Source organism: Myotis myotis, unplaced genomic scaffold, assembly GCF_014108235.1.
Source record: "Myotis myotis isolate mMyoMyo1 unplaced genomic scaffold, mMyoMyo1.p scaffold_m19_p_4, whole genome shotgun sequence".
Taxonomy (NCBI): domain Eukaryota; kingdom Metazoa; phylum Chordata; class Mammalia; order Chiroptera; family Vespertilionidae; genus Myotis; species Myotis myotis.
Genome location: NW_023416346.1, coordinates 53,614,559 through 53,673,688, shown reverse-complemented (window position 1 = coordinate 53,673,688; position 59,130 = coordinate 53,614,559). Strand labels below are relative to the sequence as shown.

Sequence of the window (59,130 nt, the reverse complement as noted above, 5' to 3'; positions counted from 1 at the left end):
GCCCATGCCCATGCACCCAAATACCCAGTCCTTGGGTGCTGGCCATACTCCCAGCATCATGCGGATGTGTCCCAGTGCCCACACTGACATTTTCAGCTGAAGGCTCTGGACATACCACTTAGGAATGAACTCAGTTTTAGCTTCTCTGCCCTCCTATCTATGATATCTATTTCCCTCTGGATGTTGATTCCTCATTGCTATGTTCACAGCTTTAGCTAAAAGGAATATGCATTCATTCTATGTTAGGAACATTCTGCAACACAGAAAACTTGATCCCTGCCCTGAAATATACAAAACCAACTGTGCATGAGCACTTGCCATATGTCAGGCACTGTGTTAAGATCTTTACATGCATGATCTCATTTAATCTTCCTAACAGTCCTTTGAGAGAGATACTATGATCATATCTACTTCTCAGAGGAGAAAACTGAAGCCTAGAGAGATTAAGTCACTAGCTGAAGGTCTCACAGCTGGTAAGTGGTAAGCCAGTCAGTTTTCAAACCCAGCCCAGACTTTCAACTGCTACCCTACAGTACTCAGCCCAACCCCACCTTCAAAGCATTTCCTCCTGGAAACAGGCATGGATGCAGACACACTCATGAAAAGATGGCCTATAATTTTGCTTGGGGTCCAGGCAGCATGGGGGTAGTAACAGGTCGTTAGTAATGTTGGGGTACTGCAAGCCCACCTGAACCCACCCACATACCTCTCTTCGCTGGACTGCCCTAGTACCACACATATCTCATACCTAAGGGTGGAGTAGTATATGTACATTGAAATTTGTGGATAGAGCAGTTGCATCCTAAAAGCCACTATCAAGATTATGCGCTGCCACCCATCCTCCTCAAACTGGGATCTACGTCTCCCAGGGGATGTGGTAGTGTACCAGCAGACACAAAAAGCCATGGTTATGATGTGGCCTGTATTCCTGAAGCATTTGCATTTTCTCCAAGATTTGTGAGGAAAATATTATGCAGATGCTACATTAAATATTTGTATGTAAAAATATAAAGAGAAATACAGAAATCGCCTTCCTTGTAAAGAATACATATCACTTTAAAGACACTTGAGACTGCTATCTGATACATCTGCACTCTGATACCCATCTACCTGGAATCCAGGTTCGCTGTCCTCTTCCACCAGACATGCTTTGGTGGAAATGTGAAGCACACTGAGGGTCTGTCGGATGAGCTAACTGGTGGCGTGGACCCCAAGGGGAGGGCATCTAGGACTGGCCTATTTCCATGGCTCTGAGCACAGGTGGGAGTCAGGAACTTCTTCAGGAATAAGAGACCTGACGGATCTGATATCAGGAGGAAATGGGACAGTTACGCTCCTCCCCAACCTCATCCCAGGTGACCCTTTGGCACAGGGTCAGTCCTGGGCACAGACTGAGAGAGCCAGATTCCCTGCAAGCTGGAGATTTCTGCATCTGCAATGAGCAAGCAAAGCAGGGAGGCCATGTGGGCTAAGATGAGCAATTCCCCCCAGAATCAGGGCTTGGTTCTATTTTCAGGCCAGTGGCTGATTTGCCTTATGATGGGGTACAAGTCATTTCACCTCTTTGGGCCTCTTCTCTAAAATGAAGATGACTGAGTCTCCAGCCTCCCTCTGTGGCTCTGAGGATTAATGAGGTGGTGCTGGAAAAGCAGCTATAAAAATTCTGAGTCCTAGCTGTAAAAGCATTAACAAGTACAAATCGAACTGCCTCAGCTGCAGCTGATCCACAGAAACTAATTAAGCTTTTACTAGGAGCCTGGACCTAGAAACTTGGGGGCTTGTTTTCTTTAAATGTGTTCTCGGTCAAAACCATCTTCTGGCCAGTTCCCCTCAAAAGGGATCTGCAAGATCCCTCTCCCTTGAGCCTATCTTTTGAAATTGGGCAGCCTGCCCACTACCTCAGTGAAGAACCCCCACCAACAGTCAGATGGGCCCAAGGCTTTTGGCCGTAAGCCAATACCTTGACTTGTTTCTCCGACATCCTCCTCTCCTCATTTCATTCTCATCCTTCTTGCTAGAAGCAGCTATAATTGAAGGAAGCTTGAACTTCTATTTCTTCAAAATTTAGACTTAGCTCTTAGGAAAGGGCTTTCAACTCCTTACCAGCGACCCTGTGACAGCTGGTGACAGAGTTCTATCTACTGTGCCCAGCAATAGTTCCCTTGCATCCCACTCCCATCCTAACAGTTTGCCAAATTATGGCAGTACGCCCAGAGTAGCAGGAGAAATGATTTTTTTTTTTGAGAAATGATTTTAAAAGACCCTCAGGGGAAAGGACAATTCAGCTCCCAGGATCATGGCAGAATGGTCTAAAAAGCAAAGTTGGCTTTGGTTCCCAACCCCTGGTTACCTTTCCTAACCCTTTCTCACAAGGACATCCTGGGTCCTCATATATTCCTCTGGCTTCTCAATGGCGTACATGGTGATAACCCTCTAGGCCTGCCCTCCCTTCAAAATGACCTCTTCCTCCTCCTTGTTTTACACAAAAACTGACTGATAGCCCTAGCTAGGTAGCTCAGTTGGTTAGAGCGTTGCCCTAATACACTAAGGTTTTGGGTTTGCTCTCCAGTCAGGGCATATATAAGAAGAAACCAATGAATGCATAAATAAGTGGAACAAAAAAATCGATGTCTCTCTCTCTCTCCCTCTCTGTCTAAAATTAATAAATAAGCCCTGGCCAGTGTGGCTCAGTTGGTTGGAGCATCGTAGTCCCGTACACCAAAAGGGTTAGGGTTCGATTTCTGATCAGGGTACATACCTAGGTTTCGGATTCGATCCTGGATGGGAGGCAACTAGTTGATGTTTCTCACATCAATGTTTCTCTCTCTCTCTCTCTCTCTCTCTCTCTCTCTCTCTCTCTCTCTCCCCCCCATCTCCTCTCTCTTAAAAATATTAAATTACTAAATAAAAAAAAATTTAAAAAGCTGACATAATATGGGCATATGTGAGGTTTTGAGTCATCTGATTAACAAATAAAGCAATGTGTGCTGTGCCTACTGGTTCCCTGCCGTTAGATATAGTCATATCCAATCCAGAATGCAATGAATCTGGTATTTTAATTGATATGCATGCTGTATGACCTTGGTAATGTGGCATTTGGAAATCCATTCTCTCAATGATGGGATTATGACAGTAGGGAGTGTCCAAGCCACTGAGGTAATCTGTTCTCTCTGCCTTCTCTAGAACCCTAATTACTCAATCCCTCGGCCTGCCCTTCCTACCTCATATAAATATGAGGATAAATTTACAACATGGACAAGCTATTTGCAGTTTCATGGAAGTAACTACAATTCCTGCTTCTTAGTATGATTTATAGGGAAAAAAGATATATGAGAATGGCAGGACTCTTGGCCACCAAGGACTGAGGAATTTATAGGAAAGTGAGAACAAGGACAAGCATTCCTGCTTTTTCTAATCGGGTACAATGCCTCTAGGGACCTGAAAAAAATTCAAAGAATCAAGTAGAAAACAGGCAGATTTTCCTCCTGCTGAACAGTGGAAGAGATTTTTGTTTCACTTGCAGTTTCTGTAGCCCTGAGCCCATGCTAGTTTGGCTCTGTAACAAAGCTGCAAGCAGGTGCCCTACACTAGGAGCCAGAAGACTTTGGTTCTACTTGCAGCTCTTCCAATAACTAGCTGCATGACCTTGGCCATTCACTTCCCCTCTTTGAGTATCAATTTCTTGCTATTTAAAATGAGTGGGTTGAACTAGAGGGCCTAGTAGCTTTATTTTTTATTTCATTTTATTTTTTATTGTTCTTGGAGGGATGGTGGAAGGGAGGAAGAGAGAGTGGGGGAGGGAAAAGAAGGGAAGGGAAGGGAAGGGGGGAGGGGAGAGGAGGGGAGGGGAGGGGAAGGGGAGGGGAGGGGAGGGGAGGGGAGGGGAGGGGAGGGGAGGGGAGGGGAGGGGAGGGGAGGGGAGGGGAGGGAGGGGAGGGGAAGGGAAGGGAAGAAACATTGATGTGAAAGAGAAACATGGATTTGTTGCCTCCTGCACTCTCACCTTGACCAGAGACGGAACCGGCAACATGTGTATGTGCCCTGACTGGGAATCCAACCCTCCACCTTTTGGTGTATGGGATAATGCTCCAACCAAAGGAGCCACACTGGCCAGGGCTGGCCCTATTAGATTTAAGAAAAATGCAGATTTTCTCTACATTCTCTAAATTTAAAAAATTTAAGGATTTTTAAAACAAAGACAAGGACTTCTAGCATCACCCAAACATTCCTCAGTTTGTAATTAAACTGGGAGAACTTGCCAGCTCATAAAAGTAAACGCCAGAACAAACCACAAAGTCCACTTAATCCTGCCATTTTCATCTAATCTTCTTCTGTCTGGGGTGGGGGCTGGGGGTTGAAATCTACCACCTCTTAAATTCCTGGATGATTCTAGACCCCTGGGATGCTGACCTTGTACAATAAAGCCTACCTTCACAGGAAACCAACTCATGGGAACCCTAAGAGTGTGAAATGTATCCAAAGGGTCTAGCCAAATCCTACCAAAGGTAAAACAAGTAAACTTTGTTTTCTGAAATAAATCTTCTGGAACAAAACTCATTATAAGATACAGTTATGTTAATAAACCATGACTTACATATGTGTCCTTTGCTCTTTCATAGGAATCCTACATTTAATTCTTTCCAAAGCCATTAAGAGTCACCTCCTAATTTATATTCAGTGTTAATCCAGATTCCACTTCAAATCCTTAAGCATTTATAATGAATCCACTCCAGAGGGGCAGGGACATAAAATGCATCCACTCCAAGGCTGGGTCTATCCTAGGGGCTATGGGAGATGCATGGTCTCTATCCTCAATGAGTCTGCATGATGGCTAAAGATAGAGAACATAAGTTTTGGAGTCAAGAGCCCAATAGAAGGAATGACTTCCAAGAGCTGGTGAGCTGGGTACATCGGCGGTCTTTACAAATGTGATGAGCTTTGTGGTGGCCTTTGAAAACCCTCTGGTATGCTTATAAAAGTGAGACAACTACCTGCCATCACTTTGGCAATGAACTCCTGTTGGCTGAAAAAGTGAAGGCAAGGATATGAACAATGAGAACAGGTCAAAAAAGTGATGACCAGAATGGTGAGCCCAGGTGTTTTTCGTGTCCTGTGATGCTAAAGAATGAGTTCCATGGACCAGAAGATTTAAGCAAAAGTGTGGAAAATTTATTACAAGCAGATTCAGACTCCCCGAACAGGGAGGGGTGCCCAATAATGGGCTTCCCCTTAAAGCCTTGTAGTCCAGGGGTATATATTTGCTACAAGCCTGCTTCTTATGTCTACCTGTGTTGTCACCTGATTGACTCCCTCAATTGTTTTTGCCCAGCCATAGACCTAAACTTTCCCTGTTTCTACGTGTTCTTTCTCTGTTCCTAGGCTGAACTTTTTATTTCTGTGTTCGTACATCTTGTTTACTGCAGGTCCTCCCTTGCTTTCCCATGCCTCTCACTTGGAGTCCAGAAACATTTTATTATTTCTGCTTGGCTGTTTCCTGCAGTTAGGTTGGCTCAAACTTCCATGTCTGTCCCTGCCTATGTTTCACCTGCATTTGTTTTCCACTGGACCCCTGCCCTATCTGCCTGCATTTCAAGTTAACCCTCTCAAAAGCACAGAGAGGGAAAACTCAGACCTGAGCAGGAGACTGAAAAGAGAAAATGTCTTGAAAGAAATGTTAGCCCTACCAGCGTGGCTCGGTGGTTGAGCATCGACCTATGAACCAGGAGGTCACTGGTACGATTACTGGTCAGGGCACATGCCCAGGGTTGTAGGCTTGATCCCCAGTAGGGGGTGTACAGGAGGCAGCCAATCAATGATTCTCTCTCATCATTGATGTTTCTCTCCTCCCTTCCTCTCTGAAATCAATAAAAACATATTTTTTAATACCCAAACGGGGCAGGAAAAGTTTCTTGAAGATGACAAGGAGGCCCAGCTAGTCAAAGGTAATGCTAGAAGCCCAACTGCACTGGGATTGAAGTGGCAGCCCAGCAAAAGGAGACATTACTGCAACTACTTTCTAGAACTGCAGGCAGTAGGAGGAGAGAAGGACTTCTTTCTCTCTGCTGTTACAGTAGTCATTTACAAGTTTATAAAGCTTTTTGAGGAAAAGGGCCAAGTTATTTTGTTTTGTTCTCAATATTTCTAATGTACATTTTTATTAATTTCAAAGAGGAAGGAAGAGGGAGAGATAGAAAGACGCATCAATGATGAGAGAGAATCATTGGTTGGCTGCCTCCTGCACCCCCCACACTGGGGATTGAGCCCAAAACCCAGGCATGTGCCCTGACTGGGAATCACAGGTCAACACTCAACTACTGAGCCACACAGACTGGGCAGGCCATGTTTCATTCACTTCTGTAATTTTAAGGCTGAGCACTGTACTTTGCCCATAGTTGCTGCCCAAGAAATGCCTATGGGAGAAATTACTGATTGAACAAATGGATGAATTTAGACTGTCCTATAATGCCTGGGATTTCAGAGGGAGGCAAAACTAGACATGCACTATGGGGCAGGGGGATGAAGGGAGCCCTTCCAATGGGGAGGGTGCTTACAAAATTCTCCCAGTGGTCCTGAGCTTTGGAAGTCATTGGAAATATGAAATATGTGCAAGAGGGCATTCTTCAGCCTTTTTTCTTTCTTTCTTTCTTTCTTTCTTTCTTTCTTTCTTTCTTTCTTTCTTTCTTTCTTTCTCTCTCTTTCTTTCTTCTTCTTAGTGAATCCTCACCTGAGAATATTTTTTCATTGGTTTTTAGGGAGAGTGGAAGGAAGAGAGAAAGACAGAGAGAAACATCGATGTGAGAGAAACACATCAATTGGTTGCCCCCTGCACAACCCCTGATCAGGACCCTTGACTGGAATTGAACCCAGGACCCTTTGATCCCAGGCTGAAACTCTATCTGCTGAGCCAAACCGGCTAGGGCAAGTATGTCACACTCAAAGGCTAACACGGACCAAATAAACAAGGTTTAAGTTTATGTGGGCTGCAAAAAAACAAAAGCTTCAATTTTCATAGAAACGTAGGTTTATTTTGATAAAGACATTCTGAATACAAAGAGCTAAAATAAATGAGTAATATTAACATAAAATAATAGAACATTTTAATAAAAGTTAATATTTTTTTTGAACATTAACTTACCAGACACTGAATAACTGCACAAATTAATAAGCATAACACAAATAAACCGATTTTTCTTGTTCTCCGAAAGCAAAATATTTTCTGTTGCACACACCAAACCAGTCAGTCCAAGACTAATGACATGTCAATTGGCTGCTAAAATATTAGCTGCTAGTATTAGTGGAGAGAAACGGTGCGCCTGCGCATAAGGCGCTTAGGGAAATGAATGCAACATGATTATAGTAATCAGTCAGCGAACGTTGTAGTTCATTATTAATAATTATGTATAACAGGATATTGTAAAAATTAAGTTACAAAATTTTTATTGAAACGTTTCTTACATACCGTTATATTGGCTGGGCTGCAAAAATATTCATTGTAGGCTGCATGTGGCCCATGGACCGTGAGTTTGAAATGCTTGGGCTAGGGCTTTAGGCATCACATTTCCCTTCATCAGGACTCTAGCCCTTACCCACAACACCCTGAGACGAGCATTCAAAGCTCTCCACAATCTGCTTTTATATGGATCAGGGTCAGTCAACCAGAGAAACAGACACAGTAGATGTACATTGAGGGATTTATTGTAAAGAATCGACTTATACCATTGTGGGGGCTGGATAGGCAAATCTGAAATCCATGGGACAGGCCATCAGGAGAGGCAGGCTAAAATTATCTAGCAACAGCTGAAATTGCAGTCCATAAGTGGAATTCCTTTTTTCCTCAGGGAAACTTCAGCTCCTAAAACCTTCCAACTAATTGAATCAGACCTACCCAAATTGTCTAGGAAAGTCTCCTCTACATAAAAACAACTATTAAGAATGTCAATCACATCCATAAAATACTTTCACAGCAATGCCTAGATTAGTGTTTGATTTAATAACCGGGACCACAGCCTAGCCAAGTTGACAGATAAAATTGACCTTCATAGGCTTCTAGTTGCCTGCCTTTTCTAAGCTTTCAACCTACCTTCCCTCCCCTCCCCTTCCCCCATATTTGCCAGCCCTGGGGCCTTTGCTAAAGCTCTTATCTCAGCTTTCTATCCCCAGGTTGCAATCCTTAGTCTTACAAGGCCCATTTTCTAAAGGGCTATTTCAAATCCTCTCTATTTGATTACATTTCTCATACCTCCATACTTAACCTTATTTTTTTTTTTTAAATATATGCTTATTGATTTTAGAGAGGAAGGGAGAGGGAGAGAGAGATAGAAACATTAATGATGAGAGAGAATCATTGATTGGCTTCCTCCTGCGCACCCCACAGTGGGAATTGAACAGTGACCTCCTGTTTCATAGGTCAACTCTCAACCACTGAGACACACAGGCCAGGCTTAACCTTATTTCAGTAAGTATCTCTCTTGCCTGCTTGGGGGAAAGGATTGTGTACTATTCATCTCTTGTGTACCCACTCTCCAGAGGCCCTAGCATTTAGAAGGATCTCAATACATTTGGTTTGAATTTATATCAAACTTACAGAAACCACCACTATGTACATATAACTCAGCTACATGCCTTTCAAACCCTCATCCCTTAGGATCCTTATGCCCACCCCATACACATTGCCCCTTTACTGGTGGTCTAATTTTTTTTCTAAATTATTTTAACTCAAGTCTTTAAACTTTCGACTCAGTATTACCTTGCTGTAGATATTGCCTAAGGCCCACCTACTCCTAAAGAGATATTCTAAGGCCCCTCCCCCATGCCATGACATTGGTTACGTTACCTTTCAGAGAGAAAAAAAGAAACAAAGAAAACAGGATTTGTATACACTTTTTGGAGTTTATGGATCAGATTACCTAGTGTTTGCCCGAAGGGGATGTTTAATCTAATGAGTTTATTATTAGATAATCTAATAGCTCATTCCTTTATCTTCTTCTGGTCTCTGTGAGTTTTTGTGTATGTGTGTGTGTTTATAGCAAAGGTGGAAATTTACTGAAAAACAAGTACAGACCCCCAGGTGGGGAAGGAGAAAGAATCTTACAGCACAGACTCCCACGTGGGGAGGGAGAAAGAGTCCCCTTCAGGTGTTTGTTTTAATGTTATCTTCCCAGATAGGCCTTCTCTGACTACCCTACTTTCAATGTTTCTGTCTCTCAAATCAATAAATTAAAAGAAAAATTTTTAAAAAATAATATAAAATAAAATTTCACTCTCCCTTCCCCCTACCACTATCCTGGCACATTATCCCACTTCCTTGCCTGATTTTCCTCCATAGCAGTTATCACCATTTGACATATATTTTACTTATGTGTTTGATGTTTGAGAATGTAAACTCCATGAGAATAGGTTTTTTTGTTTTTTTTTTTTATTGTCTACTGCTGTATTCTCTGAGCACAGAACAGAGCCTGGCACATAAAAAGTACACGATAAATATAGGGTGCCCCCCCAAAATGTATACACACACTTTGAATAACTATAAAGGCAGTGTTTCTTAACGCACATTTCATTTTCAAAAATGAGCCAGCAGCTGTTAAAGTGTATATACATTTTTGGGGACACTCTGTATTTACTGAATAAGCTAATTCCTTGGGGGAAAATAATTTATAGTCCCCTGGATGTCTAGCACACTGTCTGGTATGCAATAAAACACTCAGTAAATATTTGATGAATGAACTGTGATGGAAGACTATTAATATTCTACCTTGCAGTTTATTTCCTTCTCCGAGTACTTCTATATACCTCGGCCTACATTGAATTCTAAACTTGTAAAAGTATGACAAAAGGTCAAAAAAGAGAATTTCTCCATGGACACCACTGCCAATGGCAGTACAGGTAAGATAGGAGGCTGCTTTAAGTGTTTTCTGCCTTTGCCACTTGGACAAATCACTTCTCATCTCTGGGCCTCAGTTTCACCATAAGGAAAATGAGGCTAGTAGATTTCTGAAATCCTTTCTATATTGTTTTTTTGGGGGGAGTTGTACATCCATATGTGTAAAATATATAATCTAAAGTGAGGGAAATAATAATCAGGTTGGTGTCACCTCCCCTCTTCCTCTTTGGTACAGCCTTCCCAGTGGCCTCCTTCCCTGCTGCTCCTTCAGAATTCTGTAGTGTGCCGGAGAGGGGTCACTTCTTGGCAGCTTCTGCCTAAGCTGCCAAAACTGTCTCCTTCTGAGCAGCGAAGAATGTGCTGCTCATAACTACAATTGTACAATTCTAAAATTGTATGAATTTTTATTTTAAAATTGTACTTGTCTCTTACTTCTAAAGCATGGTTGGAATATACCTAATGAAAATGTATAAGAATACAAGCTCTCTGTGGTCCAATTAGTATGTATCATCACAAAGCATGGTGTAAAAGGCCACATTAGCAATTTGCAGATGATGATGTTGAGGCTCACATGGGGCAGATATGACCAAAAACCAGGTTTTCTGATTCATTCAGGGCTCTTTATCCAAAGTCCCATAAATACACTGTATTTTCTCTCTTTTCCAAGCTTCGGTAAATCAGACCTTTATTGCCCAGATATTTTGGAAAATTCTTACTCCTTCACTCGTTTGAACATAGTGGGTCCCAGCGTTAGAAACAAAAAACAGCTTTCTCTTGCAGTGTCTGGATTATTAGGTGGTGTGCCTTGTCACTTTCCCCAAGGTGAAACTGCCATAATTGCAAAGGGCAAACAAACTCTGTATGCGCCAGTGCTAAGGGTATCTCTCTGTGATGGAAATGTGTTTTAATTTGGCCCCGTCCTTATACAGTGATAAAAACCACTCATGTTCAGAAACATGCAAACTCATGTTCAGAAATCTCCCCTTCATTCTGATAAACTGTGGCTGCCATCCTGATAAACAGATCTTCTGAAAAGAAACTGTAAACCAGAGCCAGACTTGCTTTCTGGTGCTGAAGGGGAAAAGCAGCGTAGCTGATTTCCCGCCAGCGGAAAGATCTGGTCCTACACGTCACCAGCATCCCTCCACCCTCCTCAAGAGCGGAAGGTTTCAGCGCTCTTCGACCAGCTTCCCCCCCCCCCCCCCGCCCCCCAACTGCCTTGCTACCAGGGAGAGGGCTGCTTTTAGCCTCTCCCCTTTCATGGCCTCCATCTAATAATACCTGAGTTTGCTGGTTGTGGGCAGAGCTGCAGCGAGGATCCGCCCCCTCGTTGCTTCTCAACTAATCGGAGCGAGTGGGGGTGGAGGCTTCCCTGCCGGCCCCGCCCCCTGGGCACTGGGCAATTTAGAGCCGCGCGCCCGCGGGAACGTAAGATGGCGGAGTAGCAATGCGAAGCTTTTAGTACTGAGTCTCTGGGCTGACTTTGGTTCAGGGCTTGCAGCAGCAGTGATCGCTGAGCAAAGAGTGCCTAGGGTCATTGGCCAAGATGCCGAATATCAAAATCTTCAGCGGCAGCTCCCATCAGGACTTGTCCCAGAAAATTGCTGACCGCCTGGGCCTGGAGCTAGGCAAGGTGGTGACTAAGAAATTCAGCAACCAGGAGACCTGGTAAGGGTGAAGTTGGGATCCCCACCGCCACACCTGCCCGAGCTGCAGGGCGACATGTGGGCGGCAGAGAGAAGGGGCAATGGGGCTGCCGCGTGAGTTCTAAGGGACAGGGTTTTGGGGGGAAGGGTCAGCTCTGAGGCTAGCGTGCTCTATGGACTGTTTCCGTTATTTTACCTCTCGCGGCGGGTGAGGGGGTGTCACATTGGTTCTCACCATGGTGGTGGGGTGGAGCCAAGATTGAGCTTGAGGAGAAGCTTCTGGGTTTGAAGGCTAGGGTTGGAGGACACAGCCGGAGGATAGTAAAGCCACGAGAGGGGAAAAACGCTTAGCCTGGGCTGTGGGGACACGTGGCTTTGTCGCTTTGCTGTTGAGCCACCCAGGCTGGACAAGTTCCCCTTGGACCAGCTTGCATGAGAGAGCGTACTGAATACTGAGCCCTCCTGGTGTTTCTAGATTAGAATCTAAGAAGCAGTTTATCAATTAGAAACTATATTGTGTTTGGTATTGAGGGAAATTAACATGTGTTGTAACATGTGCTGAGGGCGCCAAAATGATTACTGAGGACTTCCGTAGGTTGGCAAGCGTTGGCTTTCACAACTTTAGAGTTGCATGTTTAGAATATTAGAGCCATACTTATGTTAAATCTAGTTGATAAGGTAATGATGCGTTAACTGCATCCTCATTGCCAGCATCTTAGCTTGAGTCATCCAGAAAATCTTACGGAAACTTAATCCTGGAATTCTTGACCTTCCCCAAATGCAGTTACTGGTACAGATTATACAAAAACATATATTTTAGTAGTGAAGTCTATCCCGAATGGGTCCACTTCTCTTTGTGCTGTGTGGGAAATTAAGTCCACAGTTTTGAATGTTAAGATAATTGAGGAAAGATATTAATGGAGTCAAAGACCTGGATGACTTAGTGTCTTGCAACTCGATTTTTTTTCATTACTTTGCTAATTAAAATCCCCCCCCCCCACTTCCACCCTCCTGCACCTTGAGGGCCTCTTAGAGATAACTTGGTGTGTCTGGGCTTTTCCATATACCTTCCACCTAAATGTAGAATCCTCTGGTTCTGATAGGCCTACTTTATGTTTTGTTGTTACCCTGTTGATCAAATCAAAGCAGTGCTCACAATCTTAGGCATCTGTTAAGGGGAAAGTTTATACCAAACCTAATGATTAGTTAAATAAGTTAAGATTGCTTTCAGCATGTTTTCCTAAATGCTTTTATTTCCATTTTTCTTTCTTTAAACTTATTACCAAAGTGTAACTTTTGTTATACTTTGTAGACCCTGCTGATAAAAGCATTCATCTATAGTGGACAGCTTCCTTCTGAATGTTGGATTATGCCACTGGTTGTGATGCAAATAATAGTGCAAACATTGATGCCATCCGTAACCAGGCAATACCTTAGTCAAAAGAGGCTAGTCAAGCTGCTGTCTTTAGCTTTGGCCACACCATTATGACTCATGGGCTGTATTAAAAAAAGAAGACAAAACATGACCAGACTTTGCAAACGGCAGTATAGCTAGGGGACAAGAATAATTTTCATTTAGAGGTTTTTGGGAGGATTTTTTTGGTCCCCTTATAAAACTGTGCTTATTAAATCCTTTTCTTATGCTTCTAGGAAAAATACAAAAACTTTATTCACCCTCTGTGTAGTGCAACACACCAGAACTTGAGACTATATTGGGAGAGAGGAGAGGGTGAACAACTTATTTTTCAACTGATTGATTTATCTGAATTTATCAGCAATCTCAATCTACTTTTCTGAGGTGTAAGGCTGATTTCATTTTTAAACAACTGGACAGTAAACATGCCTGGAAACACTGGATAAGATTAAGCCCAATGTGGAAAGTTGCTGACTGGTTAGGTTTCTTTGTTTCTGGCTTAATCATTAGCTTTTTGGTTCTTTAGATGTTCTGAAATCCTCATTGAACATAACCAAGTATGTTGCATATGGAGCTTCCCCTCCCGACCAAACTTTGGCTTTTCTGCAATGCAGAAATGGTAACTGCAGCCCCGTATGACTCTTAGAATCTAAAGATCATGGATAGGGCAGTTCAGTGGGTGCTGTGGGTCATCAGATGGGGAACTGCAGAGCCCATCCTCAAGTGAGACAGAGTTTTGCTATTTTCTGCAGTTTGGCAGAATCTCAGAGGTTGATGCTCTCTTGAACAGAATGGCTTTTCTTCTGAAGTCAGAAGCATCCATTACTGTCTAGTTATTAAAGAAATATGCATATGGTATAGCACATGCAAATAGTTAAGAGAGTTTAAAACTTAGGCCCTTGACTCAGAGAGCCTGGATTTGAATCCTTAGCCTTTCTTTGTCTCAATAATTTGAACAGTAAAGTGGTATCTACCCATAGAGTCATTGTGAGGTTTGAAATAGGACTGAGGTTTTTAGATCTTTGTCCATTCAACACAATAAATGTTGGTAAGAAGGAGTGATGATGTTATTGCAGAAAATGTGAAATATGATATAGAAAAGAATGAGGGGTAAAAAGAAATCCCTCAAAATTCCACCATCCAAGACAAACTTCATTTTGATGTATGACCTTCCAGATGTTTGTGTGTGTGTTTATATACTTTTTTCCCAAAAATATAAGACACGTTATTTATAGCTTTCTTCACTTTGCAATATATTTTGAATAGTTTCTCCCCTTAATAATTATTCTACATGGTTTTAAACAACATTTATTTATTTATTTATTTATTTATCCATTGGTTTTTAGAGAGAATGGAAGGGACAGAGGGGGTGGGGGGGGGAGAGAAAGTAAGAGAAACATCAATGTGAGAGAGATGCAGATTGGTTGCTTTCCACAACTCCCAGGGCACTTCACCAGGAATCAACGCCCCCCATCCCAGACCCTTCAATGTGCGGGCTGACACTCTACCACTGACCTACACTAGCCAGGACTCAAACAGCTTTTAAACAGTATAGTTTGTTTTAGGGTTTTACCATAATTTTAGATAACCAAGTCCCTATTAGGTATTTCCAATTTTTTTTTTTTTTTTATGGAATAGTTTCAGGAATACTTTATTTTTTACCTATTTGATTTTAGAGAGAGGAAGGGAGAAAAACAGCGATTTATGGTTCCACTTGGTCATACATTCATTGGTTGATTCTTTGTTTTTTTAAATATATTTTATTGATTTTTTACAGAGAGAAAGGGAGAGAGATAGAGTTAGAAACATCGATGAGAGAGAAACATCGATCAGCTGCCTCCTGCACATCTCCCACTGGGGATATGCCCACAACCCAGGTACATGCCCTTGACCGGAATCGAACCTGGGACCTTTCAGTCTGTAGGCCGACGCTCTATCCACTGAGCCAAACCGGTTTCGGCCATTGGTTGATTCTTATATGTGCCCTGACCGGGGATGAAATCTGCAACGTTGGCATATTGGAACAACGTTCTAACCAGCTGAGATACCTGGCTCAGGAATACTTAGAAAAGTAATAAAAATTGGGAAGAAGTATGCATCCAAACTGATCCAAATTTATTGATAACCTTCCCTTCCCTTCCCTTCCCTTCCCTTCCCTTCCCTTCCCTTCCCTTCCCTTCCCTTCCCTTCCCTTCCCTTCCCTTCCCTTCCATTGAGGATGCTGGCATTCCCCGCCCCCCCCCCCCCCCCCCCGGTATTTCCAATTTTGATCTAATGCTTTTAATATGAAAACCCTTGAATGTAAATCTTTGACCATTTCTTTTGCTCTCTCTTATTTAAAAGATATGTTTTTGTGTGTTTTTTAACCCTCACTGGGGATATTTTTCCATTGATTTTTAGAGAAAGTGGAAGAGAGAGGGAAAGACACAGAGAAATATCACTGTGAGAGAAACACATCGATTGGTTGCCTCCTGCACAAGCTTTGACCAGGGCCTGGGCAGGGAAGCAGCCTGCAACCAAAATGTGTGCTCTTGAACCCTTGACTGGAATCGATCCCAGGACCCTTGGGTCCGAAGGCTGATGCTCTATCCACTGAACCAAACCAGCTAGGACAGTGGTCAGCAAACTGCGGCTCGCGAGCCACATGTGGCTCTTTGGCCCCTTGAGTGTGGCCACGAAGTTTCAATCACACTGTACGTGCGCGCCCACACATGGTATTTTGTGGAAGAGCCACACTCAAGGGGCCGCAGTTTGCCGACCACTGGGCTAGGACTAAAAAATATGTCTTTATTAATTTTAGAGAAAGAGAAACAGAAAGGGGTAGAGAGAGACAGAAACATCAATCAGCTGCCTCCTGCATGCCCCCTACTGGGGATGGAGCCTACAACCTGGTCATGTGCCCTGACTGGGAATCAACCTGGTGACCTCTTTTTATATATATACTAGAGGCCCGGTGCACAAAAATTTGTGCACTCGGGGCAGGGGGGGTGTCCCTCAGCCCGGCCTGTGCCCTCTTGCAGTCTGGGACCCCTTGGGGGATGTCCACCTGCTGGCTTAGGCTCTCTCCCTGGGGGGATTGGGCCTAAGCTGCATTCAGACATCCCTCTGGCAGCCCGGGAGCCCTCGAGGGATGTCCACTTGCCAGCGGGGAGCAGGCCTAAGCTGCAGTCGGACAGCCTTAGCACTGCTGAGGAGGTAGGAGAGGCTCCCACCACCACCGTTGTACTGGCAGCCATCAGCCTGGCTTGTGGCTGAGCAGAGCTCCCCGTGTGGGAGCGCACTGACCACCAGGGGGCAGCTCCTGCATTGAGCATCTGCCCCCTGGTGGTCAGTGTGTGTCATAGTGACCAGTCATTCCCAGTTGTTCTGCTGTTAGGGTCAATTTTCATATTACTCTTTTATTATATAGGAGTGCCTGGTCAGCCTGGGTTAGGGGTTGATGGCTGTTTGCAGGCTGGCCACAGCCCCTTCAGGGTGGGGGTCCCCGCTGGGGTGCCTGGCCAGTCTGGGTGAGGGGCTGATGGCTGTTTTCAGGATGGCCAAGCCCCCCAGCAGGGACCCTCACCCCATGAGGGTGTGGCCAGCCTGGGTGAGGGGCTGAGGGCCGTTTGTAAGCTGGCCACAGCCCCTTCAGGGTGGGGGGGTCCTGCTGGGGTGCCTGGCCAGTCTCGGTGAGGGGCTGAGGGCCGTTTTCAGGCTGGCTAAGCCCCCCAGCAGGGACCCTCACCCCATGAGGGTGTGGCCAGCCTGGGTGAGGGGCTGAGGGCCGTTTGTAAGCTGGCCACAGCCCCTTCAGGGTGGGGGGGTCCTGCTGGGGTGCCTGGCCAGTCTCGGTGAGGGGCTGATGGCTGTTTGCAGGCTGGCCACAACCCCCAGCCACCCAAGCTCCCAGTGGAGGCTGGCTGGAAGCAGGTATCTGGGATTTATTTGTCTTCTATAATTGAAACTTTGTTGTTATGAGCAGAGGCCACAGCCAGCTCAGGGCAGGCGGGAAGCTTGGCTTCCTTCATCACCTGGGCAACCAAGCCTCCTGCTTGCTCCAGCTCCGTGGTTGGGTTAATTTGCATATAATTGCTCAGATTGGCTGGTGGGCGTGGCTTAGGGTGTAGTGAAGGTATGGTCAGTTAGCATCTTTATCTTTTATTAGTGTAGATAATTTTTTGATTGATTTCAGAGAGGAAGGGAGTTGGAGAGAGATAGGAACATAAATGATGAGATAGAATCATTGATTGGCTGCCTCCTGCACACCCCCTACTGGGAATTGAACCACAACCTGGGAATCGAACCATGGCCTCCTGGTTCATAGGTGGACTCTCAACCACTGAACCAGGCCAGCTGGGCTCTTTGACCATATCTGATTATTTTCTTAGGATAAATTTCTGGAAGGGGAATTACTAGGTTAAAGGCATATACCATTTTTAGGCTTTTGAATGTCTATTGCCAAATTGCCCTCCAGAAAAGGTGAACCAATTTCCACTCTGACCAGCAGTAATAACAATATTAGTAACAGTTACTGTATAGTGAGTACTTAAGATATGCTAGTCCCAGTGCTAAGCATTTTGTACACTTTGCATTTAATCCGTTCAACATTGCTATGAATAGTTACTCTCACTATCCCCGTTTTATGAATGAGGGAACTGAGATTTAGAGATGAAGTAACTTGCCCAATTCTAGGTGTTGTCCTTTAAATTTTTTGCTGATACAATATCTCATCTGACTTTTAAAACTTTTATATATACTAAAATTTTTGACTCAATTCTCATCAAACTTTGGTTTATTTGGTTATTCTGGGTAGGCAAAGAGGTGAAAATTCTTAATTTTAGTTGCCTAAGATTTTCCTAAGAATTATATCCTTAGGTTAGTTAACTCCATGTATTTGGCATATGCCAAAATCTCTGTCTAAATTCTTGAGTTTTTTTTAATACCACCACATTTTAGATTACTTTATTTCCTCTTTGTGTTTCTTAACATCCCATGCTCATTGGATGCACTTATACCTGATGCTAAAGGAAAGAAAGGGTGAAGGAGAAGCTAGTTTTCTCATTGGATGGACATAGCCAATCATCTGGCCCAGCCGTGGGCAAACTACGGCCCGCGGGCTGGATCCGGCCCGTTTGAAATGAATAAAACTAAAAAAAAGAAAAAGATGGTAGCTTTTTATGTAATGATGTTTACTTTGAATTTATATTAGTTCACACAAACACTCCATCCATGCTTTTGTTCCGGCCCTCCGGTCCAGTTTAAGAACTCATTGTGGCCCTCGAGTCAAAAAGTTTGTCCACCCCTGAATTCTGGCCTCTTCAGAACAGCTGGGAGAATGATTGATCCAAAGCCATTTGGAAAACACATCATTAGCTAGGAGGAAAACAAGGCATATTAATTATCCTTTAAACTGTTAAACCAGGTCCTGACTGATGTGGCTTAGTTGGTTGGAGTGTCGTCCTGTATTCCAGAAAGTGGTGGGTTTGATTCCTGTCGGGGCACATACCCAAGTTGCAGGTTCAATCCCTGGTTGGGGCATGTGCGGGAGGCAAATGATTGATGTTTCTCTTTCACATTGATATTTTGTTCTCTCTCACTTCCTCTCTAAAATAAAATAAATTGCTAATCCAGGTCTTTCCACTTGGACCATAGGTTTGTGCACCCTAAATTATGTTAAGAGCAAATAAGTTTTAGGCACAATTGGGTTTTTTGTTTGTTTGTTTTGTTGTTGTTTTTTAAACATTTTTTTTTTTATTCATTTCATAGAGGAAGGGAGAGGAGAAGAAAGATAGAAACATCAATGATGAGAATCATTGATTGGCTCCCTCCTGCGTGCCTCCCACTGGGGATCGAGCCAGCAACCCTGGCATGTGCCCTTGACCGGAATCGAACCCAGGACCCTTCAGTCCTCTGGCTGATGCTCTATCCACTGGGCCAAACCGGCTAGGGCTAGGTACAACTGTTGTACTGTCAATCACTACCTAACTTATTAGAGGAAATCATAAAAATAATATTAAGATTTTTTGAGGATTCAATGAACTATTTGTTGACCAAGCTGTATAATGAGTGTAATTCATGGCTTTTTAAGGCTTTTTAAAAAATTTTGTTTTATTGCTTAAAGCGTTACAAAGAATATTATATATGTCTCCCTTTTTTCCCCACTTGAAAGTCTGTACTCTATAATACTTACTGAGAGAGAGATTAGTCTTGACTAATGAAATTAGAATTATGCATAGTAAAACAAGGCAGTGTCCTGGTTTCCTTGTATCACTTTATTTTGAATATAGTTAAATAACTTTTTCAAGTTATTAGATGCATTTCTGGTCATAACATCCTTCTTTCTGTACTTAAGGGGAAGTTTTAGTCCTTAATTTGGCTTTGGGAAATGGCTTAACTGTTGGTTGATTATCATCAGATGCTATAAAGACACAAAAATGGTACTAGAACCCTGGCAGGGTAACTCAGTTAGTTAGAGCATTGTCCAGATTCACCAAGGTTGCGCGTTTGATCCCCAGTCAGAGCACATACAAGAATCAACCAATGAATGCATGAATGGGTGGAACAACAGAATGATGTTTCTCTCCCCACCCCCCCTCAAATCAATCAATAAAAACAGGTACTAGTGATTGGGTTGGGTGGTGAGCTGGTGATATTTTAAGAATTAATTTTCAAACCTTATCTAATGTTAGAATATAATATTTAAAGGAATCATTTCCATTAAATCTATGTATTTAGCAAATGCTCTCTGATGTTTAAATTGGCAGTGATAATTTTAATACCTTACCAGCTTTCAAGAAAGGATTTGAAGTGTGTTTCATGATCGTCAGCATACAAAAGGTTCATTAAATAGATACATCAGAAGCCTTATAGAACTAAGGATGATAGTAATTGTGCCAAGAAAGTGGCATAATGGGATTATAGAAGTTTAGTATTACTTTAACTGTATCCCTTAGCTTTCTGGCAGCCAAAGGGATAAAGGCATATGCAATTGATTATGTAGTCTTTTAAAAAATATTTTTATTGATATCAGAGAGGAAGGGAGAGGGAGAGAGAGATAGAAACATCAATGATGAAAATTATTGATCAGCCGCCTCCTGCACACCCCCTACTGGGGATCAAGCCTGCAACCCAGGCATGTGCCCTGATCAAGCATCGAACTATGACCTCCTGGTTCATAGGTCGAAGTTCAATCACCGAGTCACACCAGCTGGGCGATTATGTAGTTTTTATTTTCATAAAACTCTTTAGATACTTCCAGGCAAAAATGTCCAAAAATTTTATGGGTGGGTTACTTAAATAATGATACTGAGTAACATAATGGGAAATGTAATCAATGTGGTAGGTATTTTTATATTGACACTCATAGTTGAGGCATGTTGTTTCCTGTTCTTGGTAAAAAGAAAGCTTTAGAATAGATTGTTATACAATCCTTGATCTGTATTATCTTGGATCAATTGTCAAACTGCTGCTCTAGCTCTTGCAAGTGACTGGAGCATAGATGTCTGTTTACTTGACTGAAACAAGAGCCATAGGCTTCCAATCCCAGATGTCAAGGACACAGTTGACTTCTTTTTTTTTTAATATACTTTATTGATTTTTTACAGAAGGAAAGTTAGAAACATCGATGAGAGGGAAACATTGATCAGCTGCCTCCTGCACACCCCCTACTGGGGATGTGCCCGCAACCAAAGTACATGCTTTGCACCAGAATTGAATCTGGGACCCTGCAGTCCGCAGACTGACGCTCTATTCACTGAGCCAAACCAGTTAGGGCCACAGTTGACTTCTTCTTCTTTTTTTTTTTTTTAAATATATTTTATTGATTTTTTACAGAGAGAAAGGGAGAGAGATAGAGAGTTAGAAACATCGATGAGAAAGAAACATCGATCAGCTGCCTCCTGCACATCTCCTACTGGGGATGCGCCCGCAACCCAGGTACATGCCCTTGACCGGAATCGAACCTGGGACCTTTCAGTCCGCAGGCCGATGCTCTATCCACTGAGCCAAACCGTTTTCGGCCACAGTTGACTTCTTATGTGAAATCAATGTGCCTGACTTTTGTTCTTCCCCACGGAAATGGAGATTTTGGTAAAGGAAGTTGTATGGGGATGACTGGGTGGGATTAAAACTTTCTTGAGTTTTGAAGTTGCACAAGTACTTGAAGTACTTGGTCAGGACCCTAGAGTTGTGCACCATAAAACACAGAAGGGACTTTTTTAGCCTAGGACTTCTCAAAGGGCATGGAGTGTTATGTTAGTAAAGGAGACTGGAGAAGTCCTTCTACACTACTGCACCTTATAGAACATGCTCACCTCCAGGAGATGTTATTTAGTCTTATTTTAGTTCTTAAAATTTTTAATATCTTTATCCCAATATGTCCAAAATATTAAAAATTTTAACATGTAGCCAATATAAAGTTTGATGTATTTTTTGTATATACGTAGTATCTTCACAGTAAGGTGAGTATTTTATACTTATAGCACATCTCAATTCAGTTCCTCAGTCACACTAATCACATTTCATGTGTTCAATTACCACGTGAGGTCAGTGACAGCCATTTTGGACAGTGCCGTTCTAGGACCTACACTTTGGGAAACATGAAAGTTGCTCTTCCAGAAAGCCTTCCCTGCCTCCTTCCTGCCTATCAATTTGAATTTTGAAGAATGTCTTCAGAAATCAGTTTTGGCATTTGGCATAATTGAGACTGCTGACAGTTGTAATTCTTTAGGCTGATATTGGTGGTTAGTAGATGTCAACTCAGCTGGGTCCACAAAATTGCTATATTCATTATGTTGCTCAGTATCACTATTTCAGTATCCCACCATAAAATTCTTTGTAGCTATCACATCATGTTGGACCCATTAGATTATAGTTCTAAGAAAATTAAATATTAGATGAATATCTGAAGTGGTATGAGCAGATTTGTCAAATGAAGAAACATTGGGTGCACTTGCATGAAGTGTGAAATATGAAAGATGATAAAAGTCTTCTGAATTTTCATGATAAGCAAGCCTGCAGAAGGTTCATATTCTGTCTAAAGTGAATGGATCCAAGAGTCAGTCTAATCCTGAGGGGACATGCATTCATCCATTCATTTATTTTTTGTCACTAGCTGGCTGGATATACAGATCAACATTACAGATCTGGTTCCTGCCTTCATAGAGCTTGAAATTAGGTGGAGGAGACAGAAAATAAACAATTGCATAAAAAACAGGGTGATAAGAAATTGTGATAAGTGTTCTGAAGGGAATAACCAGGGTGATGAAAATATAACTGTGTCACTTTATTTATTGAACTTGATTATGGAACATTCCAAACATACAGAAGTAGAGAGAATAGTATAATGATCCTACCCACCCTACCTATCCTCCATGTACCCATCACCCAGTTCAGTAGTTGGCAATTTGTGGCTAATGCTGTTTCATCTATTATTTCCCTTCCATATACACCCCCACAATTGAATTATTTTGAAGCAAACCTAGATATTGTATCACCCATATATATTTCAGTAACCATATCTTACTGCCTAAAAATAATAGTTATCTCTTAATATCAAATAACTAACCAGTGTTCAAATTATTGTCTCTTAAACATGGGGTTTGTTTTTAGTTTGCTCAATTAGTATGCAAATAAAGTCTGTACAATACAATTGGTTGGTATTTTTTTCTTAAATGTTAATTTATTGATTTTAGGGAGAGACATCGATTTGTTATTTCACTTATTTATGCTTCTTGTATGTGCCCTGACCAGGGATCAAACTCGCAACCTTGGCGTGGACAATGCTCTAACCAACTGAGCTACCCAGCTAGGGAAGAGCGAAGATATAACTATGTATATATGTTTTGTTAATCCTCATCCAAGGATATTTTTTTCATTGATTTTTAGAGAGAGAGGAAGGGAGGAAGGGAGAGAGCGTGAAAGCGAGAGAGGGAGAGAGAGGGAAAAAGGGAGAGAGAGAGAGAGAGAAAGAAACATATATGTGAGCGAATCACATCAATTGGTTGCCTCCCAAATGTGTCCTGAAGAGGGCCAGGGGATCGAACCTGCAACCAATTTGTGCCCTTGACCTGGAATTGAACCTAAGACCCTTTGGTGCACAGGCTAACACTCTAAACTCTAACCACTGATTTATACCAGCCAGGGCTAAGGGAAGATATTTTGATTGGAGATCTGAGAAATGAATGAGCTAGTTGTAGAAGAGCATTCCAGATAGTAGGAAGAGTGTGAATTATAAATTCACATGCAGTCATAAAAAGTAATACAGAGAGACCTGGAGTACCATTACCCAGTTTTCCCTAAGTTCTGAAGCATAGTTTTTCCAACCTACAGTTTTCTTGCATAACTGTAGTATGATGCAACAATCAGGATATTGACATTGATACAGCCAAGATACAAAACCATCTATATCAAGGATTCTTCCTGTTGACATGTTGTAGTCATACCCACCTTTCTTCTCCTCCTCTGTAGTTTTTCTTTTTATATTGCCACTAGTGACCTGGTACACAGATTTGTGCACATTGAAAGGAAATTAGAAGGTGGCCAGCGGGGCAGGACTGGGTGAGATGGGCCAGACACACCCTGGAGCCAACCTCCCGAGGTCCCTCCCCAGTGTCTGTGGAGTGGGGTCCCTCAGCCTGGCCTGCGGGGATTGGGCCAAAACCGACTCTTTGACATCCCCAGAGGGGTCCCGGAGTGCGAGAGGGCACTCTGCAAAGTTGCTGTTGTACAGGGTGTGGAACACAAAGTGAGCAGTAAACCAGATTTGGGGCCAACAGTACCCCAGCAACAAAATAATCCATGGCTGAAGATGGAATCACACGGCTCCTCGAGGAATCCGGCTCCCTCTTCTCTGATTTCAGGGTGTGTCACCGAGAACCACTGCTACCAAGTCACTGCAGCTCAGCAGCTCCTGTGTTGAGCATCTGCCTCCTGGTGGTCAGTGTCATAGCGACTGGTTGGACAGTCGGACACTTAGCATATTAGCCTTTTATATATATAGATTCTCTGGTTTGGTATCTGGGTAATACTGGCCACATAAAATGAGTTGGAAAATAATTCCCTCATCTGTTTCTCAAAAAGATTTTGCTAATTCTTTAACTGTTTGGTAAAATTCTTCAATGAAGTTGTTTTAGGTTAGTCTTCTTAGAGGCTTATCAATTTTATTGATTTTCCTTCCCCCAAAAAACAACTTTTTGTTTCATTGTTTTATCTCTGTTTTGTTTTATTGTTTTAAATTTCATTGATTTCCGTTCTTATGGTGATTTTTTTCTTCCTTCTGCTTACTTTGGGTTTATATTGCTCATTTTCTAGTTTCTTTAAAAATTGATTTTAGAGAGGAGGGAGGGAGGGAGAGAGAGAGAGTAGAGAGAAATATCAATTGGTAACTGGCAATTTGCACATCTTAATCTCTTCCCTCTTTTCACCCATCCCTCCAACCACACTCCCATTTGGTAGCTATGAAAATGTTCTCTGTATCTATGTTTTTGTTTAATCATTTATATTGTTCTTTAGTTTCTACATATAAGTAAAATCATATGGTATTTGCCATTCTCTGACTTATTTCCCTTAGGATAATGCCCTCTAGGTCCATCCATATTGCCACAGATGGCAAGATTTTTTCTTTTTTATAGCTGAATAATATTCTATTGTACATATGTACCACTTCTTTTTTTTTACTTTAAGATTTACATCTTTACATTTTATTTTTCAGTTACAGCTTACATTCAGTATTATTTTGTATTAGTTTCAGGTTGTATGACTTCTTTTTTAAAAAAAAGACGCCCTATCCACTGAGCCAAACTGGTTAGGGCTAAAAAATATATTTGTTGATTTCGGAGAGGAAGGGAGAAGGAGAGAGAGATAGAAACATCAATGGTGAGAGAGAATCACCGATCGGCTGCCTCCTGCATGTCCCCAACTAGGGACGGAGCCCATAACCCAGGCATGTGCCCTTGGCCGGAATTGAACCTGGAACCCTTCAGTCCGCAGGCTGATGCTCTAGCCACTGAGCCAAGCCGGCCAGGGCTTGTATGACTTCTTTATCCATTTGTCTATCAATGGACACTTAGTTGCTTCCATATCTTGACTATCTAATCTAATAAAAAAGAAACATGCAAATTGACTGTACCTTTGCTATGCCCAAGCCACGCCCACCAGCCAATCAGAGCGACTATATGCAAATTAATCCATCCAAGATGGCGGCCAGCAGCTACTGAGCTGGAGCAAGCAGGAGGCTTGGTTGCCCCGGCGATGGAGGAAGCCAAGCTTCCTGCCTGCCCTGGATGGTTCTGGCCTCCGCTGAAGACAACAAAGTTTCAATTATAGAAGCTAAATAAACCCCAGATACCTGCTTCCAGCCAGTCTCCACTGGGAGCTTGGGTGGCTGGGGGCCATGGCCAGCCTGCAAACAGCCATCAGCCCCTCACCCAGACTGGCCAGGCACCCCAGCAGGACCCCCAACCCTGAAGGGGCTGTGGCCAGCCTGAACGGCCCTCAGCCCCTCACCCAGGCTGACCAGGCACCCCAGGGGGGACCCTCACCCTGAAGGGGCTGTAGCCAGCCTGCAAACAGCCATCAACCCCTCACCCAGGCTGGCCAGGCACCCCAGCGGGGACCCCCACCCTGAAAGGGCTGTGGCCAGCCTGCAAACAGCCCTCAGCCCCTCACCCAGGCTGGCCACACCCTCATGGGGTGAGGGTCCCGCTGGGGCCCATGACCAGCCTGAAAACGGCCATCAACCCCTCACCCAGGCTGGCCACACCATCATGGGGTGAGGGTCTCCACTGGGGGGCTTGGCCAGCCTGCAAACAGCCATCAGCCCCTCACCCAGGCTGGTCAGGCACCCTAGGGGGGACCCCACCCTGAAGGGGCTGTGGCCAACCTGCAAACAGCCATTAGCCACTCATGCAGGCTAGCCAGGCACCCCAGTAGGACCCTCCTCCCTGAAGGGGGTGTCCAGCCTGAAAACGGCCCTCAGCCCCTCACCCAGGCTGGCCAGGCACCCCAGCAGGAACCCCACCCTGATGCGGGACACCCTTCAGGGCAAACCAGCCGGCCCCCACCCATGCACCAGGCCTCTATCCTATATAATAAAAGGGTAATATGCAAATTGACCCTAACAGCAGAAGGACCACCCTCTCTTCTCTTATGATGTGAATATTGGTATGCTTGATGACCTGACCCCCTTAAACTGTCCTCATTTGGGGGGATTCTTTTTTTTTCTGTTCTGATTGGGTGTTTTCTGCTACCTGGTCTTCCAAATTGCTGATATGATCCTTTGCTTCATCTAATCTACTGTTTATTCCCACTAATAATATATTCTTAATTTCAGTTATTATATTCTTCATTCCTAAATTTTTAAATGTTTTCTCTGTCCATTTTTTAAAAATATTATTTATTTATTTTGAGAGAGAGAGAAACATGGATTTGTTGTTGCATTTATTTATGCATTCATTAATTGATTCTTGTATGTGCTCTCCAGTCTATCTCCATTTTTATAAGTACCGCGCGCTAACCAATTGAGCCACTGGAGCTCCGCAGTCTATCTCCATTTTTATGTTTCCTATCTGTTTGTTGATGTTCTCACTGAGATCATCTAGTCTTCCCTAAGTTCATTGCACATCCTTATAACCATTGTTTTGGACTCTCCATCTGGTAGATTGCTTGTTTCCATTTTGTTTAGTTCTTTTTCTGAAGTTTTGTTTTGTTCTTTCATTTGGGGACATGTTTCTTTGTCTCCTCATTTTGGCTGCCTCCCTGTATTTGTTTCTGTGTATTAGGTAGAGGTGCCATGTCTTCTGGCATTGGTAGATTGGCCTAATATAGTAGACTAGAGGCCCAGTGCACAAAATTCATGCAGAGGTAGGGTCCCTAGGCCTGGCCAGCAATCAGGGCTCATCTGTGGGGTGACCGGTGGAGCGATCCGAGGGGCCCCCACTGGCACCCACCTTGTCTTGCCTGAGGTCTTCGGGCTGGGGGCAGCTCCTGTGTTGAGCGTCTGCTCCCTGGTGGTTAGTGCATGTCATAGCTACCGGTCATTCCGCCATTCAGTCGATTTGCATATTAGGCTTGTATTATATAGGACTAGAGGCTGGGTGCACAAAATTTGTGCACTGGTGGAGAGGTGTTCCTTAGCCCAGCCTGCACCGTCTCCAATCTGGGACCCCTTGGGGGATGTCTGACTGCCGGTGTAAGCCTGGTCACCAGCAGTCGGACATCCCTCTCACAATCTGGGACTGCTGGCTCCCAATCACTCGCCTGCCTGCCTGCCTGATTGCCCCTAACCACTCCCCTGCTGGCCCAATTACCCGCAACTGCCCTCCCCTGCCGGCCCAGTCGCCCCTAACTACCCTCCCCTGCCAGCCCGGTCGCCCCTAACTGCCCTCCCCTGCAGGCCTGGTTGCCCCCAACTGCCCTCCCCTGCAGGCCTGGTTGCCCCCAACTGCCCTCCCCTGCAGGCCTGGTCCCCCCCAACTGCCCTCCCCTGCAGGCCTGGTTGCCCCTAACTGCCCTTCCCTGCTGGCCTGATTGCCCACAACTGCCCTCCCCTGCTGGCCTGATCGCCCACAACTGCCCTCCCCTGCTGGCCATCTTGTGGTGGCCATCTTGTGAGCACATGGGGGTGGCCATCTTGTACAAGGGCATGATGTACAATTTGCATATTACCTCTTTATTATATAGGATGTCCTGTGAGGCCCAGTGGGTGTTCCAGGTGTGTCCCTTATATGGGTTGTGTGTACCCTTCTGTTGTACTTGAGCTTTGATTGCTTTTGGTAAGTCAGTGGGAGGGATTAACCATCAGGTGGATTGGCTGTGAGGAATGGCCATAATTATAGTGTAGGTGCTATTTGGCGGCTGACCCTAAGGAGCAGGACTCACATAGGGTCATTCTCACATAGGGGCATTCTTGTGTCTGCTAAGTCTGCCCTTTGGGTGTGTCATTGATGAAAAGCCCTTGGAAGTGGCTTGAGTGGGTGTTCCGGGGCATGTGCTCCCTTTTCTGCAACCCGCAAGGGAAAGAGAGCTTGAACTGGTTCCTTCAAATGGAGGTGTATTGGGGATTGAGAAAATGAAAGACAGACACAAAATAGAAAGTACAGCTGGGCCTGGGTGTGCTTCTGTCCTTTTCTGGCAGAGAGGTAGAAAGACCAAGTCGCAAAGCAGCATGTTTATTTTATAGTCCCAATTCCCCAAAATATCTGGAGGTTTCACCAAAACTCAAGATAAGAGAGGTATTCCAGGTACTTGACTGAATTTACATAATAAAAACCCATTCCAGCACCTGGGCTTTGAAGAGTCCAGCTGAAGGCATTCTCACCTTTTGGCCAGAAATGTCCCCAAGGTAGGGCTATGTCCAAGCCTTGGGTTCAGTCAACATAACTTAAAGAAAGCCATGGCACCTTCCCTGGCAGGGGGCCTCCCACAGGTGGGCCTGCAAATTGGGTGGGACAGAATCTCAGGGGATCACCAGGGCAGAGCCAACCTTGTTAGCTGATTGATGGAGACTCAGACTTGGCATCTGCCTATGCCTGCAGGCTGGATGGGGGAAGGCTCAGGGAAGGAACAATGGCTTCTTACAGCACTTCTGTCTAGGATAAAGCTTCCCTTCCAAGCCCTCGCCTTTAAGCCAGATAGTTCAGTGCCTCTCTGTTAGTCCCTGGTGCTTTTCTAGCTGCTGCCCCAGTGCTGGAACTCGGAGTCCATCAGCAAGTAAATTAATGTGCAGGCCCTTTAAGAGGACCCCCTGGGACTCCAGCAGCCCTCAGTCTCACTTGGACAAGTCTCCTCAGCCACAATCCCTGCTGGTTTTCACAACCAGAAATTGTGGGGACTTTTCTTCCCAGCACTTCTCTTCCTGTGCCAGGGAGGCTTGTGTGGGGCGGGACTCCGCCCTCCTGCTCCTCCAATCCATTCAGTGTCTTGTCTTCACTTCTATCAATCTTACAGCTTCTTTTGTATATCCTTAATTATAAGACTTCTGTTTAGCTAGACTTCAGAAGGTTATCAATGATCATTGTTTTATAGTTTAGTTGTAATTTTGTTGTGGTCGTGGGATGAGACTAATATAATTATTGCATTTAGTGCTTAAAGAGGGTTTATTTCCAGGAATCTCAATGTCTCTGTTCTAATTTCTGGTTTGATTTTTTACGATTTGCTTTTATTTTTCTGGCTTTACTATATAGACTAACCCCATTCTTTTTAAAATTAGGTTACTTTTCATTGTTATTTGAATTGGAAAGAAGTAAACATTAAATAATAATTACCACCTGTATTAGTCTTTTCTGGCAATAGAATTATCGCCTATTGAAGTTTTTCTCTTAATGTTGCCAACCATTCTGATTTATGCTTGTCTACACATACTACACACATATATACGAATGTGCATCCATAAACACCCCCAACTAAAGAATAAATAGGGGAAATGGTGTTTTGAGTTGTTATTACTGAGCTTATTTTTTGTTTGTTTGTTTGTTTGTTTGTTTGTTTTTTGTTAATCCTCACCCAAGGATATTTTTTCATTGATTTTTAGAGAGAGTGGAAGGGAGGGGGCGAGAGACAGAGAGAAACATCAATGTGAGAGAGACAACGATTGGTTGCCTCCCGCATGTGCTCTGTCTGACCAGGGCCAGGGATTGAGCTTGCAACTGAGGAACATGCCCTTGACTGGAATCGAACCTAGAATCCTTCATTCCACAGGCTGACAGCTTATTTTTAAACTCTAAGTTATTATTGTTAATGAACCAAGTATAGACATTAACATTTTCATTTTATGGTAAATGATAACCCCACAATTATAGTAACTTCCTTTGGAATTTTCATGTACAAAATATGCTTTATTGATTTTAGAGAGGAAGGTAGAGGGAGAGAGAGAGAGAAAGAGAAACATCTATGTGAAAGAGGATCATTGATTGGCTGCCTCCTACACGCCCCCAACTGGGGGATCGAGCCTGCAACCTGGGCATGTGCCACGACCAGGAATCGAAACAGCAACCTTTCGGTACACAGGACGATGCTCAACCAACTGAGCCACAGCGGCCAGTGTTTCCTGTGGAAATTTTTAAAACAAGACTTATTTTTTTTTTAAACATATTTTATTGATATTTTACAGAGAGGAAGGGAGAGAGATAGAGAGTTAGAAACATCGATGAGAGAGAAACATCAATCAGCTGCCTCCTGCACATCTCTCACTGGGGATATGCCCGCAACCCAGGTACATGCCCTTGACCGGAATCGAACCTAGGACCTTTCAGTCCACAGGCCGACGCTCTATCCACTGAGCCAAACCGGTTTCGGCAAAACAAGACTTATTAATTGGACCAGAGTATAGTTAGCATAGAATGAAGGTAAGGACCAAATGTGTTTTCTTCTCAATATGTACCTGGCACCTAGCACAGTGGCTGACAATGGAACATTTAATATTTGTTGAGTGAATGGCCAATATGGTAGATGTGATACTGTCTTCTGTACAAGGCATCTTTATAGAGCAGAAGTGATTCATTCCTTATATGACCTTTCTACTTTTGTTATATATGGATTGTGATAGTCACAGATGCTATATCAAATTTGCATTCACGTCTTGTACCTGAAATGAGATATAGGCTGACTACTGAAATTATGGTTCAATTACCTGTGAGTACTTTAGCCAATATTTTTCTGTCATTTCCCATATAAAAAATAAGTAATATTTGTATAGTGCACTGGAGTAAACTGAGGCAGTAAACTGCTTCTGCAAAAAGGGCCATCCAGAAGTCCAAGGCAGTAACTGTTCACATGCAGCTGTAAACCATTCATAGCATACTGGTAGAAAGCTATGGTTTTTAGACCTTATTGTCTGTAGAAGTATAATGCTTTAAAATCTATTGTTTTTGTTGCCCTTTCCTGTTTGTAGTGTTGAAATTGGCGAAAGTGTCCGTGGAGAGGATGTCTACATCGTTCAGAGTGGCTGTGGTGAAATTAATGACAATCTAATGGAGCTTTTGATCATGATTAATGCCTGTAAGATTGCTTCAGCCAGCCGGGTTACTGCAGTCATCCCATGCTTCCCTTATGCCCGGCAGGATAAGAAGGATAAGGTAGGAGCAGAATCTCCTTTATAAACATTTTAAAAAAATGTTTATAAAAGGAGACTTATGTAAGATTTTAAACAATAAAGACTTTAAATTTAAAAAAAATGTTTTTAATCAGGGGAATCATGAGCACTTTCCCAAAGTCACAAAAATAGTCCTTAATCATCAGATATATATCTTTTTATTTATTTATTTATTTTTAATTTTTTTTTTAAGGGGAAACAAAGTTTATTGAGAAATAGATGGACTCTGCAGCAGGGAGGGGGTCCAAAGTGGGTTGCCCATCAGATATATATTTAGAGGGGTTATTTATTTATTTATTCTCTAAAGTTTTACATATGTCTCCTTTTTCCCCACTTGACCCCCCTGCCCCAGCCATTCCCACCCCGGGCAAGCTCCCAGCACCCCAGTGCCTGTGTCCATTGGTTATGCTAATATGCATGCATACAAGTCCTTTGGTTGCTCTCTAACCCCCTCCCCTACCATTTGTCTCTGGATCTATTCCTGTTCATCAAATTATGTTGATCATTATATCCCTATTTAGAGAGGATTTTTAAAATCACATTCTTTTAGGCGTTACCTTTTCTTTAAAACAATTGACATGTGATTGGTTTGTATAAAGCAACACATTTGTAGACTGTATATTTTGTTCTAGTCATCATTTGTGACTTTCAGTTAGCTCACTGCTATTATTTAATTATATCAGTAAGACTAAGCACCAGCTCCCATGGAGTAGAATATTTTTTAAACTATTGTAGATCCCCTGGGACCCTAGTAAGGTTATAGTTGTGACCTTTTCATAAAACTTGAAGTCTGTTACATGGATACTTGATCTCATTACACACACACACACACACACACACACACACACACACACACCCCTAGCCTTATCTGGTATATTAAAGGACAAGGTATATACATAAAACTTTGCAGGTCTATTTTGTCTGTTGTAATCAATGCCCAAAATTTACATACAGTGCATTGGAGAAGGCCATATATGCACCACTATATCCATAGCAGCATTACTTACAATAGCTAAGTTCTGGAAACAGCCCAGGTGCCCATCAGTAGATAAGTGGATAAAAACAAACAAACACTGGTACATATGCATCTGTAAAAAAGAAGGATCTGTTACCTTTTGAAACAACAGGGATGCACCTGGAAATTATTATACTAAGTGAAATAAGCCAGTCAGAGACAAATATCACATCATCTCACTTATATGAGGAATCTAATGAACAAAATAAACTGATGAACAAATAGGCCCAGAGACATGAAAGCATGGAACACACTGACAGACCTCAGAGGGAATGGGGGGAGGGGGGAGAGATTAACCAAAAAACTTATATGCATACATGCATAGCCCATGGACATAGACAATAGTGCAATAAAGACTTAGCGTAGGGTGGGAACTGGGCAGAGGGGGACAAATGGGAGGGAATGGGGACATCTGTAATACCCTTAACAATGAAAATAAATTTAAAAAAATGGCAGAGAAACTGAAAAAAAAAAAAAAAGGCCAGGTGTTTTAATTCCAATAAAGTATAGTGCTCCTCCAGAGTACAGAGTAAAGGGCATGGTCTTGGCCATTTTATAGTGCAGCAGGTGTGTTTGCCTATTATTTAAGGGTTTGCGATTGCTAGAAGGTTGACCTTCAGATCAGTAAGGGCGTGGTGTAATTTACAAAATAAACTGTAGGATTGCATGTTGGATGTTATACAGGTTTGAGTATGTATGTGTTAAATGATTTTAATAAAATATTTTGAAAAAGATTGTCTAATTTAAATTGAGCATTGGAAACGCTTGAATACTAATAGCTAAAAATCTGTACATTAAGTTAAGAAAATGAAAGGTAGGAAGGCATTTTCTTTCATTTAATATGTATCCTGAGTTAGCAAAGTTACATTCCATTTAATTGTGCTAGATTGTGATGTACTTAAAAGTCAGTAACCGTGTCACTTCCTTTGAATTTCCTGATAGCAAGAGCCTTAAACATAGTAGGTACATAATAAATAAATGCTTCTTGTGCAAATGAATTATTTCTCAAATTGGCTCTTTGTTGTTTTTTTTCTTTTGTCCCCTCCATTTAGAGCCGGGCTCCAATCTCAGCCAAGCTTGTTGCAAATATGCTTTCCGTAGCAGGTGCAGATCATATTATTACCATGGACCTTCATGCTTCTCAAATTCAGGTATCAAAGGAAGCTAAATATTACCTTAGAGCAGCGGTTCTCAACCTGGGGGTCGCGACCCCTTTGGCGGTCGAACGACCCTTTCACAGGGGTCGCCCAATACCATCCTGCATATCAGTTATTTACATTACGATTCATAACAGTAGCAACATTACAGTTATGAAGTATCAACGAAAATAATTTTATGGTTGGGTCACAACATGAGGAACTGTATTTAAAGGAACAGAAGGTTGAGAACCACTGCCTTAGAGGTAAGAAGGGGAAAGAGGACTGATAATGCTGAAGATTGCAGAGAAGCATAACGCTGCCCATGTACAGCTCAAATAAACTAGACATTGACAACATTTTAAGCATCCTCACATTGACCTTAGATCATGGATTTAGTCATTTGGGGTGGTTGAAAAGGGAGGCAGTCATGTATTCTTGAAAGAGTGTAGGCTTAGAGATCAGACCTATTTGGAAATACTGGCTCTAACACCTATGAGCTTTGTAACACTGGGCAGGTTATTTAATTTCTCTGAATGAATATACACTGCTTTGTTATTGTATTAAATAACATATTAAATAAATTCATAAGATAATGCCTGGTTTCTGACAGGAGCCAAATAAATGGAAGTTGTTATTGTCATCATTAAATTTATTTTTTATTTATTGATTTTAGAGAGAAACATCGATTTGTTGTTCTACTTATTTTTGCACTTATTGGTTGATTCTTGTATGTGCCCTGACTGGGGATTGAACACACAACCTTGGTGTACTGGGACAATGTTCTAACCAACTGAGCCACCTCATCAAACAGAGCCCTGGCCGGTGTGGCTCAGTTAGTTAAGCATCATTCCTTGCACCAAAAGGACACTGGTTTGATTCCCAGAGCATATGCAGGAGGCGTGTAGGAGGAAGCCAATTGATATTTCTCTCTCTTATTGATGTTTCTCTCTCCCTTCCTCTCTCTAAAATCAATAAAAAACATTAAACATTTTTTTAGAGCCACAGATATTGGAACCTACTTTCTAGCATAAATCCAGAGTAAGAGGAGCAGAACACTACCTTATGTATATACTTTTTATACTTTTTAAAGATACTTTCAAATCATTGTCATTAGAGGCTTATGGCAATCTAGTGAGGTACATAGGACAGGTGAATATACCCATTTTATAGAAGAGGGACAAATTAGTTGAGAAACACAAATAATCTGTAGCAACTAATATTAGAACACAGATCTGGCTTCTAGTTACTCTCTCTGACAATCTATATATATAAATGCCTAAGCGACCATCTGACCGTTTGACTGGTAGCTATGACGCGCAATGACCACTAGGGGAAGACAATCAACGCACAAGCATAGAAATGTGGAACAGACTGATGAATCTCAGGGGATGGGGGAGGAGAGAGGGCGGGAAGAGATTAACCAAAGATCTTAGATGCATACTAGAGGCCCGTGCACCAGTGGGGTTCCTCAGCCTGGCCTGCAGGGATCAGGCCGAAACTGGCCTGGTGTACAGCTCTATGCACCAATGGGGTCCCTTGGCCTGGCCTGCGGGGATTGGGCTGAAATTGGCAGTCCAACATCCCCAGAGAGGTCCCGGATTGTGAGAGGACGCAGGCCAGGCCGAGGGACCCCACTGGTGCACTAATCTGTGTTCCGGGCCTCTAGTTTATGATAAATACCTTCTACTAAGTTTATATACTACTAGAGGCCCGGTGCACAAGATTCATTCACTGGGGCGGGGGGGAGGCGGTCCTTCAGCCCAGCCTGTGCCCTCTCCCAGTCTGGGAGCCCTTGGGGGATGTCCGCCTGCAGTCAGACATCCCTCTTGCAGTCCAGGGCTCTTGCCGTCCGGGACCCCTCGCTCCTTACCACCCACCTGCAGTGGAGGCGGGAGAGGCTCCTGCCACTGCCACTGTGCTCTCCAGCTGTGAGTCCAGCTTCTGGCTGAGTGGTGATCCCCCTGTGGGAGCGCACTGACCACCAGGGGGCAGCTCCTGCATTGAGCATCTGCCCCCTGTTGGTCAGTGCACATCATAGAGACCAGTCGTTATGCCATTCGGTCAGTTTGCATATTACGCTTTTATTATATGGGATAGCATCTCTAAATGGTTTACCAGTTAGCTTTTGCTCCTTAGCATAAAGCAGTATAAATTTTTATTATCTCATGAGTATGCACATTGGCTGGATAGTTGTGGTCCCAGCTGAACTTGGCTATTTTTCTCAACAGTTCGCTCCTGCCTATGGTCAGTTGTGGGTTAGCTGAGGGTTGACTTTGCCCATTATGGCTGGGTTCTTTTGCACAGCCTGGATTCAAAGGGACTGTTTTTACAGTCTCTCACATTGGGCATACCTTCTAATCAGTCTGAATGTTGCAGTAAGGTATTCTTTGGGCAAGTCACTATTCTCTGTTAGTTGTTTGTGAATAAAAGAGAAGGATATACCTTAGACTCACACAATGTTACATGCCAAATTTATTCAAATAAAATAAATACATAAATGGAAGAGAAGGAAAATGAAGCAAAACTAACCCAGCTCCTTCCTGCAGGGCTTTTTTGATATCCCTGTGGACAATTTGTATGCAGAACCAGCTGTCCTGAAGTGGATAAGGGAGAATATATCTGAGTGGAGGAACTGCACTATTGTCTCACCTGATGCCGGGGGAGCTAAGAGGTATGGTTGAAATTTATATTATTCTCAATGTATTGGGAAAATCTTTCAGATAGTTGTCAGAAAGTGATGTTTTTCTATCCAAGTGGAAGTTTTTAAGTACTTCAGAATGGATGTACTGATAGCTGGGACATAGGTTGGATATAGTTTTATTCCTCTCCCTGGCCTGAAAGTCACTATCTGAAAGATAAGGCAGCAATAGAGGGGCTCTAAATCTGGTATTGTGGCCATTACCCATTAATAACTTTGCAGTCAGGGCTAGCAACACTGCTAGATGCCTATCAGAAAGGGGAGAAAATTTGGTTTTCTAATGAGTGGCACCTGCTGTTAAACCACATGCTAATAATGGGCTAGGAAGCTTTTACGTACGTACTTCTAAATGCTGTTGTTGGTTAGACCATTTTGATCCTTTGGATTAAGTATTAAGCAGGAAGGAAAATAAAGTGTGGTAATTTTGTTTAAACCCAAGACCTTAACATTTTAAACAAACTGCCAGGAATTGCCAGTTGCAGAGCTTTACAGCTCACATGGTGCCGACTAAGAGCTTTTGATTTCCTTAGTGGGTCACTCATTAGTAATGCATTCAAAAGTGTGACACATGCTTTTCTTGTTGTGGAAATAGAATGAAGAGCTACAAAACACAGATGATTAGGAAAAGCTAATTCAGATCTAAGAGCCATACAAATCTTCAGTGACTGTTTCTTTGCAAGCTCTTTCTTTCAATAACTTCAACAGCACTGATAAGCTGAGAACTTGAGTTCTGTTATTCAGCCAGATGTATGGCTTTGTCAGGCTTATGTAATTGTCAGTTATCATCTGTAATATTAGAGACAGAACCTAAAAAACATCCCCCTAATAGTAGTTGTCATACTTGTCTTAACTTGTGCATTATTTTCACATCTTGCCATGGGACTTAGAAAATAGTCCCATTTGAAATAATCAAGCAGGAATTTCTTTCCAAAGTGGGTTACAGAAAAACTGCCTTTAATAGATGACTTGTTGCTACATGGTTTGGAGTGGTTATAATTTTCTTTCTTTTTTTTAAGGATAATTTTTAAAAAAATGTTTTTATTGATATCAGAGAAGGAGAGAGAGGGACATTAATGATGAGAGAGAATCATCGATTGGCTGCCTCCTCCATGCCCCACATCGGAGATCGAGCCCACAACCCAGGCATGTGCCTTGACCGGTAATCTAACTGTGACCTGGTTCATAGGTCAATGCTCAACAACTGAGCTACACTGTCCAGGCTATAATTTTCTTCTAGTGATGAATTATATTCAAAGTGAGTCTCTATCACTTCTGTGTTGGCTAGATTTTTGTAGGAGAGAGAGATCCCTGTGTATTTATGACTTGTTCATAGTTCTCCCCTCAAGGGCATAGGGAGTGACTTTTTCTAGCCCTTTATGCTTTATTCTTTTTTTTTTATATATATATATTTTTTATTGATTAAGATATTACATATGTGTCCTTGTCCCCACGTTACCCTCTACCCCCCCCCCCGCTCATGCCCTCACCTCCCCGTTGTCCATGTCCATTGATTAGGCCTATATGCTTGCATATAAGTCCTTTGGTTGATCTTTCCCCCTTACCCCCACCCTCCCCTACCTTCCCTCCAAGTCCCGACAGTCCAATCAATGCCTCTCCGTCTCTGGATCAGTCCTTGTTCATCAGCTTATGTTGTTCATTATATTCCACAAATGAGTGAGATCATGTGGTATTTATCCGCTCTCCAGTTCCATCCATGCTGTGGCAAATGGTAAGAGTTTCTTTTTCTTCTTCCTCTTCTTAAAGAATACCATTCAGCATTTCATATAATGCTGGTTTGGTGGTGATGAACTCCTTTAGCTTTTTCTTATCCGTGAAGCTCTTTATCTGACCTTCTATTCTGAATGATAGCTTTGCTGGATAAAGTAATCTTGGTTGCAGGTTCTTGCTATTCATCACTTTGAATATTTCTTGCCAGTCTCTTCTGGCCTGCATGGTTTCTGTTGAGAAATCAGCTGACAGTCGTATGGGTACTCCCTTGTAGGTAACTGACTGTCTTTCTCTTGCTGCTTTTAAGATTCTCTCTTTATCTTTTGCTCTTGGCATTTTAATTATGATGTGTCTTGGTGTGGTCCTCCTTGGATTCCTTTTGTTTGGGGTTCTCTGCGCTTCCTGGACTTGTAAGTCCATTTCTTTCACCAGGTAGGGGAAGTTTTCTGTCATTATTTCTTCAAAAAGGTTTTCAATATCTTGCCCTCTCTCTCCTTCTGGTACCCCTATAATTCTGATGTTGGTACGCTTGAAGTTGTCCCAGAGGTTCCTTACACTATCATCTTATTTTTGGAATCTCTTTTCTTTTTTCTTTTTCGGTTGGGTATTTTTTGTTTCTTTGTATTTCAAATCTTTGACTTGATTCTTGGGATCCTCTTGTCTGCTGCTGGATCTCTGTAAATTATTCTTTATTTCAGTCAGTGTATGCTTAATTTCTACTTGGTCCTTTTTCATGTCCTCCATGGTCTCACTATACTTATTGAGGGATTCATTAAATTTATCGGCGGTTTCCATAAAATTCTTGAAAAACCTTATAAACGTGGCCTTGAACTCTATATCCAATCGTTTGCTTTCCTCCATTTCTGCCCTTTGTGACCTGTTTCTTTGTCTCCGCATTTTGGCAGCTTCCCTGTGTTGATAGAGTGGTCCTGTGCGCCAGGTGTCCTGTAGGGCCCAGTAGCTCAGCCTCCCCAGTTACCTGGGGTGGACACTCTTGGTGCACTCTTGGTGCCTTGGTTGTTGTAGAATCACTGGGAGGAATTGACCTCCAGGCCAATTGGCTGTGAGAATCAGCTGTGTCTAAAGTGGGAGAACTTCTGTGCTGAAGACACCCTTCTGGGGCAAGACTTGCTTCAGTGGGGCTTTGGTGCTCACTGAGTCTGCTCCCTGAGTGTGTCCCTTATGGATCTGAGGAGTTGCAGTCTGGATGGACCCCCTCTGACCAGTGGGCACAGTGGCTCCTGGATCTAAGGAGGTGCTAATTCAGCCTCTGCCTGAGGCCACACAGCAGGAGCCACGAAGAGGCTCAGCTGTGAAGCAATGCAAGCCGCTGTGGGGCCTTGGGCCTTCTCTTGGAAGTTCCGGGTCTGCCTGGTTCGGCTGCAGTTAGGTACATTCACATGCAAAAGCCTCTGCTGCAGCCTGGGTGGGGCGGGGTCTCAGGGAGTCAAAGGGCGGAGAAAGCAGCTATGGCCGATTCTCCGCCCGGAGTCGCGCGTCTCAGTGTCCCGGTAACGGCTGCAAGCACCTCTGAGGGAAAGCCGCCCTCAAGTTCGCTCGCTGCCGGACAGACCAGCCTCTCCCCGTATGAGTCCTGGGTCCCCAGAGACTTCCCGGAACCGGAGTTCAGAGCAGTCAGGAGCTTGTGACTCAAAAAGACAGCCGCGTCCTCAGGTGCTACCCCCTTTCCTCGCGCGCGCGAGCCGCCATACCTCTGCACTTCACCTCCGCAGCGCCTCTGGCTCTCAGCGTGCTTTTCTTTCCTTCTAGTTGTAGAATTTACACTCAGCCAGCCTTCCTGTTGTTCTGGATGATGTTTGCTCAGTCCTTTGCGGTAATTTTCAATTGTTGTGTGAGGCGACAATTTCCCAGTGTTTACCTATGCCGCCATCTTAGTTGCTCCCCTTTATGCTTTATTAATCACTGAGTTTTTTGCCTTTTTTTATGAACAATTTGGGATACTTGAACTAATTGATCATGCATTTGCCTTGGATCAGTAATCATTCCAAGCAGATTGGTTAGTCATTTTTTAAAATATATTTTTATTGATTTCAGAGAGGAAGGGAGAGGGAAAGTTAGAAACATCAATGACAAGTGAGAACCATTGATTGGCTGCCTCCTGCATGCTCCACACTGGGGATTGAGCCTGCAACTTGGGCATGTGCCCTGACTGGGAATTGAACCATGACTTCCTGGCTCATAGGTCAGTGCTCAACCACCAAGCCATGCCAGCCAGGCCAGATTGGTTAGTCTTGAAGTTATGTGCCCACGAAGTAGTAGTAAAATGAACACAGAGTGTGGTTCATTTAGGTCAGCATACAAGTGTTGCCTAGCTTGTCATTTAAACTTTGTGTGTTCTCTATTATATGGTTACAGGTTCTTCCATATCTAGCACAGACTTAGACATGTGACCATCATCACCAGGGAAACAAAACATAATGATCTGGTTGGACTAGTATATTAAAAAAAAAAAAAAGCACAGACCTCATCACACATGATAAAAGGATGGCACAGTAGAGCATGGATTACATGCCACTGGGGCAGCACACTGTCATATACACTGAATGGATTTCTGTTTGTGTGAATGATATGGTATTTTGTCACCAGCTTTGTCTTCCATCCCACTTTTTAGTCTGTTTCATATTATCTTGTAATTTTTATTTTATTTTTTACTATATTTTTATTGATTTCAGAGAGGAAGGGAGAGGGAGAGAGATAAACATCAGTGATGAGAGAGAATCATCAATCAGCTACCTCCTGCAGGCCCCCACTGGGGATTGAGCCCGTAACATGGGCATGTGCCCTTGACTGGAATCAAACCCAGGACCCTTCAGTGCATAGGCCGACATTCTATCTACTGAGCCAAACTGGCTAGGGCAGGTGTGGGCAAACTTTTTGACTCGAGGGCCACAATGGGTTCTTAAACTGGACCGGAGGGACGGAACAAAAGCATGGATGGAGTGTTTGTGTGAACTAATATAAATTCAAAGTGAATATCATTACATAAAAGGGTACGGTCTTTTTTTTTCTTAGTTTTATTCATTTCAAACGGGCCGGATCCAGCCCGCGGGCCGTAGTTTGCCCACGGCTGGGCTAGGGTGTATTATCTTGTAATTTTTTTTAAAAAATCCTATTTTTTTATTTATTGATTAAGGTATTACATATGTGTTCTTCTCCCACCCTGCACCCTCACCCCCACTCATGCCCTCACCCCCCTGGTGTCTGTATCCATTGGTTAGGCTTATATGCATGTATACAAGTCCTTTGATTGATCTCTCCCCCTTACTCCTACCCTCCCCTACCTTCCCTCTGAGGTTTGAGCATCTGATCGATTTTGATTTGGAGATACTTTGGCTATACATTGAGATGTCCAGTTTGCCTGGTTAATTAATATATGACTTACTTTCTAGCAGTCATTAAAGAGCTCCCAAGCTTGATATCCAGGTATAGTTGACATTGAAAATCTGTGGATCACTGAAGGGAGTGTGATTAGGGGGTGGGCACTGGAACAGGCCGAGTACTGCTATTCTCCAGCCAGGTTCAGGTTCACTTCTTACCACATCGACATGTCAAACTGGGACAGTCTCCATTCCTAGCAGTCCACTAAATGAATGTCCCTTAACATTATACTGCTTCTTGGAACTTTGAGGACATTGTCTATCCACTACTGTAACTCAGAATGAATTCACTTAAGTTTGACTGATACATTTATAAACTATTCTCAGGTTATGGAGGCATCTACACTAATAAAAGAGAAACATGCAAATTGGTGTCACTCTGCTATGCCCACCAGCCAATCAGGATGAGTATGTAAATTAACCAAACAAAGATGGCGGTTAATTTGCATACACAGGCACGGAGCAAAGACTGAAGGCTCTGGCCAGAGTGAAGAGCGAAGACTGAAGACTGAAGAGGCTTGGCTTCTCCACTGTGGCCGCAGCAGAGAAGCCAAGCCTCACTGTGGCCAGAGGGGAGAAGCCAAGCCTCGCTGCGGCCAGAGGGAAAAATCCTAGCTTTGAGGCTTGGCTTCTCCGCTGCGGCCGGACCAAAGGCCTGGGTCCCGGGTGCCGGAGGAAAACCGGTGCTGGCAGCCAGGGGAAGGAAGGCCTATTGTGCGAATCTTCATGCAACGGGCTTCTAGTTAATTTATAAAACCCATTTTCTGATGTTAATAAATTAGTCGCTTTCTTCCAGCCCTGAGAACTGTTTGGTTTCAAGGAGTATTCTCCTCCAGAAAACAAGCCTGTTATTTAGTCTACTTATTGATTTAAAAAAAATTTTAAATACATTTTTATTGATTTCAGAGAGGGAGAAAGAGAGAAATATCAGTGATGAGAATCGTTGATTGGCTGCCTCTTGTACAGCTTCTATTGGGGATCAAGCCCGCAATCCGGGCATGTGCCCTGACCAGGAATCAAACCGTGACCTCCTAGTTCATAGGTCAGTGCTCATCCACTGAGCCACACTGGCCAGGCTATTGAATTTTTAACTTTTTTGTTTATTGAATTTAGAAAGAGAAAGAAAAACATAGATTTGTTGTTTCGTTTATTTGTGCATTCACTGCTTGATTCTTCTATGTGCTCTGACTGGGAATTGAACTCATAACATTGGCATACTGGGACGATGCTCTAACCATCTGGGCTGCCTAGCCAGGGCTAGTCCATTTCTTTTGGTCTTACAAGCCATACACAGCCAGGTTTTAACTGCAGATACCCTGTTTTGCAGAGTTACCTCCATTGCAGACCGGTTGAATGTTGACTTTGCCTTGATTCATAAAGAACGAAAGAAGGCCAATGAAGTGGACCGCATGGTGCTGGTAGGAGACGTGAAGGATCGGGTGGCCATTCTAGTGGATGACATGGCTGACACTTGTGGCACAATCTGCCATGCAGCTGACAAGTGAGTGCTGAGCGGTGGGGCCTGTGGTTAGAAGTAAAAAGCTGATTGCTCTCTGAATGACTTAAGCCTGCTGATTCTTTTTGGAACTGAATGGAGGGATGATAACTAGCTTTGGGAGTTTTTCATCACCCTAGGCTTGAATTTCAATATGTATAAATTGATGACTATTCCTTTTCCCCCCAGTTTTCCTTAGTTTTTTTCTCTTGTTATTGTGCTAAATTGTATGTAAAATAAACTTGCCATTTGTAACCATTTTAAGTATACTAGTATATAGCAAGTTAAGGTAGAAATCCACAGGCCGGAGTAGACATATTTATATTTTACTTAAAACAGAAACCCTGGTCTTATCTCTCTCTCTTTTTTTAGTCTTACCTTTTTAGTGTCCATTTTAGCTGTTACTACCTTTATTCAATACTAGAGGCCCGGTGCACTGGGGGGTGTGCCTCAGCCCAGCCTGCACCCTCTTCAGTCTGGAACCCCTTGAGGGATGTTGGGCTGCCCATTTAGGCCTCACTCTCACAATTCAGGACTGCTGGCTCCCAACTGCTCACCTGCCAGCCTTCCTGATTGCCCCTAATTGCTTCTGCCTGCCAGCCTGATCACCGCTAACCACTCCCCTGCCAGCCTGATCGATGCCTAACTGCTCCCCTGCCAGCCCAGTCACCCCTAACTGTCCTCCCCTGCTGGCCTGGTTGCCCCTATCTGCCTTCCCCTACTGGCCTGATCACCCACAACTGCCCTCCCCTGCAGGCCATCTTGTGGTGGCCATCTTGTGGCCACATGGTGTAGCCATCTTTGATCACATGGGGGCGGCCATCTTGTGTGTTGGAGTGATGGTCAATTTGCATATCTGGTTGTGACTAATTAGCATATCTGGTCGTGGCTAATTAGTATATCCCTCTCTTATTATATAGGATTAGTTCTCATCTCTTGCCTGTTCTAAATCGCCTTACCTCTGTTCTCTCTGCTACCAGTCACCAGTCTCTTACCTTCCCAGACAATCTTTCACAGTGCCTTCCCACTTGCTAATCTTCCTAAAACTAAGACTAGATTTCATCACTTCTCAGCTTTGAAAACTTAAGTGGCTCCCCATTATTTACAGTCCAAGTTACTATGGATAGCATTGTCTCTCAAACTTTTTTTTGATCTATGAGTGTGCTTTGCACATGGCCTGGTGTATAATGGGTGCTAAAAAATATTTGTGTGCTCAGTGAGTTCTGATTTGGATCCTGAAGTGTACATTCATAAACTTGCTTATGTCTCTTTGTATTAGTAAGGTAATGCTAATTGCTATAATAGATCAACTCCTGAAGTGTTGGTGGCTTAATAAGATAAAGTCGTTTTCTCATTCATGGTGTATTCCAATGTGAGTATTCCTCTTTCAGTCATGTGTCACTGCATCTTTAACATGTGCTTTTCAAGATTACCTTGAAAGACATTTTCATTTTGGCCACCCAGAAAGGGAAAAGAGCATGGGAGATCGATTACCCAATTATTATTATTATTATTTTTAGAGAGGGAGGAAGATATAGAGTGGGGAGAGAGAGAGAGAAACATTAATCAGTTGCCTCCCCATACACACCCTGACCAGGGACCGAACCCGAAACCTGGGCATGTGCCCTGACTGGGAAATCAAACCAGCGATCTTTTCCATGCAAGGAACAATGCTCAACCAACTGAGCCACACTCGCCAGGGCCCATGGAAGACTTTTATAAGCTCGGACAAAAAGTGGTGTACATTGTAGCTACCCACATTTTGATAGCCAGAGTTAAGTCACATGGTCATACCTAACTATGCAAGCAAGGCTGGAAAATGTAGTCTAGCTGTGTGTCCAGCAAGAAGAAGTGATGGCTTTTGTTGAGTGTAGCAATCTATCACAGTTCTTTTATAAGAATCCAGATCTTGAAGTAAGTTCTTAGTACGGTTCTCTCTCCTTTAAAAAGAAATTGATATTTAGAGAGAGGAAAGGAGGAAGGAAGGTAGAGAGAGAGAGAAAGAGAGAGACATCCACTTGTTGCCTCCCGCATGCGCCTAGATCAGGGATCGAACCGACAACCTAAGTATGTGCTCTGACCGGTAATTAAATCTGCTACCTTTTGGTCTATGGAGCGACACTCCAACCAGCTGAGCCACACTGGGCAGGGCCAGTTCTCTCTCCTTGATATTGACTGAATGGTAGCTCCCTAAAATCTGATGCATTGAAACCCTAACCCCCGGTGTGAGACCTTTGGGGAGGTATTTAGGTTTGAATGAAGTCATGAGGGTAGGGTCTTTATGATGGGATTATTGTCCTTATAACAAGAGAACAGAGAGCTTGCTCCCCCCTTCTCCCCGGTACATGTGGAGGTCAGCGATGTCAAAGAGGTCATGTGAACACAGCGAGATGGCAGCCACTAGTAATCTAAGAGAACAAGCCTCAGAAGGGGAAAAAAAAGGAGAGGCAGCCTCAGAATGAAACCTGTATGCTGGGGTCCAACCCCAGCAAGTCCAGGGGTTCCCAAAGGTGTGGACGGAGTCTTTGAAGAAGGAATGACATGGAGGCAGCCTTCGGGTGATCATCATGTTCTCTTGCTAGGTTCTCCAGCCAGGTTCTCCAGGTTCTCCAGCCAGGTTCAGTCGTCAGGTTCTAGTCAGGTTCTCTTGCCATGTTCTATCCAGGTTCTGTAGCCAAGTTCTGTCTCTAGGTTCTGTCCAAGATCTTTTGCCATGTTCTCTCGCTAGGTTCTGTCTCTAGGTTGTGTGGCCAGTTTCTGTCCAGGATCTTTTGCCATGTTCTCTTGCTAGGTTCTGTCTCTAGGTTCTGTCTCCAGTTTCTGTCCAGGATCTTTTGCCATGTTCTCTCCAGCGAAGTTCTTCTGTCTCTAGGTTCTGTGTAGGTTCTGTGTCTAGGTTCTGTGTCTAGGTTCTGTGTCTAGGTTCTGTGTCCTGTTGTCTTGTTACATCTGTATTTATACCAGTTGATTCCAATCCTATCAATCTCTAGTCCAAAGGTTAGGGCGTTTCTTATCTCCATTCCAGGGAGTAAAGATTATGTAGCTTAAGCATGATTGTTCGTAGTTAAAGTGATTAATTACCCACCTGGCACTTAGTTAAGGGGTTTTATTCCCTCCCTAACTTCAGGGGAAAATCCCTACCTGGGGAAACAACCTTTCTCAGAGAGGTGACCTTGGTTAAAACACATAGTGCCAAGAAGGTGAGCAAACATATTAAGAACAGTATGCCATATATGCCAGGTCCCTTGAAACAGCAAGGATGGACCGGCTCCAGGCACCTGTCTTGCTACCACCTTGATCTTAGACTTTGCAGCCCCCAGAACTGTGAGAAATAAAATTCTGTTTAAGCCACCCATCTGTGGTATGGCACCCAAGCTGACCAATAATATACACTTCTTCTTAATCAGGTTTTATAGCAGGAGTGGGAAACCTTTTTTTCTGCCAAGGGCCATTTGGATATATATATAACATCATTCACAGGCCATACAAAATTATCAACTTAAGAATTAGCCTGTTATATCTGGTCAAACATTTAATTAACTCACCCCTCATGCCTTGGCAGGGCCAGACCAAATGATTTCCAGGGCGTTATACGGCTTGCAGGCCAGACGTTCCCAACCCTGTTCTATAGTGACAGGTAAGATTAATCAAAATCAACTCTGCTTTTTTCCTGTAGACTTCTTTCAGCTGGAGCCACCAGAGTTTATGCTATCTTGACTCACGGAATCTTTTCTGGCCCCGCCATTTCTCGCATTAACAATGCATGCTTTGAAGCAGTAGTGGTCACCAATACCATACCTCAGGAGGATAAGATGAAGCATTGCTCCAAAATACAGGTGAGGATGAGATTCTTGAAAAACAAAACTCCACTAAGTATTCAGGAGGTGGTAATATGTGTTGAATTACCAGAAGAATTCCTCCTTTCCTCTTAAGGGCTTATTCTACCATCAGGATCTGTGTTCCTAAAGTAAAACATCACATGCTTTAAAACTCAGATTGCTCGACTCAGAATCTCTAGAAGATGGAGCCTAGAAGTCTACGTTTTAACAGGCTCTTCCAGTGATCATGATACTCAAGTTTGCAAGTGTATGTTTTATAGTATGTGTGTGTGTGTCACTCTTAACTATTGGCCCCTGCAGACATAATGTGAATCCTTCAAACTGATGTCATATTCCTTAGATCTCCAGTGTTTCTCAAAGTTGCTCTGGAACCAAACTAAGTTAATTACTTGGGGTTCTTAATATGCAGATTACTTTGCTCCATCCCAGACCTACAAAACCAGAAGTCCTGGGACCACTACTTTAACGTAATTCCCCAAGTAATTATTAGGCACTTGAGTATGAATGTTGTTGCACTAAGAGAAGGCCTTTGCTTAATTAAAAATATATACAGTAATCCATTAGCTTTCTGAGATATGTATAATTGGAGGGTTGATGTTATTCTTAAAAGGATTTTTTTTTTTCAGCTTAAATATTCATTCTTAAAAAAAAAAAATTTAAATGTCAGCCTACCACCATCTTGGTGAGTCTGAGTCAGAAATTTTCCTCTGTTAGCATTTTAACTCTATACTATGTGGTTATATTAAAAATGTTATCACCTGGCCAGAGGGGTTCAACTGGCTGAGCATCGTCCCATGCATGGAAAGGTTGTAGGTTCAATTCCTGTCCAGGACATATACCTGGGTGGCAGGTTCAATCCCCAGTTAGGGCACATATGGAAGGCAACCAATCAATGTTTCTTTCCCTCTCCCTCTCCCTCTCCCTGTCTCTCTCTCTGTCCCTCTCCCTCTCCCTCGCTCTCGCCCTTACTCATACCCTCGCCCTCCTTCCCTTCCTCTCTCTAAGCATGTCCTTAGGTGAGGATTTAAAAAAATGTTATGAATAGCTGGGTGCAGACTCATGAGGTGAAACAGCACAGTGAAGGACTCTCATTAGACTTCTCATCATTGTCTGCAAATTGGCCAGTCATCTCTGTTTATATGATACTAAGTTGGTGTTTTTCATGTCTTTCTAGGTGATCGACATCTCCATGATTCTTGCAGAAGCCATCAGGAGAACTCACAATGGGGAATCTGTTTCCTACCTGTTCAGCCATGTTCCTTTATAACAGAATAATTTCTGAGGCTTTTAAAAAAATAAAGTGAACCCCTTCCCTTGTTTTCCCTTGGTGTTCGATGGAAAATTCAGCAGAAGCCCCAGCTTGCTCCAATAGCTTTCTACATCCCATTCCAGGTATATTAACTTTTCTCCAAAATTAGGGAAAGACAGATTGAGACTACTCAGGTTTCCTACCTGCATTGTCTCGTTCTGGCTTCTTTGATTTTGTGGGCCTTGCAGCTTTAACTATAACTCAGCTTCCGCAAGATTTCAGACTTTGAAGGGTGTTGTGTGGGGGTGCTTGAATGTGTTTGGGGAAGCTCAGACTACTTTTCACGTGAATGCTTCTGAGATTCCTAGGTTCAGAACTACTAGCAACAGAGCCAACCCCAAAATAAACAAAATAAAAAGAACAAAGCCAAACTAGCTCCCAACCCCCCTTAACATGTGACAAGTTCTCTAAAGTCTATACTAAATTACAACAAGAGCCCTAGGCAGCCCAGAATCCAGCTCTGGTTGCTGATTCCCTGTAAGGCAGGCAGCTCTCAGGTAGGAGCCTGAGGGAAGGAAGGCAGCACACAGTGCAGCAGATGCTTCTTGGGAGGAAAAGAGCCTGATCCCTCAACCTCTGCTAGGAAACTGTCACTTAGTCTCTTTTGTACCTGTTCCTTTTCCATTTGGTTTGACCTTCAACCATCTTGACCTTTTCCTGGCTAAATACCTTCTTGGGCCCAAATGATCATTGTACCATAGTCTTCTGGAAAGCAAACTTCACTTTTTGCTGTGTATTCTTTAACATTTACATGAGATTATTTTGCTGTAGCTTAATCTTAGCCCACTATCACTGTGGTAGAAGGTTCTAGGTGGTTTTGTACTGCCTTTTGATTAATTTAAGTATTTAATTTTCATCTTATTTCATTGGATCTGTTTGGCCTCTCAAATGACCTGAGGTTTCTGTTAAAAGATTGATGTTACTAGCTTGTGTAGAGGAAACTAATAAAGTATCTGTGTGTGATTGTGGGTCTATATCATATCTGTACTACTCTCTCTGCTAAATGTTTAGTTTAGGTATCTTGCTGCCTAATGATAGTTCTTATTATTTGTTTCCAAACTATTAACTGCACTGTTAAGCCAAAAGAAGACATTGGCAGCAACTTTATTCAGCTGTAAGACCTTAAGATGTCTGGGGTTTACTTAGAACTATATATCTATAGTAATTATGCGCATTATACTGCAATTATAGGATGTTTAATGCCTGCTGGATCTCTAGTTCTTATTACTGGGAATTAGGTATTTTCTTACTAAAAGAGAATAGCTTCTATAATTTATTCATTTTGAACCAATTTTGCCAAATGTGAAATTTCTCTACATCAATAGTTGAGACACACATTTGGCATTTGATTTCAGCCCTTCCAAATAAAAACTATTGTAGAAGGTAAATGTGCAAAAGTTAAGAATGAATTATAATGCATGGCAAAATTTTAAGTGAGTTTCTTTGTATATCATCAAATAAGGGCATCCTTTTATTTTGGGAAGCTACATTCTTCTGGAGCTTTATAAACAGTGCTCCTTTATCCTGGTTCTGGTTCTGTTTCCTTTGTATTTGTTTTATGTTGAATATTGGGATACTCATTTTACAATGAGTCTTGAAAAAAAGTGGTGTGGAGAACCAAGATGGCGGCATAGGTAAACAACTATACTTGCTGCCTCTCACAACCACATCAAAATTACAACTAAAAAGCAGAACAACAACCACCCAGACCTGCAGGAAAGCTGGCTGAGTGGAAGTTCCACAACTAGAGAGGTGAAGAAAGTGCATTGAACTGATAAGAGGTGCGGAGGCGCGGAAAGTGCTGGCACCTGGATGTACTGTTCTTTTAATCGGGAGGGAGATACAAGCTTCTGCTTACTCTGAACTCCAGTTCCGGGCGAGACTCTGTGGGACCCAGACATACACGGGGAGAAACTGGACTGTCTGGCATCAGGACAGGAACGCAAGGGCAGCTTTCTCTCAGAGGTGCTCACAGTGATCATTGTTCCTGCGCAGGGGCGCAGGACACAGAGACCCGGGGTCCTTTCCAGTGTAGGGCTGACTGGCAGCCATTGCTGTTTGCTCCGCCCTGGTGATTCCCAGAGACCCCACCCCACCCAATTTACAACCCCACCCAAGCTGTGCTCATTGGCTTTTGCATATGAATGGCCTATCCTTTAACCGCCTAAAATCTGTGAAACTGCAGCTTGGTCAGAGAGCCCCAGAGCTTCCAAAAGAAGGCCCAAGGTCCAGCAGCAGCAGCCTGCCTTGCTTCACAGATGGACCTCGCCTGGGCACTTCCAAACCCCATACAAAGAGGAGGAATCTGCAGATGTCTCTGTAGCTCCTGCTGAGTAGCCCCAGACAGTGGCTGACCTTGCACCTCCTTGGAGATCCAAGAGCCAGTGTACCCAGTGGCCAGAGTGAGACCATACTGGATTACAACTCTTCATATCCATAAGAGACACACTCAGGGGGGAGACTCAGTGAGCACCAAAGCCCCACTGAAACAAATCCTGCCCCATAAGGGTGTCTCCTGTGCAACAGATCTTCCAGTGTAGACACAGCTGGTCATCACAGCCAACTGTCCTGGAGGTCAATTCCTCCCAGTGATACCAATAGCAATCAAGGATTAACTACAACAAGACTGTGCAAACAGCCCACAAAGGGGTGCACTGAGAGTGTCCACCTCAGGTGACTGGGGAGGCTAAGCCACTGGGCCCTATAGGACACCTACCACACAAGGCCACTCTATCAACTCAAGGAGACTTAGCAGCTACCCAATACATAGAAACAAACACAGGGAAGCAGCCAAAATGCAGAGACAAAGAAACATGTCACAAACGAAAGAAATGGATGAAAGCAAAATACTGGATATAGAGTTCAAAACCACAGTTATAAGGTTACTCAAGAATCTTCTAGACACCTCCGAGAAATTTAGTGAGACCCTCCAGGATATGAAAAAGGGACAATCAGCCCTGACCGGTTTGGATAGAGCATCGGTCTGTGGACTGAAGGGTCCCAGGTTCAATTCCGGTCAAGGGCATGTACCTGGGTTGTGGGCACATCCCCAGTAGGGGGCATGCAGGAGGCAGCTGATCAATGTTTCTCATCAATGTTTCTAGCTCTCTATCCCTCTCCCTTCCTCTCTGTAAAAAAAAAAAATAATACATATATTATATATATATATAATATATATATAAAGTAACAATCAGAAATTAAGCATACACTGACTGAAATAAAGAATAACATATAACATACAGGCTGATTCTCACAGCCAGCTGGCCTGGAGGTCAAATCCCCCTAGTATTAACTACAACAATCAAGGCTTAACTACAGGAGGACTGCACACAAAGACCACTAGGGGGTGCACCAAGAAAGCATAAAAAAATGCGGAGACAAAGAAACAGGACAAAACTGTCAATGGAGGATATTCAGTTCAGAACCACACTTTTAAGGTCTCTCAAGAACTGTCTAGAAGCCGCTGATAAACTTAATGAGATCCTCAACAAATCTAATGAGACCCTCGATGTTATGATAAAGAACCAACTAGAAATTAAACATACACGGACTGAAATAACGAATATTATACAGACTCCCAACAGCAGACTAGAGGACCGCAAGAATAAAGGCAAAGATTTGAAATGCAAAGAAGCTAAAAACACCCAACCGGAAAAGCAAAATGAAAAAAGAATCCGAAAATACGAAGATAGTGTAAGGAGCCTCTGGGACAGCTTCAAGCGTACCAACATCAGAATTATAGGGGTGCCAGAAGATGAGAGAGAGCAAGATATTGAAAACCTATTTGAAGAAATAATGACAGAAAACTTCCCCTACCTGGTGAAAGAAATAGACTTACAAGTCCAGGAAGCACGGAGAACCCCAAACAAAAGGAATCCAAAGAGGACCACACCAAGACACATCATAATTAAAATGCCAAGAGCAAAAGACAAAGAGAGACTCTTAAGAGCAGCAAGAGAAAGAAACTCAGTTACCTACAAGGGAGTACCCATACGACTGTCAGCTGATTTCTCGACAGAAACTATGCAGGCCAGAAGGGAGTGGCAAGAAATATTCAAAGTGATGAATAGCAAGAACCCATAACCAAGATTACTTTATCCAGCAAAGCTATCATTCAGAATTGAAGGTCAGATAAAGAGCTTCACAGATAAGGAAAAGCTAAAGGAGTTCATCACCACCAAACCAGGATTATATGAAATGCTGAAAGGTATCCTTTAAGAAGAGGAAGAAGAAGAAAAAGGTAAAGATACAAATTATGAACAACAAACATGCATCTATCAACAAGTGAATCTAAGAATCAAGTGAATAAATAATCTGGTGATCATAATAGAATCAGGGACATAGAAAGGGAATGGACTGACTATTCTTGGGGGGGAAAGGGGTGTGGGAGATGCAGGAAGAGACTGTACAAAAATCGTGCACCTGTGGATGAGGACAGTGGGTGGGGAATGAGGGCGGATGGTGGGGCGGGAACTGGGAGGAGGGGAGTTATGGGGGGAAAAAAGAGGAACAAATGTAATAATCTGAACAATAAAGATTTAATTAAGAAAAAAAAAAAGAATAACATACTGAGATCCAACAGCAGACGAGAGGATCCCAAGAATCAAGTCAAAGATTTGAAATACAAAGAAGCAAAAAACACCCAACCAGAAAAAAGAAAAGAAAAAAGAATCCAAAAATATGAAGATAGTATAAGGAGCCTCTGGGACAACTTCAAGTGTACCAACATCCGAATTATGTGGGTGCCAGAAGAAGAGAGAGCAAGATATTGAAAACCTATTTGAAGGAATAATGTCAGAAAACTTCCACAACCCGGTGAAAGAAATAGACTTACAAGTCCAGGAAGTGCAAAGGACCACAAACAAGAGGAATCCAAAGAGGACCACACCAAGACAAATCATAATTAAAATGCCAAGGACAAAAGACAAAGAATTTTAAAAGCAGCAAGAGAAAAACAGTTACCTACAAAGGAGTACCCATACGACTGTCAGCTGATTTCTCAACGGAAACTGCAGGCCAGAAGGGAGTGGCAAGAAATATACAAAGTGATGAATAGCAAAAACCTACAACCAAGATTACCCAGCAAAGCTATAATTTAGAATTGAAAGTCAGATAAAGAGCTTCACAGACAAGAAAAAGCTAAAGGAGTTCATCACCACCAAATCAGTATTATATGAAATGCTGAAGGGTATTCTCTAAGAAGAGGAAGAAGAAGAAAATGGTAAAGATAAAAAATTATGAACAGCAAAGTGACAACAAATACATATCTATCAACAAGTGAACCTAAAAATAAAATGAATAAAAAAACCTGATGAACAGTATAGACTGGTGAATGTAATAGAATCAGGAGCATGGAAAGGGAGCAGACTGACAATTCTCAGGGGAAAGGGGTTGTGGGGGGTGCAGGAAGAGATTGGACAAAGATCTTACACCTATGGATGAGGTCAGTGGGGCGGGGGGAGGCCTGAAGTGGGGTGAGATCTGGATGGAGGGGAGCTATGGGGGGAAAAAGAGGAACATCTGTAATCTGAACAATAAAGATTTAAAAAGAAAAAAAAAAGAATAAAGTGGTTCGGAAGGGACCAGGGTGACCTATGACCCTCTAGCCCCCTTTTACCCAAAAATCTTTGCTCTGGGAGGAACTGGTGTGGCACACTGATGCCATAACTTGCTGATTAATTCCTGAAGGTTTGGATTCGTTTATTGGAGTTTGACCATGTCAGAAAATTTTGTCATAAAACGTCTACTGTGGGCCTCTTGGGTAATCCAGTTCCTTAGATGAGGTTTTGAGGTCATTCAAGAAAGTTCCTCCGTCACCATCTTTGATCCTTATGCCCTGGGGAGGGTCAATATTCAATTTCCTGTGACATTCAGCAAAGTGCCATAAGCACCTCCAAGGCCATTCCTTTTTTTTTCTCCAGTGGGAGAGATCCAAGTGTCCTGGATGGAAAGTGATTCTTCACTGGGGAACAGTAACAGGAACATATCTGGTGGGCTGAATGGAATTGCAGTAAGAGCACAGTTGAAACTACCTGGGATAGCTATGTGACTAATTCTAAGCAAAAGGCATCACCAGGTTCTATTTCACATTCCCTTACCTCCTCCCAGCCTCAGAACCCGAGAAAAGGAGATTAGTTGGACCAAAGATAAGCTCATCAAGTCCCCAACCTAATGCCCTAATAAAAGATTTATTTCCTCTCAAATTGGGGCTGTTAGTCTCCTTTCCAATTTGGAATGGAAGCATTTTCTACTGAAGGGTTTATTTAACTTGCCCATTAATATTTGTAGTCTAATAACCTGAAGGTTACTAGAATCATGAAAAGCATGAGGTTTAATAAGAAAGCATTGTCTCTCCCACTGACCTATTTATTCTCTTACCATCTCCCTCTGACTACCTCTTGATTGTAGGGAAGAGAGAAGACGCCTTGGGAAAGGAGTCTGGTTTCTTGGTGGCACCTCCCCCACAAACTCCTAAAGTGAGGATGAAGCAAGAAATATCTGCACTATTGTCCAGGGCCCACCACTCAGATAGAGACCACTGAAAGAATAAGTGCCCTATTTGTGAAAAGAACCATTTATTTTCATTCAGTGAGGAAATGGAACCAGCCTCTGACCCTTGCTTTAGTCTGAACCTCCAGCCTTTAGCCAGATGCTTCCTTCAGTTGATTGGTTCCTGGAGCCCTGAGCCTTGGGTTCTTCTGCCTCTGGTTTGTTCTTATTCTTCCTTTGCAGGGGATTTGCTTTCATTGTCTGTGACAAGGCCTTTTGCACCCAGTGCATAATATGACCAAAACAGGTTCTGTTATAGGAGGGCCATGTGTCTTTGGAGTCCTATGTCATGTGGTAACTAAGGTTGCCAGGGTCATCTATATAGTCCTCCTGTTCATAGCTTCAAATGAGAGAAGAGATTAGAATGAACACCACCATGGGGTGGGAATACCTCATGTCCAGTCATGTGTCTATTAGTCCTTTGCAGCCTTTTGTAGGTGATTATTCAGAAACACACTTGGCAGTCTCCTGCCCCTGAGAAAGGTTCACTGGCCCCTGCACACTGCTGCTTGAAATGGGTGGCTTTTGTAATGAGAGTCATGATTTAAAGGCAAAGGGTGCTAGAATTAAAGACTTTACTTTTTCTGCTATGTTTTGAGACCTATTTTTCTCTCACAGAGCTTTTTCACCAGTCTGAGACTCCTTATTTAAGAGTAGAGCAAATTCTGCTCCAAATTATGATGGGCTCAATGTTTCATAGAATCTTGGTTCAAGCATTTCTTCTGAATCACCTTTTTTTAAAGTCTAGGTCTTTGGGGAACAACTTCAGAGAAACTAAGGTGCTAATGGGCATATTCAGACAATTAAACATGTGTATTAGATTCTGGGTGCATTCTGTTGGGGGAGGGGGTCACCATGTATTTCCAGTGTGGAATTGAAATGGGGTAAGGAATATAAGGAGTAATATGAAGTGATGGTCTTTCCTTAAAACTTCAGGAAGTTAATTAGATCCAGCACACCTTTGATAACAGTTGTTCAGTTGTTACTCTACATGGCCCCCAAGATTGCAAAGTAAGGGGCTTTCAGGTGCTGGAAAGATTCCTGCTGCCCCGCACTTCCTGAGACTGCTGGTCTCAACACTAAGGGCCATGAGAAAGGAGACACTTCCTGTCTACCACCTTATATTCCCCTCTTCCCCACTCTCTTGCTCTTAAGCCTGGATGCCCCTAGCTTTTGATGTTTGTTTTTTTTTTTGTTGTTGGTGGTGGTGGTGGGTTTTTTTTTTTTTAATTCTTTCATTTTATTTTATTTTTCCCCTATTGTTTTTTTAAATTTTATTTTCTTTTTTAAAGTATTACAAATAGCAGTACATATGTCTCCTTTTTTCCCCCATTGACCTTCCCCCGCCCTCCCCTACTCCCTGGCACATGCCCTTACCCTCCCCTGCCCCCCAGTGTCTTATGTCCATTGGTTATGTTTATATGCATGCATATAAGTCCTTTGATTGATCTCTTACCTCCTTCAACACTCCCCAGCCTTCCCGCTGTAATTTGACAGTCTGTTCAATGCTTCTCTGCCTCTGTATCTATCTTTTTGTTCATTAGGTTATAATGTTCTTTATTATCCATAAATGAGTGAAATCATGTGGTATTTTTCTTTCACTGACTGGCTTATTTCACTTAGCATAATGCTCTCCAGTTCCATCCATGTTGCTGCAAATGGTAAGAATTCCTTTTTTATAGCAGCGTAGTATTCCATTGTGTAGATGTACCACAGTTTTCTAATCCACTCATTTGCTGATGGGCATTTAGGCTGTTTCCAAATCTTAGCTATTGTAAATTGTGCTGCTATGAACATAGGGGTGCATATATCCTTTCTGACTGGTGTTTCTGTTTTCTTGGTATATATTCCCAGAAGTGGTATTACTGGGTCAAATGGCAGTTCCATTTTTAATTTTTTGAGGAAACGCCATACTGTTCTCCACAGTGGCTGCACCACTCTGCATTCCCAACAGCAGTGAAGCAGGGTTCCTTTTTCTCTGCATCCCCTCCAGCACTTGTGATTTGTTGATTTGTTGATGATAGCCATTCTGACAGGTGTGAGGTGGTACCTCATTGTTGTTTAGATTTGCATCTCTCGGATGATTAGTGCCTTTGAGCATGTTTTCATGTGTCTCTTGGGTTTCTGAATGTCCTCTTTCAAAAAGTGTCCATTTAGGTCCTTTACCCACTTTTTTTTTATTGGATTGTTTACCTTCCTTTTGTTAAGTTGTATGATGACCCTGTAAATGTTGGCGATTAAACCCTTCTTGGAGATAACATTGGCAAATATGTTCTCCCATGCAGTGGGCTTTCTTTGATGGCTCCTTTTTTTTTCACTGTTTTATTTTATTTTATTTTATTTTTTATATATATTTTTTATTGCTTAAAGTATTACAAAGAATATTACATATGTCTCCTTTTTCCCCCCTGCCCTTGACAATCCCTGGCCTCCCCTACCCCCCAGTGTCTTATGTCCATTGGTTATGCTTATATGCATGCATACAAGTCCTTTGGTTGATCTCTTACCCACCCCCTTCCTGCCCTCCCACCCTACCCGGCCTTCCTGCTGTAGTTTGACAGTCTGTTCAAGGCAGCTCTGCCTCTGTATCTATTTTTGTTCAAAAGTTTATAATGGTCTTTATTATCCAGAAATGAGTGAGATCATGTGGTATTTTTCCTTCATTGACTGGCTTATTTCACTTAGCATAATGCTCTCCAGTTCCATGTTGATGGCTCCTTTTGCTGTGCAGAAGCTTTTTATTTTGATGTAGTCCCATTTGTTTATTTTCTCATTAGTCTCTCTTGTGCTAGAATCTGTGTCTATAAAGATGTTGCTACGACATATGTCTGCAATTTTGCTGCCTATGGAGTCTTGTAGGGTTTTTATGGTTTCCCATCTTACTTCCAAGTCCTTTAGCCATTTTGAGTTTATTTTTGTGTATGGTGTAAGTTGGTGATCTAGTTTCATTTTTTTTTTGCATGTATCTGACCAAATTTCCCAGCACCATTTATTGAAGAGACTGTCTTGACTCTACTGTATGATCTTGCCACCTTTGTCAAATATTAATTGACTATAATGGCTTGGGTCAATTTCTGGATCCTCTATTCTGTTCCATTGGTCTATATGTCCTTGTGCCAGTGCCAGGCAGTTTCGAGAACTGTGGCTTGGTAATATAGTTTGATGTCTGATATTGTGATCCCTCCAACTTTGTTATTCTTTCTCAGGACAGCTGTGGCTACTCGGGGTCTTTTTTTATTCCAGATGAATTTTTGGAGAGTTTGTTCTAGATCTTTTGAAATATGCTGTTGGTATTTTAATAGATATTGCATTGAATATATAGATTGCTTTAGATAGTATGGACATTTTAAAGATGTTGATTCTACCAATCCATGAACATGGGGTGTTCTTTCATTTGTTTATGTCTTCCTCTATCTCTTTTTGCAATGCCCTGTAGTTTTCCTGAGTAGAGGTCTTTTACGTCCTTGGTTAAGTTTATTCCTAGGTATCTTAATTTTTTTGGTGCAATGGTAAATGGGATTGTTTTTGTTTTGTTTTTTCATTTTGCTTTCTGTGAGTTCATTATTTGTGTATAAAAAGGCCATAGATTTCTGGGCGTTAATTTTGTATCCTGCTACATTGCCGAATTCATTTATTAGGTCTAGTAGTTTTTTGATGGCGTCTTTGGGGTTTTCTATGTATAGTATCTTGTCATCTGCAAATAAGGATAGTTTTACTTCTTCTTTTCCCATGTGGATGCCTTTTATTTCTTATTATTGTCTGATCACTATGGCTAATACTTCTAGTACTATGTCAAACAGGAGTGGTGAAAATGGGCATCCTTGTCTTGTTCCTGTTCTTAGGGGAAATGGTTTTAGTTTTTTCCCATTGAGTATGATGTTGGCTGTAGGTTTGTCATATATGGCTTTTATTATGTTGAGGTATGATCCCTCTACTGCCACTTTGCTGAGCGTTTTTATCAAGAAAGGGTGTTGAATTTTGTCAAATGCTTTTTCTGCATCAGTTAATATGATTATGTGACTTTTGTCTCTCAGTTTGTTTATGGGATGTATCACATTTATTGATTTGTGGATATTGTACCATTCTTGCATCCCTGGAATAAATCCCACTTGATCATGGTGTATGATCTTTCTAATGTATTGCTGAATCTGATTTGCTAGAATTTTGTTGAGCATTTTAGCATCTATGTTCATCAAGGATATTGGCCTGTAGTTCTCTTTTTATGTGGTGTCTTTATCTGGTTTTGAAATTGGGGTAATGCTGGCTTCATAGAAAGAGCTTGGAAGTGTGCCTTCCTCTTGGATTTTTTGGAATAGTCTGAGTAGGATAGGTTTTAGTTCTTCTTTGAATGCTTGGTAGAACTCCCCTGTAAAGCTGGCCAGACCAGGGCTTTTGTCTGCTGGAAGATTTTTTGATTGCTGTTTCAATTTCTTTGGTACTTATCAGCCTATTCAGGTTTTTTGATTCTTCTTGGTTGATTTTTGGGAGCTTGTATTTTTCTAAGAATATGTCCCTTTCATCTAGGTTGTCTTTTTTTGTTGGGGTAGAGTGTTTCATAGTATTTTTTTAATAATCATTTGTATTTCTGTGGGATCAGTTGTTATTTCACCTCTTTCATTTCTAATTTTGTTTATTTGGGTCCTCTCTCTTTGCTTCTTGGTGAGCCTGGCTAGAGTTTCATCAATCTTGTTTATCCTTTCAAAGAACAAGCTCTTGGTTTTGTTGATCTTTTGTATTGTTTGTTTGGTCTCTATTTCATTTTTGTCTGCTCTGATCTTTATTATTTCCTTCCTTCTGCTTACGCTGGGCTTTTCTTGTTGCTTTCTTTCTAACTATTTGAGTTGTAGCGTTAGGTAATTTATTACCACTGTTTCTTGATTTTTTGTGGTAGGCTTGTAGAACTATGAACTTCCATCTCAAGACTGCTTTCACTGTGTCCCAAAGATTTTG

The 59,130-nt window shown here is 42.7% G+C and overlaps 1 protein-coding gene across 4 annotated transcripts; it reads left to right on the top strand.

Annotated features, from left to right (window-relative positions):
• The first annotated feature begins 11,278 nt into the window (after positions 1-11,278).
• PRPS1 (phosphoribosyl pyrophosphate synthetase 1) lies at positions 11,279-48,610 on the top strand. 4 transcript variants are annotated; one of them, XM_036305286.1, is made up of 8 exons: positions 11,279-11,548; positions 30,810-30,993; positions 33,078-33,176; positions 35,711-35,835; positions 42,316-42,489; positions 46,160-46,319; positions 46,479-46,569; positions 47,497-48,610. In XM_036305286.1, exons 1-8 carry the CDS (start codon positions 11,427-11,429, stop codon positions 47,595-47,597), a joined length of 1,056 nt encoding a protein of 351 aa, XP_036161179.1. In that variant the 5' UTR covers positions 11,279-11,426; the 3' UTR covers positions 47,598-48,610. The 4 variants fall into 4 exon arrangements, with proteins under 4 accessions (XP_036161179.1, XP_036161182.1, XP_036161181.1 ...); XM_036305288.1 differs by lacking the exons at positions 46,479-46,569; positions 47,497-48,610 and adding an exon at positions 46,417-46,464 and having other exon boundaries at positions 11,280-11,548; XM_036305287.1 differs by lacking the exon at positions 46,479-46,569 and having other exon boundaries at positions 11,281-11,548.
• Positions 48,611-59,130: the final 10,520 nt, after the last annotated feature.

Bases quoted from the DNA above. Each gene is read 5' to 3' on its own strand.
- PRPS1 (XM_036305286.1), top strand. From the start codon at position 11,427: ATGCCGAATATCAAAATCTTCAGCGGCAGCTCCCATCAGGACTTGTCC. The intron at 35,836-42,315 runs GTATGGTTGAAA...CCTGTTTTGCAG, and splicing joins GATGCCGGGGGAGCTAAGAG to AGTTACCTCCATTGCAGACC. The intron at 46,320-46,478 runs GTGAGGATGAGA...TTTAAAACTCAG, and splicing joins AGCATTGCTCCAAAATACAG to ATTGCTCGACTCAGAATCTC.